The sequence below is a fragment of the Anopheles darlingi genome, chromosome 3 (assembly GCF_943734745.1).
Source record: "Anopheles darlingi chromosome 3, idAnoDarlMG_H_01, whole genome shotgun sequence".
Classification (NCBI taxonomy): domain Eukaryota; kingdom Metazoa; phylum Arthropoda; class Insecta; order Diptera; family Culicidae; genus Anopheles; species Anopheles darlingi.
The window spans coordinates 21,478,951-21,551,039 of record NC_064875.1 but is presented as its reverse complement, the minus strand read 5'-3'; the positions used below and the strand labels follow the sequence as shown (position 1 = coordinate 21,551,039).

Genomic DNA, 72,089 nt, shown 5'->3' with positions numbered 1-72,089 from the left:
GCTGTAATCCATCTTAATTCTACGGTACCTCCCACTACGGTCATTAGTGGCCACGGGAAGAAAGATCCCCGGAGACCCGATGTCGACACTACACCTACCGTTCACGTCTTTTGCGGCCAACACCCAGAAGAAGCGAGCGTTTGTTCCGGTTGTTTCTTGATCGCCAGTGCCACCACCACCACCATCACCACCACCATCACCACCCGGACCAAACCTGCTGGAAAGTCATTTTAAAACGTTTCCTCAGCTTAGACACGCTGGCGGTCATTTGTTGTGCGGCCATAAAACATGCTGCAATCACTATCTGCTCCACCGGCGATGTTTAGGAAAAGAGAAAAAAGAGTGAAAGAGAGAGAGAGAGAGAGAGAGAGAGAGAAAGAGAAAGAGAGAGAGAGAAAGAGAGAGAGAGAGAGAGAGAGAGAGAGAGAGAGAGAGATGACCTTTTATTTTCTTTTTCTTTATAATGGATTCATCCCGGATTCCCAGCCAGGTCCTGATTGGCGTTCCCATTCATTGTCCGTTGGAATTAGCATTATTTGCCCTATTGAGCATTAAACCAGCATGTCAGGTGTTAGCGGTTCAGAGCATTGCCTGATGAAAACGAACATTCCGAACAATAGGCTGGATGGCTTTTCGATTTGTGTTTAATAGCCAAGTCACTGTAGCCCGCAGACCGTGATCTTTCTGGAACGATATTTATGATCCTCGAGATCACTCACAGTGGATACGCTGGACGCCATTTTTATCTCCGTCTCTCAACCATAATCATCATCAACCAACCAGCCAGCAAGGGCGAGCGCAAGTCACTGAACTTTAAAAAAAAAGAAACTATAAAAATATATCGTTCATCATCACGTGACGCATATGTTGTTGGTTTTGTTAGGGTGTCTATGGGTGTCTGGCATTCTCGTCCTGTTCACTGCTCGCCAATAATGGTGGTGGTGGTGTCTGCCTCTTCACACCGAAAGCCATTTTCACCAAAACACACGTTTTGAAAATTCAGCTTTTTAGCACTTTCGACCGTCGTTCATCGTTCATCAGTTTGAAACCATCCCAGCCCCCTCCCGGCCCCCAGTGAAATGCATGCCAAATGTCCTCTTGCTTCTGGGATGGTTTTTGGTGTTCCAGTGCAACGCTCAACACTACATCGCGCCCGCTGGCTGGCAACCGGGACCGGACGGAGCAACACACTCAAACAATGATTTATTACACGGGTTTTTTCTCACTTCCTTTGCTTCTTGTTCGTTCTCGGTTTCGTTTTCTTTCTATGTTTGAAGATTGTTCAGATTCTATTCCCCCAAACCCTCTAGCCATTCCGGCGCGATCGTAGTAGATGCTTGTTTACCGACTGCATATCCGGCTGTGTGTATGTGTGCGTCTGTTTGTGCATATGCTGTTGTTTGGCTATTGTTTTTATTCCGTCTGGTCATGTCGTTCAACCAGTGTACGGATTACCCGGTTCCAAGAGCGATTGAGAATGATTCTTGAGTTCGGGCGTGCTTCTGAGGTTTTTTTTCTTCATTTTCATTGGCTGACTGTGTCGATGAATCTAAGGCCGGCGAGATTGGGACGCTTCCGAGCGGGCACTTCTTTGCGACGAAATCTAAGGAGGTATCATTTCGTTTTTCAACTCCACGTGACTCACTCACACGACGGTCCGGGGGCGTTCCGTGACGCGCTCACATGAAGATGGAAAACTGCGGGTGTTTCTAGAATGTTTTCATTTTTCCGATGGATAAGTCGAGACACGATAGGTGGTCCTGTTCGGGACGGGGAGAAGGTTGAAGTCAGAAAGCTGACCGATCATTCGTGGCAAATGCTTTGTGCACGCTTGACGCTCTAGTCCATCCGCTTCATCGCGATTATTCTACCAGGGATACTGTGGAAGAAAATATTTATGCTGGGAGTTGTTCTGAAAACAAAGGACTGTGGATAGAACTAAAATATTGGGATATATTGGTTCATCGTGTAAACGCAAACGTGAAGAACTCTCGCTATTAAGATTCGAATAAAGAAAACATTGCATTAGTTAATAATGTCTACGTTTTAATAATGTTCGGCACGTGGTCTACCGGCATTTTGTGACATTTTTGATTTGTATTCTGTCCCATTCTTTTTTTGTTTTTGTTTTGCCTTTCTGCCACCGTAATCACTTGTCGTTTGTTTTTTTCCTGTTCTTCCATTATCTTTCTAGTTCTTGTTTCATAAAGAGACAATTGTCGCAAAAATACTCACTTTTTGTACGAATTAAAATAATCCCCATTTTAAGAATCGTGACGTTTACCAGAATTGATTTCCTCATCAATTTTTATTACGTTAAGGATAGAGTTTCGATAAATTGAATGAGTGATGTCTCGAAATATCATGAAAAGAATGTTCGATGAAGTATCATTTGGAAATTTTGGCTAGTTTCTTGCACTGGTGGGGAACAAACCAGTATAAATGTTCACTGCAAACATTCCATCTTGCTTTGACCAGGAATATTGATGCCTTTTATTCTCTATAATGCACTGAATATACTACGCTTCTTCGCCATAGTTTGCGGAGTTCTAGCCCTTTTACGATGACACTTTTATTGACTAACATTACCTCTAGGTACGCATTGTAACCAACTTGTCTCTAAATTAAGGGTAAAATTATACGTAGTTTGATTGGATTTTTATCATTTTCGAAAGAAATTGATCAAAATATCACGCTCTGTTAGTTTTACTGTTAAAGAAACTACTAGTCAGGTTTTTATTTAACCTATCAGGAAATTGTTGTATTCCGTTACATATTTTGTTAATTTCGTGTTTGGAACGTTACGAAAACTAGTTTTATGTGGTCTCTTGCTAACGAATTAAACTGGTACATTCTTGCCCTTGAAACGCTTTTACAGATATTCTGCAATATCAAGCTTTTAATAAGTTTAACAAACCTTGTGACATAAACACAATATGTAGTACAACTTACAAGTAGCAAACAGGTTGATAATGATCGCTCTCGGCTCGGCTTCTGGTACATGTGTCAGATAGCAGTCGAATGTCGCCTTTGATCTGTGGCATTCACTGATAAAGAAACAATACAATGCCCGAATGCAGATGCTAAGTGTTTAATGGCGTATTTGGTTCCATTAACCGAGCAATGAAAAAAGATACATGATGATTTAATGATCAGACCGTGCACGAAATACACACACACACACACACACACACACACACACACACACACAGCCACACAAGCAGGCATTGATAAGCATCATCAAAACCCTCGATGCCTGGAGGGGCCTAGGAGAAGGCTGGCAGCATATCGATTACACCATTACACTGTACCATGTTCGATTCCCGTGTACGCTCATTGCCATTGCGTGGGGACTGAAACGGTAGCGGTAGCACTACAATAACAGACTCAATGAGCCAGAGAAACAATTTCATTTCCCCGCCCCGGGCCCTCCCCGGGCTCTGCCGTTTCAACCAGCTTTTCTCTTTTCGCGGTCACATGCTCGTCGAACCGCGTCCTGTTGCGATTCATTTGAAACTGCAACCCGGTAATTGTTGCAAAAGCAGTGTGCAAAGTGCAGTAACACAACCAATGAAACCCAGGGAAAGGGTAGGTGGTAGTGTGTGGTAGCGGTGGTCGAGATTTTTCCAGCGATGTGTTTCATGTTTTCCCGATCTACCGCGATCCCTTACACACTTGCATAACGCTCAACTCTGCGAATCGATGGCGGATAAGAAACCATGCTGTATGCTACCGAATGAAGAGAATTCCCGACAGGAAAAAAAAGGAACTTTGCACACATACACACACGCACACACCAACACGATCGCACGATTGTGCTTCCAAGGTTTGCATCCATTATGGGACGCGTCGCGAATCGTGAATCCGGTGGCGATCCGTGGCGTTTATTATTCTTTTCGGTTCGCGGTTCGGTTCGGTTCGGTTCGGTCCGGCTGGAATTGTGTCCGGTGCTCACACTCCGTTTCAGATTGTTTTCATCCTTTTCCTCCTTTCGGTAGCCCCCTTCTTCCCTTTTCCACTGGCTCATGTTTGCTATTGCCGCTGCAGTTATTGCAAACTTTGTTGGCGCGATTTTCATAAAGCATGGCGGTGCGGCGGTCAACACAATCAACTCCATCGCGGGTCTATCGCGATATGGTGCGCGCGGAGGGGCTGAAAAATCAGTCGAAATAAACCTAGAATATCGCAGAAATCTATTGAGGTAACGGTAATATTCAATGTGCGCTGCACATTCAGTATCCATTTCGGGGTTTCGTTTGGTTTCGCACCATGGTTACTCGGGAGCGTTTTTCGCGGCGCACGGAATGCTGGTCGATGATGGTAGGTGGGATCGGAACGGGGGCGCAATTTTGATAATTAAAAAAAAATCTGATCTGTTTCCAAATTATTTTTACTCGGTTTCATTTTCATTTTTCCCCTTTTCATATGGGGACTTTTGTGGGGGTTACGCATCGGTTGCGTCTTTTTTGTCGCATTTTCGGAAACGAATATAAAATTCTGCTTTACTCTTTTGCTGGTTCCACCCTGAATGACATTTTAACGTGTCGGTCCTGGTGTATATGTATGTGTGGATGTACTGCTGCATATGATAAATTGCATCCCAATAATAGCGGCGGCGGAAGCAATAGCAGTTGCAATTGGCTATTGTGCGTTCTCGGCAAAGAGCGCGCTGCGTTGTTTGCGCAGCTCAAGTAATGTTTGCTTTTTCGCGAATGCCTCGCTTGCGTCGAGTGTTGGGTTTTGTAAATACGTCGCTTTCAAAAAGCAGAATAGAATTTGTGGCCTTTGTTTTGGGGGCTTGCAGTTGATTTGGATTTGGTTTTTGATTTCATGATTTCCCTGCATAAAAACGTGTTAGCAAAGGACAAATAACGATCATTAATGGAGGCAAAAGTCCACGTAGAGTGGGGTTATAAATTAAGCCAATCCATTCTTTTATTAGCTGGCTCGTTGATTTCAATTGATAGTTCAAACCATTAAATGCAGTGCAGAAAAATCTGCGACGTCCACCATAACTTTGTCAGGTTTTCTCCAATTATTTCACAGGACTTTCATAAAATCATTTGAGTTTCATAACAGTTGGTTAAACTTCTTCGTCACGGGGGTGTAGCTCAAATGGTAGAGCGCTCGCTTAGCATGCGAGAGGTACTAGGATCGACGCCTAGCACCTCCAAAGAGACACGAATTTTTGAAGAGATCTTTTTTAATAACAATAATCTTATCTCTAATCCAACATTAATCCCTTTTTGATGCATCATCGGTGCAGAATGTAGCTGTGCATCTAAGGCTGAATTTAGCTCTTGGTTTTTGAATACGCTATAACAACGAAGGGTAACCGATGAATCGTAGATCTTGTTTTGTTTTATTTTCGATCTGTTGTCTGTCGTTCGATGGAGTTATTGAATTAAATTTGCAATTATTGTTGAAATTTTCGATTGAAATCCAAAAATTAGTCCTGCAATAACAAATAAGGACAAGGAAGTACCCATTTCTATGTCCAGTTTGAGGAAATTTTATCTAGTAAATGTTCGCGATGATGAGTTCGGTTAAACATATAAAAATACCAATAGCACTCACAGGAAAGATTACAACTGCCTATCAGTGTATTAATCACCATTTACTCGTGTTGCACAACACACTTCAGACCGCTCACTCCATCAATTCCTCATCCTTTGCATGTCAGCAATGGCTGCCTGGTCTCACATCCTGCATACAACTACTAAACCTCGTACAAGATTGTTGTCTACAAGCTCTGTACGCTGCTTGTAATGTAATTAAAATAGCTTCCACACGAACGAGAGCTCATCTAGCAAAAAAAAAGGCAAGAGAACTTGTTCATCCACTTCATTTCAAAGCGATTCTGTCCATGGCAGTGTTATTTTATTTTCTGTCCAAAATAAAAAAAACCCAGAAATCTGGAACCATCACCCCAGTACCGACTCAACGCATTATGCTTTTCGCTTCGGCGCAGGCGGTTCGTTCGTTTGAAAAGTTTTTTAATCAACCCGCCCCAAACCGAGCGGTAAGAGCGGTGCAAGCGAATTAACTATCTTAACACAGAACAGCGTACAGTGTGTAGCAGCGGGAGTGCGGAATGTGATGCTGCGCTGAGGCCAATCACTGCCCTCGTGATGATGTTTGACATGTTCATGTACCCCGGGACCGGTCCCGGAGGGTGGTGGTGTACACTTCGGAGCACCATCTGAGAGCTTCACCATCATTACACGTGAAGATACCGGTCAGGTAGGATGCGATTCCCTTTCTCCTCTTTCAACCCCGCTCAGACTCACCAGGTGGGTGGATTCAAAACTAAAAGATGGGAAAATGGAGAGCAGGAAAGTTGTGTTCATGTCGGTCAGGGTCGGCCAATGTTCGTCTTCATTTTTCTCCGTTTTTCACCAGCCAGTGCTGGCGCGTTGGTGGATCCACTCCACTTATAGCCGGATAAGTTGAACTATATGTACCGGATTTGTAGCATTAAAACATGTTCCCGTTCGAGGCACGTGTCCATCGTGCCAGGCTGAAGCCGAAAACCAGCCAAAGGGACTGGTCACTGATTGGCCAAGGCTAATGGATTGACGTTTGCTATAGCGCGTGTGCTAGTATGTGTGGGCTATTGGGTGAAAAGAAAAGTTGGGTTTCCCTCTCTTCTACTACTACTCTCTTCTACTACATTTGCAAGCGTAGCAGGAGCAGGAGAACTTTCGCTAAATTAGAATTCTATAATCACAACCGCACACACACACACACGCTCTAGTGTAGTTCAGTTGGATCAAAACTTGTGGATGACTCCTGAATGCTACATTGGAGTGTCAGGAGCGGTTTCGTTTGCCAACAGGTGGTATTGAAGGGACAAGGCATTGGATGCGCAGGAGAGCTTCCATTTAATACCCAAATCCTACGCCACCGAGCCGGCATACACACACAGACACACACGCAAACACAAACAACTATCACTGGAGAGAGAGAGAGAGAAAAAAAAATGGCCGAATGCGAGCTAATGCATTAGCAAGTTCGAGCACGTTTTGTGACCTCCCCGGCTACCTAATGAGCTAATCCCGTGTCGGTTAATTCAGGTGCTGGTGAGAAGAATGAGCAGAGAAAAGGGGGGGGGGGGGGGTGTGTGTGTGACGAGGGATCGATGTGATGAGACTGTGCGCTCCTACTGCCGGGTGTTGTTGTAAATGTAAAATGAGAAAGAGTAAAAGCGAACCGAAATTCTGTATCTCCGGTCGATGGTCATGTTCAATCGATCGAATCCGTCTCTGATGCTCCACCACATGTGTGCGTGTGTGTGTGTGTATGTTACAGTGCTGTGAGCCTTAGTCGACCTGCTAAGCCTCCTAATTAATGCGATTGCCGGTGTGAATCGAATGTGTAGTGCATTCGACGACACCGGACACAGGTCGAGGCGTATTCAATCGACTTAAGCCCCTTTCTGACCAAACTGGAGCATGTAGAAGAGAGAGAGAGATAGAGAGAGCGAGGGGTTATTGTTTTTCCCGGCTCTATTGTGTGGCACAACACACATACACAGACACACCTACACACTGATGGTCAGAGGTGAGCTGTCTTCAACCGGCGTACCGGATCGAAGGTAATTAGAGAAGGTCGAGCCGGGAGTAGGCCGAAGGTTTAGCCGCTGCTTGATGTGATCCCTATAGGGCATGTTTCGGTGGAGGGAAGTGGGGGGGAGGGGTGTCCATCTTCGGCGCAAGCAATGCATAAACTATGAACTATGCTGATACGCTGCTGTTGCTGGTGGTGGTGCTCACTTCACCAAAGAGAGGCTCGTATCGCCTTCGCACAACAGATTGGAAGCCAGTCAGTCAGTCAGCCAGACGGGGGAGATGGGTGTCTCAGGGGGGAATGAGGTTGAGGAGGTTGCATAGTGAAGCGATACACGTGAGACACGATAATCGTAAATTGACTTTGGTAAACTTAATTAATTAAACTTTAATGCCAACCGGATACCACCGTCAAAAGGAAGACCGAGTGCACACACACATACACGTACGTACGTACGTACGTACGTACGTGTGTATGGTGTGCGGTAGAGAGTGACTGTCAGTGTCACACACCGGGCCCCAAGCAACGGCTTCCAACGACGACGACGACGATGGCAACTGTCGAAAACTTTCGCTGGCATCTTATTTACGAATCACGCATACGAAGCATAACATCATCGCCTCGCTCGCGTAGCATACGACACCCGCACTAACACTTCACCCTGCGCCACTTCACCCCTCTGTTCTGCTCCTTATATATGGTTGCGCTTTGCGGTTGCTGTTTAGCACGAATTTGTCAAACGACTTCTGCAAGTGGTGCAAGTGTCGCCCCCGAAAATCCCGGCGTGCTAATGCGATTTGCTGGTTACGAACCCAAGCGACGCCCTTCCTGGCGTCCCTATTTTGATGCATTTTAGGGGATGATTCTATAGGGTGACGGAGAGCATTCTAAGCAGGGGTTGCGGTTTACGAATTGAAATGATTTCTCATCGCTCATTCTGCGAGTTGCGGATTCGCGTGAGCATCAAATGAATCAAATTTCGTTCGCAACATGGAGTGCACACGCTGCTGGATGAGGTGATGATGATATTAATGTTGAAATTAGGTTCATTTCAAGCATTGCACACCACGTGATGGTGGCGAGAAAAGTTGAAATTCATTTGCGAAACCCGTAAAAAACGGTAATCATTAAAGCATTTCTGTGGTCGGCGGATAGTGAAGCTTAAAGCAGGCTACAACATACGGTCGTCGCTTTGTGGCATAAACATAAACCAGTAGCCCGTAGATGGGGGTGTGTTACCTCTCTCGCCCTTTCTCTCTTCCTTTCCTCGACCTAAATAAAAACGAAAGAAACGAAATGATAAAAAAAAATCCGCGCAAAAACCAGCGCAAGAATCTGTGAATAACGTTACGGCGAGCGAGTGGAAGCGTTCGCGGACGATCTTCTGCACCATAAACGCGCCACGATGCTCGCGGTGGATGGTTTCGACAAATACCTTTGAATCCGTGCCGCATGCTTTCGTATTCGTGGCACACACACACACACACAGACACGTATTCATGTGCGTCTCCGCGTTGCCCAGTCACTCCTGCTTTGGTTCTGCGTTTTATGGATGGTTCTCGTCCGGGTGCTGCAGACTGCAGTGGTAGTCACTCGCGATGCTGCTGCTATCAAAAGCGGCAGACCGGATTGGTTGGTTGGTTGGAGAGCAGCAACAGCAGCAACAGCAACCAACATCACATTCCGCGTGTGTTTAACTTCAAAACCGAATCGAGTCAGTGGCCTGGGCCACTGTGTAGGTAACAACACGTTGTATGTCGCTACCGACATGCTCCTGCGCCAGCATGGTGATTCACGATGGACGCCATCGTTCAGGAGGAACCATTTTTCTTCGTTCCATCGTCCGGTGGCAGCATTCGGCCTCCCGTCCCGTGACGAGGTTTGATGTAGGCGATAAGGCGATGCACATTGGATCACATAACGCGATGGTTGAGGGAAGAGACTGTGGCCACCGAGCACAGGCAAACGGAACCATATGAGCAGTGCTGGGTAGAGGGTCGAGAAAACGATGAAAAATATTGTTTTTCGAAAACTACAAGGGAGAGAGAGAGAGAGAGAGAGAGAGAGAGAGAGAGAGAGAGAGAGAGAGAGAGAGAGAGAGAGCAATCAAAGTACATTGCAGCCGTTACTATACGCTGTACACTGAGTATTGAGGTGATTGTAATTAAGCAAAGCATTTCATTGAGTAGAATGTTGACGTGGTGGCTCCAATACAGCGGATCCGTTGCATACTCATGGCAGCTCAAACCTATATTATTTATCAGATCTTTCCCAAGATCGCTCTTAGTTGTAAATAGAATTATTATTATTTGATGTAATTAAAAAAAGTAAAAAAGTGTGATTAATGTTTTGCTTGACATTTGGTATCAGCTACTAATGCTTATTAACAATTTTCATACAGCTTCTATTGCTATTTCGTTTCTAATCTTTTGAGATGCAATGTTATGAATCTTGACTCTTTCTGTTACACGCTGCATTGTTTAATGCACCGGATCAATTGTTTAGTTATAGATCTTTATATCTGTTGCGTCTATTGTTAGCTGAACGTTGTCATTTGCACTATGCTTCGATAGAAAATGCTTCGATAGACATCTAGCTGCTTCAGATACTTAATAATAGCGAATCGTCACTCTTCTTCCAATATCTTATTTAGCATTAGCTTGTTGAATTTTTTTATCATACAGCTGAGACGGGCCCGGAATTTATTTTTTATCTAGGAAAACAAAAATGTTTCTTAAAGGGAATCGCGGCAGGAGATTTTAAACGAATATTTTTAAACTTACTTTAACCATCGCGCTGGAAATGAATATTAAGCGAACTAATTCGAAGCCCTAAGATAAATTATTGAACGCAAAAAACAAACGATACTACCCGAGATAATTTCAACGTTTATAAGTTCCGTGTACGGATCCGCTACGTGTGCTGAATGAGTGTTGTTTACAATAACATTCAGAAAAATCTGATCCAGGAATCTGCTTAAAATATCCTCTTTAATACCAAATACCGGTTATGACGCTACATGAAACACATCTCGTTCTTACTTCATCAGTTCAAAGCCATCAAATGGAGCAGTGCAGATGGAGTATCATAAATTTTTCATTCCGCTTCATCCAAACCCGAAGTCGGTGCCGGAGGGCAACAACATGTTGGGCGCCGCCGCCGCCGCCGCTGCCGCCTGGCACACGCTTGCGACTGACATCGACATCGAGCCAAATTTAATGGAAACGTGAAAAATGAAATATCAATTTCTGAGCCTGAGGGACGATCGACAGAAACCAGAAGGCACGATCCAGGGAAGGGAGGAGGAGGTCTTGTATGCAGTACAATCAAGAAGGACAACATCTTTCTGCATATCGTATCGCAGGACGACGTGCGAGCATCGTTTGCCTCCGTCAAGTCAAGCCATTTCCTTTGTCCTTTTGTGATGTCGCACACCGATCCCGCGTGCATAAAACACAGACTCAGAATCCTCTTCGATGTCATGATAAAACGGAAAACGGAAGCAAGAGAGCGAGAAAGAGAGACAGGGAAGGGTGCAGAGTGCGAGTGAAAGGGTGTAATGTGAACAAATCAGACAGCGGAGGACAACAATAAAAAAGAAGTGAAGAAATAATGCGAGTCGAAACAACCCAGCGAAAGTGTCGAGATGTATTTTTCAGTTTGAAATTTACACGACAGCTACAACCAACCACACACACACAGACATGTACACGCACGCACACACCGACACCACATTCAGTTACAGGATGTCACAATCGTTTTGCCTTGAGCTGAACCGACCCATCGTTTGACAAGGACAATGTTACAATGTCAAGTCATGGTATGGCGGTCCGGGTCCTAGTCGCGCTAGTCCTTGATCGTTAGCCTTGGCCGATCGTTGGCGCCGTGGCTTCGTGATGACGATTACTGGACGCGTTAAGAGTGACATAAATTTTTACAACAACCCTAACCACCGCCACGACTTTCATCGTCATATGTTTTGCAGCAATTGTGAGGCGACTGGAGACGAGCAAACGAGTGGACTCAACTCTGCCCTGGTGTCTGCCGAAGCTGTGATGGTGTCTGTTTCACTCGTTCGCTGAATATGCAATTACGAATTTCGAAGTCGACAAGACAAGAGAGATGCAAAGCAGGTGGTTCGCGGACAGACGAAAAGTGTATGTAATTTTAATTCAACATTTTTATGTGCACCAAAGGGAAGGTGCGGTGAGGGGGAGGCTTCGTGCACCCTTATCTAATGGATCGTTGCACTCTGTTACACATTACGCGAGGTAAGCAGCAGCAGCAGCAGCAGCAGCAGCAGCAGCAGCAGCAGCAGCAGCAGCAGCAGCAGCAACAGCAGCAAAGGTAGCGGCGGTCCATCTTCCGGAACGGTAAAATGAAGTCGCTGAATGAGGAAACAATTTACTAGAATTCTCCCGACCCCGGGCCGGCGATGGATATTTTCTTTTCATTTTTCTCCCCCATCCCCATATTCTATTCCTTTTCAACTAAAGGCTAAAGCCAGAACGCGACGCCACAGTGAACGCCGCGGTCTGGTGCGAAGGAGCTTTTCTTTTCATTTGTCTCGAACGGACCTTCTGCTCGGCGCTGCTCCGGCGATGATGCTGGAAGGTGGAAGTGAAGCGCAATGGCGAGAAAATACAAGCGCAAAGAATGCCATAGTTAAGTGAGAATAAAAATAGTGGCGTAAATCATGGAAAAGGGGACCGGAGTGAGTGAGTGAGCCGGACCGGGAGTTTATGGATCGTCCAACGGCACTGGTCGACCCCTCCCCCCCACCCCAACCCATCCCGCAGGTCATGGGCTTTATGCTTCCAAGAACGAACGAATGAACGAATGGGTGGACGGACGGACGGACGAAGGGCGTTCGCTCGTGAGCTGAGGCGAAACTATTAAAATGATACATTATATTTAATATCAGGGGAAAATTTACGACAGAAAAATGAGGCTTTCATATATATTTTCTCACTTAATAGTGAGCGTGGCAGCGAGGTCCGTTCGCGCAGCGGGGGGGTGCTCCCTAGTGGGCATAACCGGCGGGCAAGGGTAGCGACCGTTGTGACACCGACCAACCGACCAACCCACCGACCTACCAACAGACCCAACTGGCGACAAGTTATCTTGCGATGCGAGGATACGAGGGATTTCGTTTTCTTTTTCTTTCGCTTTTCTCCTTCGGCGTTTTCTGTACCTTCTCGGCCAACGCCATCGCCCTCTCGTGACTGCCCGGCCTCACTGGGATGCAAATGAAAAATAGTTTGAAAGCGGGGGCCTCGGGGGGGAATATGTCCTGCCGAGTCCTGTATGCTAGCACCTTGTCATATGTTTGCCCCCCCCGAAAAGGGGCGGGCCGGTGAGGTGGTTTAATATGCTCCCGGGTGGTGGTTTTTTTTTTTTTGGCTGAGGGAGGAGTGAATGATGATAGTGCGATCTTTTTATCCGGCTTCATTTCGTGTTTTTCGACGGGTGACGGGATCACACGGGGACCATTTTTCGATGGCTGGCTGTACCCGGGAAGTGAATGGTGACCGGGACAAGCTGTTTTGCTCGTCGGTCGTCGGGAATATGGTGACTGCTGTTACCGTTTTCGTGATTCTCTTTAAAGCATCAGCGTGACCGCTGTTTATACACGGGTTTAAATTTATTACCTCAAATCACAAACCAACACAAGGCCTTCTTTGCCACCGATAGGCAGCGGCAGCAGAGATTTGAGATATCAATTGAATTGAATAATTCAATCTATCAATTACGGGCCCCTTTTTTTTCTGTTCGACGCTTTCAGGTGAAAAGTCTGATAAGAAGGGCAACATCCCGTCAACACCGGTATGCCCCACATTGAACACCGTCACCGCTGTGAACCGTTGATGGTATTTATCGATTAAACGTTATTTATCGAACTCGGTTGATCTTTGTTGTGTGCGTGCGTGACGGTGATGGTACTAGAAGGGGGCTAATTGTGCAATGGTTTGGTGGCATAAAATTGACCAAAAAGCATCATGCCACCCCTCTCGGTGGGGTAGAAAAACCGATTGAACGGTGGTGTACACAATTCACACCGAAAAAGCACACCCTAATGAGCTTAATTTAAATTCACAGCTAAATAAAATAAATTATAGCACCACACACTAGCGCGGTAACTGATTGGGGATGGAGGCGCCTGGTGACTCGTAAAACCACATGGAGGAGGCGCCTGGTAGCTCGTCGTGGAACCAAAATGGAGGCGCCTGGTAGCTCGTGAATTTGGCACCCCTTGTGTGGCTTGTAGAAGGTCAACGCGCACATGCCAGGGGTGTGGCATAAAAATCGTATGTTCCGTGACGTGGTACGTAATGGTTTTGTGCCCGCATGGTAGCAGCCCGGCCGCGCTAGCCTCCCAGGGGGCCAGATAACAATTTAAAATCTGTTAAATTTGCAGATAATTGTATGTGGCCGCGGAGGGGGGCATTGGCAGCGACATTTGGTGATTCGTGATCCTGCGACCAAGGGGCCAGGGACTCTGACCATTACCAGCTATCGGCTACATCATTATGCTCTTCAACGGGGACCAATGGTGTGCAGTGAGCCTTATGTGTGTGTGTGACACCGTAATTACCGATGCTGGCGAGATCAAACTCCCAGGAGTGCACTAGGCTGTCGGAGTGGTTTAGACTGACCCTGCTGAGTACACCAAACCAGTGGTTGAGTGCATCGCAGGTGTGGTCGTGAGGTGTGACTTGGTGTGCCCTGATTTTTGTACACGCAAGTACCCACACACACACGCGTTTATTACTACCGATACCATTGCCATTTGCAGCAATTGTCGATAAAATCGTGGTTGTGCTCCCACATCCCTTGCTACTACCCCTACACACCCTTGGGGGAGGCCAGACGGTTTTGGGGGTTGTTTCAATGAACTTAAAATCACGTTGCAATGCAATTATTCTATTAATTAGCTGGCGCAATCGCTTTGCGGAACACCAACACCGTTCGTGCAGAGTGCACCCCTTTCCCAACCGTTTACAGGCGCCATTGTGTTACGATATCTTTATTCCGGTTGCACTGCCCACCGATGGGGGGGGGGGGGATGGGGACTGGTATGCTGACATTTTAATGGTGGCAAATGGGCGCGGAACGAGTTTGTTTCGGTTTTTTTTGCCATCGTCGTTGTCGTCGTCGTCAACGGCACGTACATATTTAACCACGACACACACGCACACACACGCGCGTGCATCGATCGATGCTGTGAGATTACATCTCTCGTTCGATGTCACTGCTATTACCGTGCGGTTGCTCATTAGGTATGCGGTACGGTGCACACTTCACTTCGATAATCTGATGCCGTCGGTCGTTTAGGATGGTTCATTAATTGAATATGCTCAATCTTCTGCCACGCACCCCCCTCCCCTCCCCCCCTCCCCGCGGCTATTGATGATGATCAATCGATGGATTGGATGTAATTGGGATTTTATTGATTGGCAGAAGCAGAAGCAGAATAGAAAAAAGGGGGAGAAAAACGAAAATCATCCCTTTTTTAGGGCGAGTTTTGGTCATTGCAGCTCACATACTCTCACACAGTCGATTGTGCTACTCCAGAGCCAGAGTGCTACCACCTGGTGTGTACCTGCGGTCCTGCTTATGACAGGGAACGCCAGCAGAAAGGCATTCAGAGGACCCTCGTTACCGTGAACCGCAACACCTCGGTGCGTCGATATCATCTCGATCGGTCTAACGGTCTGGCGCCGGGATGCGCCTGGGATGCGAAACACGATTTATGAACCTCGCCACTTTGGGTGGTCGATCTGTGTAGAGGTTGCTTATGCGTCAGTGCATTATGTTGCCTCGGGAACGAACGATCGAATCGAGCGTGTTTGTGACTTGTAGCAAAAATTTGCAACATCATTAGAGCCAATCGACGCCGGGATGGTGGGCCACCCCGTGGGTTGATACACCCTTCATCCCTTTAGCCCCTTCATTTGCACTAGTACGGTATCCTGCTGATGGCTGGCTGGCTCGCTGGCTGGCTGGTGCTGGTGGCATTAAATATTTTATCGCCGTTAGTCTGCTCGATAATTGGATTGGATCAATATATGCAAAAGCAGACGGGCGGAGGTCGAGAGGAAGCCGTCTGCGGTCAGTCAGTGCGTTCCGGGGGGGTCGGCGTGAATGCAGCAGTAGCAAAGGATGCTCTCGCTGCAACGCTACATAATGCACATTTGCTGGTGCATTTCGCCGTTCAGGGCAAACACCGCGTTGCGGCCACTTTCGGCTCGGCCCTGTGAGAGAGAGAGAGAAGCCTCGCGTTCCCGTTGGTCATTCGGGGGTTTTGTGTTTGTTTATTTATTTAAAGGAGAAGGAGGATGCCCTTCGCAGCCATACGCAGGTAGACGTATCGTGACACGCATTAATGGTGCTGCATCTCTCTCGGGCGATCGAACCTGGACTGGACGGACAGCCGGTAGCAGACCGGTTTAATGAAACGCCAACACCAAACACACTGGCACGGATCGGAAGCGGCCTGGATTCGTGTGGCCATTACTCATCTTAATAGCTTCATTTCAGGTGGTCGTTGCTGCTTTGGATGCTTTTTTGAAATGCATTTCAAGCGCACCACCGCGCTACCGAACACAATGATTAATCATTGAATTACAATATCATTGCAAACAAACAAATACAAATCGATGGAATCGATCTCTTTTGCCCATTTTTGCATAGCTGACCAATGTCGCGCATGGGCTGCTATGCCATGAAGAGCGCCAGCAAAACGGATCGAACCTGGCGAGGAGAGCGAGTAGACCGAGAGACAGAGAGCGAGGTCCAGCATTCCATTGCCGTTGCATTAATAACGTATTAACAGTAATGGGTACAATAAATCAATTCCATAATTATTTTAACGACACTGACGTTAATGACTCCATCACCGGAAGCCAAAGGTTGTCGCCAGCCAACCAACCAGCCAACCAGCCATTCCATCCGCGGTGTAGAGCGAGTGAAACATGTTTCATGTTTCACCCAATTGGAAGGATTGGAGGAGGAGCATCCACACAAAAAGCAACGGATAGCATAAAACATACACTCACCGAGAGAAGTTCTCTGTGGTAAAAGGGGGGACGGTTGAGGGTTGAGTGGCCGTGAATTGGGCCACCCCCTCCCGCCCCCACCCTCAAAAGTCGGTTGATGCGCCGGTGACGAATTGTTTTCAATTTTTATGAACTTTCCCGAGCCCCGTAACGTGGCGGTAATGTAAACATTATTTGCGCCATTTTTGGTTTTGTTTTTGCTTCGTTTTTTTGTGTCGTTGCGTTCATGTGCGTTCATTAACCTCGCTCGTTTGGTCTTCTTTACCTTCATTTTTTTGTGAGAGGCTTGGAAGTACGTGTGCCGAGTGTTTGATGGAATTCAGCCGGAATGAAATCGATTCTCATTAATTACCAGCACCGCGGGGGAGAGGAAAAACAAAGTAAATATGGTGTTCTCGTGTGCATTTTTGATACGCAAATATTCGCGCGTGGCACGATCTCGGATCCAATTTGGAGGAAATCTTTTTCCGAGCGAAAATTCCTCATCAAATTGATATCTCGGCTGCGTCGCTCACATTTTAATAATGAAATGAGGCGTGCTGTGAAGGGGCCCATTGTGGTGCCTTGTGATTGTGGTTTCCAATTATAAAATCCAAACGATGGTCCCCGAGTCTGGCGTCGAGTCAGCCGAAAAGACGATAAACATAAATATTTCCCCAAATCACTTCGGGGGCTTCGAGGCAGAGAAGGCAAGGCAGGTGTTGTCTTGGACGATGGCGACGATCCGGCGATCCTTCACGACTCATTTAACGGTGGCAGCTTAATCCGCTCCGACTTTCCACTGGAAAGATAGATAAGTGGATATCTGCTTCTGCGGACCATCGCTCGTCGAATGAATTTCACGGCAAATCACACCGAACGTACATTGACATCAATCGGAATCGTCGAAAACCGAAATGGAAACGAAGTTACGGGATCATGCTAAGGCCAGCGGTTTCGGTCCCGCGGTCCATTGATGCGTTGACCATTAGCTCGATAATGGCGAGGACGAAAGTCGGCATAATTCACGGTAACCGGGAACCACGGGCCTTCCGCCGAAGTCAAATGATACGCCGATCAGCAACATTTCACTTCTAGGGTGGTAGACGGGCCTGGTGGCATCTCTCCGTCTAATCTTTCCGCATGTTGATGTTGAGCGGTTGGACAAATAAAAACAAAAAGGAAACAGAAACGGACGATGGGATGATGCAAACTCAAAGAAAAAAAAAACGGAGCACAAGAAACGAAAATATCCGGGAATGCCTCTCGAAGCTTCACTTCTTGCTTCCCGTTAACGCTGTGTGCGTGTGTCTGTGTGTATAGGGGTGGTTTCGTCGTGTGCTGAGAGCTTTTTAATCGAGCTTTCCGCTGCGCTACCGACTCGGGATATCACAAAAATGCTAATGAACCGGGGTCAAACCGTGGTACGAATTAGGTAGCGAAACCGCAGAAAAGCGGAACCCTAGAAACGCCAGACAGTACGGTTCTGTTCCCAGGCTAGTAGCGCGGCTGGCATCCTCAGGCTGGCCATTCCATCAGCATTCGCAGCATTCGCACCGGATTTAATTCCGGACCATAAATCAAGCGCCGTGTGCAGTGCGCCTCGCTTTGAGCTCGGTTCAGCCAATCAGCTCAAACTCCGACCCGGCCTTGGGATGTGCCGGATCGTGTACAGATTGAGCCAGCCCGGGACCTTACGGGAGGCATTCTGTGAAGGAATGCTGTTCTCTCCTTTTTCTTTATTTCTCCTGTGTGTCTCTCTCTCTCACTCTGTGTCTGTGGTGCTTGCGTATTCCGGTGTAGCAGTAGCTGTCGTGGTGCGATGCTACCGCGTCAAGGGTCATAAAATTTTTATTATACCCCGCGGGTGCGTGGCGCAACGTTGTCGTCGTGTGCGGTCCGAATTCGGGTGCGCGAAATTGTGCTAGCGAGGACCTCAGCTCCTGGGGTCTAGATCCGGACGATGGATCCGGGAATATGAATTAAGCTTGGTGCTTGGGCTCCGGCTCGTAATGCGCCAACACCGGCACATCGTTGCTCCTGTGGCTGCCGCTTCGTCTCTCGTTCGCTCGTTCGTGATTAGTGACTTGCGTCGGTGCTTGCTGTTGATGCCAATGCTGCTGCTGCTGCTGCTGCTGCAGTAGATACCGTTGCCGGTGATTACATTAGTGCTTAAATTAGCGTAAAAACGAAACGTTCAACGCGATAGCGCTTGTGTGTCCGTGTGTTGTGGTGAACGGAGAAGAGATAACACAACAGTGGGAAAGCGTACTCGGTTGATGCGGGCAGCTAGTTGAGGGTTGAGTTGGCGGAGGGATGAAGTTTTCATTTAATGCTTCATTTACGCTCACTGAAGCCACCGCGTTAATCACGCAGGTGCTGTTGTGTGGTCAAGATGAGCGGCATAATTAAAAGAAAACGGCGCAAAGCAATCATCAGCATTCGCACTCACACACACACGCACATACGAGACGTTGGCCACCTCTATTCAGGGGGATGATTTGTTGTAATGAGCTGGCATGCCGTAGGTTGAGCAAACGGCAATCATGCAGGGTAACCAGATGGTAGCATAATGTTGCGTTTGAAAAGCAAAAAATTATGCTCTCATGCAATCGGATAGCAAGCGAGGTCTTGGCATGAATTATGCATGGAATCCATCTTGCGGAACATTCCCGGAATGATTAAACAAAGAGGTGACCACCAAAGGTGAACGGTGAATATCCTTCAATTATTGTTGCTGATTGGTCAATGCCGTCGCTCCTCCGGCAGACAGACAATCTCCAAGACGGAAGCTGGCGCTAACGAGCGGTGACAAATCAGTGAAGGAACGTTTAATTAGACCGACCAATTCCGATTCCGATTCTCGCTCAATCGGCTCCATTGGCACGGCAAGATTTATATCTCCTCGAATGTCGAGCCGGACAGATGCGAATGTCGTGATCTTAAGCCTTCTTCGTTGTCACCGATCCCATCGGTTGGCTTTTGTCCCCTTGTCAATGTCACTGATTGACGGATAATTAGTGTGGCCCGAGGGTGCTAGTCGCCTCCTCTGATCTTTCTTCTTTTTGTTTGTTTTATGGTATTCGTGCTGGATGTGTCACATTGTTTCGTGGATCGTTTGCTAAGTCACGACCAGATGCTATCATATGTCAGGGGTGAACTGTTGCAATGAAGCTGCTTTACGCTGATACGGGCCTGCAAAGGAGTGTCAATCAAGCTGGGGTCGAGTGTTTTCGGGATGGTTGAATTGTCTTAAGGCTGTTTAGTGGACAGAAAGAAGGAGGAGGCGTGACATTGATTGCCTCGGAGGTTTTAGGCTCTCTTCCTGATAGCTTACAGTGTTATTTACAGAAGCAGGATAATATTATTCGAGAATTTATTGCGAAGTGTTTAGTTTATAATTTATTTATTTCTACGAATTTCTAGAAACACTACGTTTCTTTCAAGAAACAATTGTATGTGAGGTCAAGCGTACAATAGATAACATTGTCAAACATTAACGATTGAAAACAAGTTACTTGGTCAGATAAGGCAGACATAACATAGATCATATCATTGTCAATGCGTGACAGTTTACGAACAGAACGGTTGAGACTTTCAGCAATAGAATTTGGAATCGAATTTAAGAAGTAAGTTCATTTTGAGATAACACAAATGAACCTATGTTTCGAATTCTAACGTATCTAAGAAGCTGGATATAAAATAGGTTATTTGGATTTTGAAGAGCAAAATGTTTAAATTATTGCGTAAAAGTACCTGTTCAGTATCATATTGGTTTATAGACAAGAAAATTAAAAATTATCATTTCGCTTAAAGAAAATTAACGTTTTATACAATATCATACTAATATTGATCATTTCCGAAGAATTTTCTTCTATAGTATTTTACTTATTGCATAGAATTTTAAGTACCAGATATGCAATCTGGAGTCACCGAGTAACTTGGTGCTACGAAAAAATATCATTCATTCATTCATGAATATCCGCAAGACTTTAACTTCCAGCTTGCTAATATTATAAATGGATTGGATTTGTATTTTTTAATCAAATGTATGTGTAGTATAAAAAGCGATTCTTTAGAGAAACGCAAACATGAAACCTACTTTTTACTAATGGTTATGAAATATTATTGATCTCGCTCTCTAAAGAAACGATGCCAGAATGAAACATTTTTAATAAGTATCCGATAACTATTTATTCTGAGTACATTATTCCGTCCAGTCCTCTGAGCAGTCTTCACATAACTTTATCTTTAACGCCTATTCCATCATCCAGCACCCAAAAACCCCTTTGGCCAGCTTGCTCCGAAGGGTTACTTCGTTGTTACTCCGTGCGATGGAACTTCAAATGAACCATTCAAAAATAACAACAACAACATTACCATCACCACCACCACCACAACGTCCTTCATCGTCTCAGCATCATCAGCAGCAGCAACCATCGGTGGCAACCATACAGCCTAACCATTCTGGCCCCGGTACGTGTGTACATAATTGATACATCCGGCCGATGCCCTTTGATGCTGCCGCTGCTGCTATGCTAACCAAACCGTACCATCCGGTTGGTTCGTTGGACCGCCTGGAAACGGGAAGTCAACATCCGGCACTTGATTTTGCTGCTCCCTTCCTCTTCTCCTCGCTTTCGACCCCTTGGTCCTTTTCGGTCCTTACGCATTGTCCCAGGAGCGGGATGTGTTTCCCGCAAACGCAAACTACCGGTTTCGGTTCACCGCTTGCTTCCGATCGTTACACACAAAATGGAGGCTCGATTGCACTTCCCCTTGCACTTGGGCCACAAAAGCGCGAATGGAGGGGGGGGGGGTTCCCTCTGTTTCGAGTGGGTGCACTTAGCAGCAGCAGCATCATCATCCACATCATCGGCATCATGTATGATGCCATAGTTATGAGAAACGTTTTTATGCGTTACGATTGAGGGGAGTGGTTGCACAGAGTACCGATCGGATGTGATGCGACTTGTTTCGCTTCCTCATTTTATCGATTTCCTTCTGCTCTACATCCCGAACATTCGAGTTAGGAACCGTGGCAGGCAGGCTGCAGTAGCATCAACGGCAACCGATTACCATTTCTAATCATTTCATCCCGTGAGTTTCAAAAAGTATGTTTCGAGTGCTGCATCCTCGAGTGTGCCGGAATGCCGAACCGAATCGCGCATCTCTAAACTGGGCGGCCCGCAGATTGTGGATTCAAGTTTTCGGCACAAACGCAACAACAAGTGCACGTTCCGGGTGGGGAAAAAAGTTCTTCAAAACAAGCGAACGAATGCGATTCGCTTCACGCAAATGCAGATTCCCTCCGGCACACAGAGACACAGCCAGTGAGTGGTTGTGTGGAGCGATGTTGAGGATAAGCGCAAATGGGGGGCTCTGACAAAAAAAAAGTGGCAAAAAAGAAAAGAGAAGAGTCGAAAAAAAAAACCGAAAGCGCTCGGCATTGCGCTCGCATCTGGCACGCAGAGATTGCAAAATGGATAAAAGATGAATTGCGCCGCGGCCGAAAGTTGTGCCCGAAAAATATATTCAAATTCAATTCAAAACCACACACACACACAAAACCCATTCGGGGACTTGAGAGCGGGCCCCCAATCCCCGCAGCAGTGAGTGCAGCAGCAGCAGCAGCATTCGGGTTGCACTCGAATCTTCTGCTTGCTCCACGAAATGCATTTCTGGCCAGTGTTGCGTCTGCTTTGGTGGGTTGTAGCGCCGTCACCGAGCACGCGCATTAATTTTGCGCGAAAAATGCAAAACGATTCTCCGGCAACAAACCCCCGGGTACACTCGCACTGCTTCGTTTTTCACTTCCCCGTTTTGCGTTAGCTCCTCGTACCTATTTCGTATCTCCCGGGAGTCAGTTTCTTGGTGGACAGTACCGTGTGGCCGTGGCGGACGTTGCGTTGTTAAAAGAATGGCAGGAGAATGCCAGGAAATGAATGCCAGTAAACAAAAACCCGGTACCGTGCAAGTGCTGGCGAAATGGAGGGAATGTTAAGTGATTCGCGCCGGACAGGGACAGTTGCACGCCGAGGCGCATACCTCCCCCAAAATGGTTGCCGGACGAATCGCTTTCGCGCCGTGATGTGGAACATTAAAAACACTTAATTGATGTACCTCTTTCGAAGGGCCATGAAGCTCTCTCTCTCTCTCTCTCTCTCGCTCTCTCTCTCTCTCTCTCTCTCTTTCGCTCTCCTTTTTTTTCTCTCTCTTTCTTGCTCTATGTCCCTTGGTAGTGACTACATACCAAATAGGAGCTTGTGAACGAATAAAAGAGTAGAACAAAAATGATGAAATCCAGAAAAAAAATGGTTCGCCTTCGAGTCATATCCGTCCGTGGCATACGCGCGCGCACATTGCAGCACGTGGGTACGCAGTAGTTCCGGGAGTTTCCAAATCTAGCGGGAAAAACCCATCAAAAAAGGCTGGCACCCACCCCGTAGTGTGGCAATGCGTATGGTTCCCGAGCTGGCAGTCTGCATAATTATAGTTTAGCGAGAAAAACAAAAAAAAAAGAAAATGAAAGAACAGGCAGCGAGCGACCATTTTTAGTACGCCTCGCAACAACAGCCGCTGCCACGGGGCTGTTGCTGATGAGCTACCGAAACACTGGGGACGGTGAAAATGGCTTCCATGCGGTAAAGTGCCTCACAGCAAAACGCAACCAGACGCAGCAACCAGCGTTTCCGCTCAAACCTCTCGCTTTTAAATTTCAATTAGACGCTTAACGAGGCAGCCCGAGACGGAGGCCGCTACCGTGCGAGCTGATGTAATGGCGGAATGAATGGTGCAGTGCATAGTTGGCCGCGAGCATGCGAGGTTGCCATTCAGCGCGCGAGCGCGTGACTGAAGCGCGTGGATTGATTTTCCCCTTTTTTTTCTTTTGCCCTTTTTTTTCCTCGCCTTTTGTTCGCCAAAACCCTTTCGACGCTTCTCGACCGCTCTATGAGACGAGTGGCTGGATGGGAGGATGGGTCTTTTTTTTGCAGACAGACAGCAGACAGACGGCACACATCTCGTTCGCTTCCCTCGCCCCTTCATCATTCGACCAAACCGGTGGACAATTACAAGAATCATCCGTTTAGTGGTTATGAACATTACACTAAGTAATCCGATTACGTGCTGTCAGTACACACTCTATACGTGTGTGTGTGTGTGTGTGTGTGTGTGAGAGAGAGAGTCTTTTTCATTTTTTATACGGATCTAATAGGAATGTTATGCAACCAACCGTTGGTGTCGGTTGCCATGATTTGGTTGTCGATGGATGGATATGGGATGCATTTATGGGTAGCATATGTGTAGCAAAGGAGGGTGAAGGTGCAGCTGGCAGAATTTCCTCGGAACTACTATGAATGGACTGCACGAGTGGCTGCAGAGCTCAATATCAATGTCATTCAGCCGACATTTCTCGGTTTCGGTTGTGATTGAATGGATCTTTTCTGTCATCATAATTGGCAGAATTACTGCATAGCAGTTGTTATATGCAATTTGCCACTTAAAATTAATTGATTTTATTATGCTTTTAATGTTGTAATCGTGTTGAATTACACACATGAATGTGTTAAAATTGTGCAAAGGCCTTGTTAAAAAATAAACTGAATATTTTTCAGTCCGATGAGATCGCCGTGTCGATGATATCAGCACGCCTAACGAGCACAGTTATTTAATATGCAAGGTATGAATATTATTAGAAGCGTGCCTTGTCATCTATTTTTTAAAATCCTTTTCAATCATCGAACCACAGCTTCAAACCACAATTTAATACTAAATTTACAAATGGGAAACCGAATAAAATAAATCTAATGTGATGTTGCAAGTAACAGAATCTCCATTTTAACGAACAAAACCCTGTTTGACAGTGCATTTCATCAGCTGGCGAATAATTGACGCTTTTTCGGGTTTTAACGGTTCTAGAAAAATGGTTCATTTTTATCAGCAAATTGGTCACAAATGAAACGCTACAGCTTGGAGCAGTGATTTCGCATTTTCGTAACGGTGTGACACTTACGAATCTGTGAATTAAATATCGTTGGCACATGTCCATCAATGGTGATGGACAACACTGTCAGGTGGATATCATAGCAGATGCTTGACCATTTTCAACTTTGGTGGTTACGTGGAGTAATGCCGTCAATTGTTTCCAACTTTACTTTGCCAAAATGATGATAAAACCCCAAGGTTGAAATGCAATACTAACCGTATAGTTTCATAATGTCCGGAACGCATACGGCATTCAGGAGTGGCAACCACTGTCCATCCACGCCACAGGAGCGAGCAACTTTCACTGAGCCACACACGCGGTACCAGTGAACACTGATCAATCTTCATAAACTCATCCGCGGCAGATGTTAATCGAGGTAAATGGACACTAAAAGCCATTAAAGCCAAGTCTCCTCCACAATCGGTACGGTTCAGCAGCACGACACGCTCGGACCATTTTCAGCACCGTGCTCCAGAACCACGAGAACGACAGAACTGCTGGCCGGTGACCGGTTCCGGTGGTCCTTTGGTAACAAGCTGGAGGAAATTTAGTATTTGTCATGATCCCGGTCAGCATACCCGGGGTACCGGCTGCGGGGATTGAATCTCGTGCCCCAGCTCAACAGATGGCCTTCCCCCCCCCCCCCCCAAGCAGAATGGCAGGGGTCGGCCGGTGTTCGGTGATAAGACGACTTCCGTTTCCACTTTTGCTTTCGATTTCGCTTGTGCACACGGTATGCACCCCGTGGCCCTCCCCCGGTCCGTCTGACCTTATCCTTGGTCTGTCTGCCGGCCGACGAGAGCACATAATCGGAAGTGACTCCTTTGATCGATAGGATTATGGGCGTGATGTATGGGAATGGTGATTGAATCAACTGAGACGAAGAAGATAAAAGCTCATCCAGCACGCCAGCCCTCGGAGAGGCCGGCGCCATTTCGTTAGCATACGCACGCACCTCGTCTCGCTTCGCTTCGGTTCTGGAGGTAGAAGCCGAATCTCTGAATGTCCGTAAGTTGTAGATATTCCTTCGTATAAGAACGTCATTCGCATCTTTCGTCGCTCCGATTTCCGTGGAGGTGTCATCCGTTCTCAACCTGCGAGAAGATTGACAGACATCAGCGCCGAGAAAGAGGCGAAAAAGGGTTCACTGTGGTGGGTAGCGAGGAATGGGATTTATAGAATTTGGTTCATCCTTTAGCCAAGTTCTCACTTTCTCTCTCTTTTGTTCTGAGAAAGAGAAAGAGAGAAAACGACAGCAACATGTGACAACCGACGGGGCTTCGAAATCAAAAGTCATTCCACACAGACACACACACACACACACACATATCCGTACCTCAATCACTTCAAACAGATCCAAACCGGGTTTGCTGGGGTCTGTGAAATGAAGAGCAGTTTCCGTCTCCATCCACGTGGCCTACACCGAAAGGAAAAGCCTTTCAACCAAATCCGCTCGATAGCAGGCACATCCGGCGAATTCGGGAAATCGATCTCGAACAAAGCGGCCTCGGGCGTTAGGGATAAGGACATCAGGACGTACGAATCGGCCAACTGTCACTCAGAATCCCTTTCGGCCAAGGAAGAAGCCAACCAGTTTCGAGGAGTGGTAGACGAGGAGAAAGAGATTGTTCACACCCGAGGTGTTGTAGTGGGTTTTTGGGGGGGGGGGGGGGGGGCATAGGAGCATCGAAACACTTCCTTTCACAGGAGATGTTGCCTAATGTTGCTCCCTGGTGTGTTGCTGTTGTCACTTGGCGTTAGTCTTTCATCGATTTTTCTCTTCAACCGAACCAATTGACAAGAAACAGTTAATGTGAAGCAGTAGGCAATGGTTGCTAAGGTGCGTTGGTAGCTATTTTGGGTTGAGGCATTCACTGCACAGCAAGCTCATTTCTCTTGTTGGCGCACAGTGAGCTCTCCTGGAACTTTTGGGAGAAGGCTAAATCCAAACACGCTTTATTCTTAGAACTAAGGTGCTCGCCTTAAATGCTAAGCTCGAGTACACCACAGGCGTCAACATCTTCCAAAATTGAGCCGTGGCTAGAAACAGATTTGAATTTCTAAACCCTCAGTCGCGCCCCGTGATCGTGGAAGTCGCGATGGCGAATCGTCTAGAGTGGCCAGTTAATTATTGATGTCATCAATTAGCTAGTTGAATAGTGTGCACACTTAACATAAACCCTTTATCATGATCCTTCGCAAAGCTGAGTTCAGTAGTCGTTCGCCGTTGAACAGCGACAGACGTCAGATCTCTCGCCAACTGACCGAAAATTAACATCTGGTCAGTGGCGAGTGGTGAAGCGATGGTTGGGCACTATTCTGCCTTTGGCTTGTATCTTCAAATAGTGCTAGACACTGTGGAAATGCACTGAAGAGTACTGTGGAACGGGCTTTACGCTCGTTTTGAGGTTGGTTTACACTTCCACTCTTCGGCATTTCACTCTTGCATGAGCTCGAAGCGTGTCTGATGTTTTTCGGGGACGAGGGTCTGGGATGGATTTTAAAGGGAAAACAGAGTGAAGCCGCAGGTTTTTGGTCATGCTAGGCAACGCAATAGTATCGCTAGTCTAGGGTAGGATAGTTGGCACCGTGCCGTACTCGACTGCTTATGCTTCGATGCTGGAATATGGAAATGAATGGATGTGATGAAAAATTCATATTTCCTACCTTCTCTGGCACATCGAGAGTGCTTCCATTCCATTTTCCATTCCACCGCAAACACAACCCAACCCCAACTCCCGTGACGATTGGCACCACCGCCCGTCAGACCATCGCTACGTCCTTGTCAGCCATTGATGCCGGAGCTCTGGATTCCCAGCAGGTTAACATTTCTCGCTTGTTATCAGCACTCACACACGAACACACACACACGATCAGCACATACACATATATACACAGCGGAACAGTGCCACTACCCTTAACACTCGTGACAGGTAGCATAGAAAATGTTTTTAAAAGTCGAGGTCGAATGAGCTGTGCAAATGCTCACACAATTACCTGACGGAGGTTTGCCCGATCTCGATATGTTTGGGGTTGAGTGTGAGGGCTTTTGTGTCGGTACGAATGTCAGACTCTGGATTAAGGTCTTTCGCGTTTCTGTCCTTTTGCTGTTAAGGGCTAAGTGGTGTTTTGGTGGAGTTTGTTGTTTTTTTCCAGTACGAAAACGACTTTTTTAAGTCAATTATATGGTAATCCTTTTAAAGAATCGCTATCGCATGCTACCTTGGATATGTATTTGGGTCACCAGTATGGCGAAGTGTGAGCTTCAATTTGCAATTCAAATCAATTACAATCATCAGCAGACAGTTTGCTTAAAGGATCGATTAGAAACAGTAAATTTGCTCAACTGAGTTATGCTGCGTATCTTTTGTATTTTTTTAACCGATTCATAAGGGAAGTCGACTAAATAGCTTAAAAACAGTTTTTCTACAGAGCTTGTTTAGCATTACTTTATTTGGACGTTCTTCTACGGATTGTAAGTGAAAAATCACGGATGTTGTTAAGCACATAACTTTCCTGTTTTTAACTATATTTATCACATTTTTAACACTAACGGCCTTTTAAATATTAAAATATTGCACATAATGAAACAGCACTTCCGTTGACATCACTCGGAAGCGGTTATGTAATATACTATATGATCTTTAAATAATACATAAAATAAAAAATTTGGAATATGTCATTCTTTAGTTTATTACGAACACACTAATGCTTTTCGCGAAATATCACAATTGCAAAACTCTCTCCTTGGACAATTTTTAAGCAAAGAGAAATACATGCCAACTGTATTACGAACATTAAGCTTTGTTCTTGATAGCAAGCAGCAGTTTGATATTATTGTTCACGTGAGCCATAGAACAAAATAGTTTCAATTATTCTTCATCTAAACTGGGCACATTATGCGCGGCATGTTTTAAAACATTAAACGTATAGCTTTACTCATAAAAATACCATTAAAATTTAATAAATTCGGTCAAGATGCACCATTCAACAAAAAAAAAAATCGTTCTAAGGACTCGCAGCAGCTCTTACCGATCCGAAAAGTGCTTGATCGACCCCGTGACCCATCGCAGAACATAGCAATGTCATCGCCATCTATCTAATGCCCGGCCGGAAATATGCTTCGCAGCTCAAATGGATTGGAACATCCGCCACCGTGGAACGGCTGCATCCGAAGCGATGCTGGCGTTGGCGCAAAAATCGTATAATTCTTTCTCCTTCCAACCAACCATCCATCCATCCATCCATCCACTTCATTTGTCACACAATCATTCAAACAATCATCTCGTAAAGACGGCGGATACAGAACGAAAGAAAAAAACCGAAAAGAAATGGAAGAATAAAACCCTCTTCCAAGAACCGGACAGACGTAAAAAGACGCATCTGCAATTGTTTCCCACTTAATGCTTGGCAGTGCTGCGTCGGTAGCGCGCTACCGAGTTTCTTTCCTTCATGGTGCTATTCCCGTGGCCACAAGCACCTCTATCTAGTCTTGGTTTCGCTTCCTCTCTTCCACCCTAACAGCCACGATTCTGCATAACGACCGATGCATCCGAGGCCAATGAGGGAAAGCTTGCTCCCTCAAACAAAGTTGCAAAAGAAAGGAGCCCAGAAGAAGGATGCTGGAAAAGTCAAGCAACATAAAAGGGAATGGTGTTGGGTTGGGAACGACGGTCGCGAATCCACCATCTTCAGACGGCAAAGGGCAAAATGCAAAAGCGGGGAAAAAAAAGAGAAGATACTATTGGGAACCAGCCACCAACCGTCGCTTGATTGTTAACCCCCTTCTCTCTGTCCCTCTTCTTCCTCCGTTGCCTTCACGCCATTTCCGGTTGCCTATTAAGCAATCGACCTTTTGCTTCCGGCGCGGGAGAACACGATGGGAGAAGCAGGCGAAGGAGTGGGTGTCTCGAGTATCATCAGCCGACGGACACGCGAGCGGTGGTCGACCATTTTCATTTTTGTTTAATGTTGCTTTCATCCCCTTCTAATGTTTCAGCTGCGGTACCGTTGCGGGTCCGCTCCTTTTGCGAACCAGCATTATCTTAATTTTGATGCCCGATGGTGTCGGTGTTGTTGCTGATTTATGGCACCATAATCGTGTTGTAATTAGCTCGTCCATATTTACCGGCCAGCCGTTCGCTGCTCGAAAGCAGAAGTTGAGAAGCGTTTTCTCCGTTTCCATCGTGGCCTTCTCGTCCATCGAGCGATTCATTTGATTGCCTTTACGATTGCTATTTTGCTTCTGTTGGGTGGGAAAATATTCCTTCCCATTTTTTAGGCGGAAAATCAATCTTTCTTGAGCCTGACTCGTCTGCTCGTCGTCCCTTTGGAAAGGAAAACGATACTTTTACGAACGCATATGATGCGTACGTAATGCTTCCTATTATACAACTACAGCACTCCAGCCATCATGTGCCATGCTTAACAGTTCGCAGATAAGAATGGGTGCCTAGAAATGGGTAGGTAGGAAGAGTGGCATTTGTATTCCTGGCGAGCAACACTTCCTGCATTGGAGGCGCGAACCACGATTGCAAGCGTGTTAATTCGTTCGGTCATAATAGGAATTTCCGGTGCGATCTTCATCACGGGCCCAGTCCTTATCCCTTCCACCATTCGCACATAATCGCTCTCAGCAATCGTCAACCGGAAGTGTGCCCGAAGGCAAGGCCTTGACGACGCATCCGCAAAAAAGAAGGGCGCGATAGGGCACGTGGCCAGTGCTGTAGCGAAAGAGAGCGAGTAGAAGCAGAAAACAGAAAGAAAAAACCAATGTCTGTCGATGAAAATGGACGAGCGAACGCAAAGAAATTAAGCATTTCTGTCACAGCACTCTCCAGGAAAGCAAGGAGAGCATCAGTGTCAGGGCGCGTCGGGGCGTGCTTTCGCCAACACAGAGTCAGTATCCTGCTGGGTCTGATGAGGTACTTGTTGTAATATCGGAACCCCTCCCCAAAATCCAGCCCGGGGGAGCCTTCTTCACGTCTGCCAAGCAGTCGAGACCAATCCGGGACCAACTGATTACGTGCGGCCGTGCTTTGCAATTATTCAAGTTGCTGCTGCTGTTGCTATTCGTCTCGACGCTCGGAAATAAATTATTCAAATCCGAGCTGTAGACACATTTAAATGAGGCAATTTTCTACTCCTAGACCTCATGCCTGGACCCCATGCGTTTCGCCCTCCCTTCGGACTGCTCATTGGTCTCCCTCAGCTGCCCCGGGAGCGTGTTATCCTCGCTTGTTGTTCCCCGTTCGCACCGTTCATCATCCCTACCGCTAGCCGAAGGTTCCCCGCCTTTCCTCGTTCTCTCTTACATTTCATTGCCGGCCGCTCGGAGGTCCGGTGATAATCCGTTTTCTTCGCGAAACACAACGTCTATTCATTACGAGGCCGGCCCGGGGGTTAATATTCCGATTTCACCTTCGGTGATCAACGCGAGGGCACGCGACTAGGAGCGGCAGCGGTAACGGTAGCAGCGCAGAAATGAAAGCAATTTTCGAACGGGGCACGTACTTTTGCGAAAATATTGCATTTCGGACGGCCGTAGCTAAAGGCAGCCAGGCGCATTGTAATAGAGGGGAAAAGCGCGAGAAATTATTCACATTTCGTGCTCCATCGTCCTCGGCGGCCGGGGGTAGCATCGTTTAGCAGCTTCAACTGTATGGTGTATGGTTTATGACCTTTTTTCTGAATGCTTTATCATCCTGGAAACCCTTACTGGACAATTGTTGTGCGGTCAGGTGAGGTGGAAATTAGGAAGATTCGTTTCTTTTTTCTAAAGATTAAGATTTAAGCATACGAGCATATTAACATCAACTCATGAGGCCATTGTTTTGCGACGCTTCCATTGTTACAGTCAGCAAGCAGCATCCATCGCTCACGCCTAACGTGACGTATTCACGCTCTTTTGTGGAAAGCCTTATCGTCAGTTTTACATTCCCCTTCATCCCTTCCATCGGTGCGGTTATGGTGGTGGTACGGATGTGGTGGGGTATGTGAGGATTATGTTACAGCATTGTTACCATCGACGAGGTGGTGCGATTGACTTGCTTAATGAAGGTCACAGGTCGAAACAATGCCGTATGCTCCGCACTGAATAAACACGATACGAGCGATGTTCCGGCTTCTTATTGCTAAGCTTATCTCCACGGTGCGGCAACCGCCGAGCAATCGTTTCAAAATTAACATTTCGAGAAAGCGAGGATTCTCAAGGAATGGCGTAAGTACCGTTGCAAGAAGGAGGGAATCACATGCGTAGGGTGGAGCGTTTGTTTGGTTAGTAAGTGAGGCGTTGAAGAAGAATTTACAGCAAGGAGAAAGACAATGGGGGATGAAATGGTAAGACTGCTTATCAGTCGATTTGCCAAGGAATCTACTGTCTTGTCTTTTGTAAGACAAGATGTTCGCCACAACAACCCATCAGGCGGTCTTTTCAACCGTACGGGGACGTTTCAGATGTAGTGGTAGTTTTATAACCGTTAAGTTGTAATATGTGACCAGACATAGTTAATAATGCTATGGTAACATATTTTTAGCATTGTTTTTCTGAGATGCTGGACGCTTCAAGACTATTTTGTAACAAATTTGAACCAATATTAAACCCATACTAATGCATTCGAAGTCTGTGTCCATCGTAGTATCAAATCTGCTAGACCGATTTTTTAAACTTTAAACTTAAATTGTACACATTGATTTAAAATAAAAATGTAAAACAAGTGTATTAAGCAAAATCATTAAATCCACCACTTTATCAACTTCAGAATGTACCGGGAAAAAATAACCATTCCTTTGTTCGCTTATAACTCAAGAACAGCTGAACCGATTGACACGAAATTTTGTATACACAGGTTTTTGAGGCCGGCGAGTGCTATAGTCATAGTTGGTACCCCCTCAGTCCTCGGGAATGGGGGTCGCCCATACAAATCGTTGCTACCTTTCATGGATTCGATTTCAGATCGAGCATAAACAGCACTAATCTCACTAACCAGCGGGCATACTTCAAACAAAAGTCACAGAACACCTTACACGAAATATCAAGAACCTCTGCGCTGCTTCAGTCTCAATATTACAAACGGTATTGCTAATAAAAGAGGTTTCTGTTGTGTGATCCACAGTAATGCGAAAGGCAGTAAGCATTCCTCCAACCTGTTTATCCACCGATTATCTTATCAAATGTCTAGTCTTAATGGATAAAGTTACAGAGACGTTCTTTTACAGATAAATAAAGTGACTGAGCTCGTTAACATTCTCAACTCGGTTTATGGAATAGACTACCAATGCTTACTGCGTACGTTTTAATTGACCGGTGAATTCAATGTATCTTCAATGATTTGAATTTGTTCGCTCCTGGGGCATTTGTTATTGCTCTTATCTTTCAATTCGGCGTCCTACCAGAAAAAAACGGTCAAAACCAAATAAAGAAAATTAGGATGATCCACTAGCAGCAAACTAGTACTAACCATGCTAGGTAACATCGCAAAGCTCAATGTGTAATAAACAGAAAATTCCTAACTATGAAGATACGAAATTCCTCGAATTCCCCCAATACCAATGCATGCTTGTATGCTTCGTTGTATTTTCCCGGAAAAGTTTCCTTACAACCAACCACACAAAATCCCGCCAACGTGAAGGGAACATCATAAATTGATGGTCATCAGCAGGATGCAGAGTGGTTGGTTCATTCTGTATATATTTTTTTCCAACTTTCGAACCATGTAGTTCTCCCTTCGATGTTCAGATGGTTAGCAGAAGGCTAGACACTGCTTCATCCCTCCGCCCGCTAATCCCTAGGTTGGTGATTGAGAGACCAAAAGCCAAAGTCGGAAAAGCAAAACAAAAAAAAATAGATAACTCCTGATAGACAGGAGGATGGTCATGGGAATGAAACCCACGAGACGATACTAGGATGCGATGTTGCTGGTGGTCCTCTCCCCCAAAAAAAAAAACGAATGTGAAAAAAATATCGTTCAGTTCGTTCCAATTAACGAGGGATAAAGTTGAATTAAAACATGATTGGATGCCGGAATGAGCTAGCCGTTTAAGGGCGTACGAGAGCGTACTGCTGCTCCGGGGATAAACGCAGAAACCCCGGAGTCGGACATCCTCTCTGTGAAGTCTTATCCTTTTGCGTCCCTGCGAGCTTCCTATTGAATATGAATGGTGGCGGTGACGGTGGTGACGCACAGGACAGGGGGGAGGCAGAAGGCGTGCGGTACAGGTTCGCAAATTACCGCAAACCACTTGTACCGCTGGCGCTGGCCGCTCGCTGACGGCACAAGGCCCTTTTGTGCACAGGCTGCACCGGAACTCTTGATGAAATTCTCCATTCAACAGGAGAGTTTGGGGAGTTTGCGGAGGACGTCACGGTATGGCATGGCATGGCACGGCAGTACACGTACACACGTGTACACCGAGTGGTGCACCCCTTTTGCCCACGGTGATGATGGTGAAAGGGATTTTTCTCAAAAATGATGAAGACGGATAGAGCCCAGGTGATAGTGAATGGTGAATGACGGTCCGGTGCGGTCCGGTCCGGCCGGTGATGATGAACGGTCCGGTCCCTGTCCTTATGATTTGATGGTTCGCCCTTTTACGTAATCAATCCCCTATGCTCTTTTCCTGCTTATTTCATCGTTTCCGAACCCCCGCGTTTTTCGGACAGCGCCATCGTGATGGCGGACAGACCGTAACAATTAAGTTTTAATTAAAACACGGTCTCAGATGTATGCAAATTGGTTCGGCCCCGACGAGCGTCTGGACTCCCGGGAGTGTGTGTGTTTGTGTGTGTGATGTGGATGGTGGTTTCGAAAGAACTAGGTCGTTTGCTGGATGTGATGCATGATGTTCTCGTTAGAAATATATGCTTTGTCCTGTGTTGCGATGCGAACACAACACAACCTAACCACTAGCTCATAACAACATCTTGATGAACGTAATTATGGCATCACGACCACGACCACGAACACGATGCTAAACGAGGGAAAGAGTGTAGAGAGAAAAGTGGAACAAATGCGAGGTAATGTGGGTGCAGAATTATCAGAGAATAGTTAACAAGCGCAATGGACGCTGCTGCTGAGTTCAAGCTGGTTTTTATATTATAACCAAACTAGCTCCCCTCGGTGATGAATACTTGCGTACAAAAGGGTAATCCCCAGAGGAGAAACGCGTCAACAAGACTCAATTGAAGCTCTGACTTCTTATCGCGACGTGCGTACACTCGTGTACGCAATTTATACGCTGTGAAGAATAAGAAGTTTAACAACTGCTGCAAATTGCAACGGAGGAATCACGAGACAATTTGTGAGCTTTGGAGCGGCAGTCCGCTATATATTGTGGAGCTACAAATTTAGTCTCTTTTCGCGTCTTAAATTCTTACTTGACTCCTGGTGCTAGGCCCATCGCGCGACTTTTTTATACTCTCCTTGCGTAACGTAACACTTCTCGCGTAACGTAACTCCTACACTTGTCATTTCTGACAACAACATTGTTAAACATATCCAAAAGAAGAGCATTCTATTCTAGCCTTTCCTCCATTTCTAATGTCATCGAATAATCGCGCTGAAGGTGCATTAAATTGTGTAACTCACCCGGGGCAACAATTGTGAACACGGGTGCGCCCGCTTATGATATATCGCTTATCGGTTTCGAACCACAGCTGCGCTCGCTCACAAAATCCCCTCACACACGCACACAACATGATGATCCACGCGATGACTAAGGCCATCGTCACCAGCGTTCAGACACAAAAACCATCTTCGACCACGCAACAGAACCAGTTGGTCGCAATGTTCTCTTCACGACGCAGTTACTTGTGGTGCTGGAGCTGTGTGTTGCTCATCGGTTCCGTGCTAGGCGTTCCCGTTCCCGAAGAATCGACCATCGACACACCGTGCACCACACCGGACGGTCTGGTTGGTGCGTGCGTTCCGGTACGGCACTGTAAACACGTCCGGTATCTGATAAGGCGCAAGACGCAGCACAACTACCGAGACACCGTGTGGCTCGAGAACCTCGAGTGCCGTGGAGCGCCAGGTGTGCCTAGTCAGCACCAATCATTGATCTGCTGTCCGCGGTTAACGAATGATCCCATGTGTGGTGGTGGTACGGAGTTCGGTAGCCGTATCTACGGTGGTACCGAGAGTGAGATTGGTGAGTATCCGTGGTTGGCGCTGTTGCGGTTCCAGGAGCGGAATGGCAGGCTAACCGTCAATTGTGCCGGCTCGTTGATCGGGCCACGGTTCGTGCTGTCGGCGGTTCACTGTTTTCGGTCGCGTGCCGGCAAACCGAAGCAACTGTGAGTAGGCCATGAAACGAACATTTCCCCCAAAACTGACGTCACGGTCTCACTGTGTTCCCGTACCAGCAAGTACGTGCGACTGGGCGAATGGAACTTCCAGAATCATCGCGGAAGGTCAAATTGTCGAAAGTTGGACGACGGTGGCGAAGGTCGTGAGGTATGCCGGAAGGACTATGGCGTCACGCGCGTTGCCCTCTATCCCGAGTACGCGGTTAATGCGGCCGCTCACCTGCACGACATTGCCCTTATCGAGCTGGCGGAGACGGTGGAGTATAGCGAGTACATTGCACCGATCTGCTTACCACTGCTGGAGTCGCCGGAGTCGGTGCGTTCCCTTCCTGTCGAGTATACGGCTGCTGGATGGGGTGCAACACTTGGTAAGCTTCCGTTACGGTTACCTGAAAGACATACGAGATCACCTACTCTCTCCACTCTCCTCTCCGTACACAGAATCGGACGGTATGACGCCCGTGCTGCAGGCAGTTCACTTGCTGCCCTTTGACAAGGAACGGTGCAGGAAAGTGTACCCGGTACCGAATTCTCACGGTATCGGTGATGGGCACATCTGTGCGGGAGGGGCCCGTGGTCAGGATACGTGTGACGGAGATTCGGGTGGTCCGTTGATGCAACGCATCGAGGGAGTGGTCTACCTGGTCGGTATCACTAGCTTCGGATGGCCAGAATGTGGACGCGAAGGTAAACCGGGCGTCTACACGAACGTCACGCACTATCTCCATTGGGTAGCGTATGAGGTGTTGCTCGGGTCTCGGTTGAGGGTGGTGAGCGAGATGGATGAAAATGAGGCACTGTGGGTGGTGTGAACGGTGGGTGGAGGGGGTGTGGTTTTGCGTAGCTTGCCAGCTCCGATCAATGCTATGGTTTGTAGCGGTTGTTAACAAGAACCATGTTATTGTAACTAAGGCCCATTGGTTTGAGCATTGCATCTAGAAGCCATTGCTTCGAGCGGAGAGTATTTAAGGAGAATGAAATCTCAAAAAAGGAAAAGAACTTTTCATACTAGCCTAGAACCATTAAATTAAGTTGTTTTCTTCATGAGGACAAATAAAAAGTTTTTTTTTTAATTTGGGCACTCTGTTGCAAGCGGAATAATCATGTTTCCATGATTTCTAGGTATTTGTGAATACCTTTCGGATTTCATAAATCTATGAGCTTCTGAAAATTGATTTTAAAAAGGGTCGCTTCGGAGAGGCTTTCATTTGCAGTCATTAGAAGCCATTACACTTTGCGGATATTCTATCTCCTTTATTTATAAACACTATTTTATCTCCTTTGTTATTTACAATAATTCCTCACATTTCTATCCGTTCTTTGAATGTACTTTTATTCATAAGTCCTTTCAGGCATTTCAGATTCTATTAGTCAGTTTTCCTGGCACGTAGAACGATCTCCATACATTATATCAGGCTTTGCTAGTGTGAGATTTGAATTGAAGTCTCAGCATCACCTTTATTCACTGCAACCAATTACTAGAGTTCTTTCCACATGCAGGTAAGCCGGATAATCCTGACCATTTTTGCTTTATTCATGTGCTGCTACAGGCATCTCCTAATCGGGCATCTTGTAATCGTAAAGGGTTCCTTGGACTTTCAATTCTATAACACTTTCAATCGTTTTCTTGCTTCATCGTCAGAAGACAGAAACAAGTGAAGTGATAACATGCATCCATATTTAAAACGAGACAAAAATCAAGAGGAAATCTCGGTGGGATGGATGTAATAAATAATACTGTGTTGAATTCTTTTTTTAACATATATAATGACGGGCGAGCCGTATGTACTGTGTTGAATTCTTCAAATAGTATAAAGATAGAAGTTATGATCGTTATGATTTGCAGTCGTTGACTTGTAAGACGACATTCAATTTTCTTAAGCCCTGATAAATATAGTGACTGATGAACAAAGTGAATGCCATTTCAATCTTGTTAACCTCATCTCAAGTCGCATAATAAAAACAGGAAAAAGTAACCCAGGAATTATATCTGGAGTACACGTAACTTGTGCTCCTCATAAATGATCCTAGGTCAGAGTCTGATGCACGTCGCTTCCGCTGTCTTGAGAGAAAAATCCCAATTTGCTCTCGCCCCTCCCAACCAGCCAAGCTTGCGTCGATCGTTTATCATCCTGCCGGTTCGTTGTGCGGTAGCCCCCGTTGTGCAGTCACCTTAACCAAAACATTTATAATTGAAATGTCTTCCGGCAGCAGCACCAAAGCGCTTTGGGTACCTATTTAGCATAGAAATGTACGTACCAACCCCGCACCAAGTGCTAGTGGTCAACGTTTCCCCAGCCACCGCCACCGCCTTAATCTTGATAGATAAAAGGGGTCAGCAAACGATCCTCCGCTCCGGGTTCTCACAAGCAACTACAGCGTTACAACCTACCGAAGAGATGAAGCGCCACGCTTTTTGGTGGGTTTTCGTTGGGCTTTAGGTTAACCGACTGGCCAAGTGCTTGACTGGCGCACCCTTGAACCTCGACTCTGCTCGAGTCTGCTGCAAGACCACCGATGGTGCACCGAAACTCCCCGTTGCTTCGGTGGAAAAATGGATGAAGAGGTACTCTTGTTGGGGTTCGGACCCAGGCAGCATCGCTGTGGTCGCACGTTGCAGTCTGGTTCTGGGTTCTGCAGCAATTAAGAAAGATATGGACCAGTGTGTCCGGACCGGACTGGACCGGAGACTTATTACCTTTCTCTAAGCGGATAAAGTCCGTAAAATAATTCAAAAGTCACAGATTGTTATCGATACCCCCCGGTACCTAGGACCCTGGGCATCATACACATACAGGGTGCGCATGCCACAAGAGACTTCTTCTGTTTGGGGCCCAGATAATCCTTTTGCGGATCCTCGCTGCGGGAGGAGAGTTTCATTTCCAGAGCCAAAAACCACGAGTGCAAGTGCAAAACACATCCCAACCCATTAGGGGCTACTAAAGAGAGAGAGAGAGAGAGGCCGGAGGTTAAAGGTATTTATGAAGTGGGAACCCATTTTTCCAGACCAAACCGGACCAAACGGATAACTCCTTGCAGTCCATGTGTGTGCTAGCACAGTGCTAGCGTTACAGTTACGCTCCTAGGTTCGGTCCGGAGTTGCGTCCAATCCTTTGGTTGGTCGATCGTGAAGTGAGACTAATTTCACTTCCAGCAGTTGCTTCCATGGGAGCTATACCCCCACTACTCCTTCTCGAGGATATCGCCACCACGCCTAAAATGCATCCGCTACAGCACCGAGAGAAGGATTCCCGGGGTCAATCGGGCTAAACGGCTGGTCTCACGTTGTGTTCGCCAGCCTCCCACCAGGGCTCCATGTAGCTTTCGAGATTCATTTCAGCAACGTCAAAAGCGGACGTTAATTTATCGCTGACGTTTTATCAAATTATAAACTCGTCTCGTCGTCCGTCCCGGAGGCGGGTTCAGGGCGAATGCTGGTGATTGTTTGTGTGGCACTGGCCACGATGACTGGAGTGAGCGTGGAATGAGCTGCCCGGGTCTAGCTAGTCCGGATCGTGTGTTGCATGTGTTGCCATAATGTTTCCGGATCGTTCTTATCGGTTTCGCCGACTTTACGCCGTGCAGGGAGCAGCACCGAAGAAGGCGGACGAGTTTTCGGGGCGGCGGGGACTTGCAATTGGTGCAGTGAGTGTTCGTGACGGGACCGCATCTTCCGACGGCAGCCGGCGTAACGAGGCAAAAAACAAACTACTCATTATTTACTGCCGTATGCCGTAGTTCTGGTCTGGTTCCGGTGGTCTGGGAACTCAGACTCAAACAGTTTCATCTGCAAAAATGGTCAGAATCAGTTCGAACCGAAGTTTGATTTTCGTTTATTTTGGGGTCGTTTTTTTTTTTTACTAAAAGAAACACAATTCGATTTCGACAGAACTTAATCAATTCTTTTAGATCCTTTTTTGGGGTGAACAATTTAACAAACTAACCATTTATTTTTTTTGTAGTGAAACGACTAATAGACTCCCATTCGTCATTCGAACGCCCGACACGCTTCTCGCCGGTACCACTTTGGCATTAAATTAACGAGTTGCCAGCTCGAATGGCTTGAGTACACTGTGCCGCTTCGGGAGTGCACCGACATGGCGCTCGTAATCCCACACTCGCTATCCCCACCCCTCCTTTAAAACATTATCGTTCACCCGGCTGGACACGAAAACTTTCTCTGTCTCGTGTCTGGAGCACACTCTCCGGTGCTGGCTGGTGCGCTCCGGTTTGACAGACGGACCGGAATCGGTCTGTTGCATGCGGTTCCAATTTTGCCATTTTGCTCACTCGTGCACAGTGAGTGCTGGGAGGAAAATTGGTTACTTCACTTCACTCCCGTGCAGTTACAATGGCAGGAGGAGGAGGAGGACGAGGAGGTTGACTTGTTCGGTTCGGAGTTGATGTTTTGTTGCTTGTCCCTTTTTTTTTTATTTTCAGTTTGACGATTTGTTGTGGCCACCGAGTTTGACAGTTACCAAACTGGCTCGCCAACGCCCGACAACGCAACGCTTGTAACGCAGCAAATCGAAAGCCCGGAACGATTGATAAGCTCGTTGGCAGGTGGTGGGTCTCGAAGTTTCGCTTCTACTTCATTACCGGCCGCGGCGTCCTTTGGCGTCTTTATCAAATTATCAGGTGTAGCGGCGGTGTTTCGGTCGCGCTAATAACATGGTTGGTTGAAGTATCCTCTAATTCAATCCCTTTTGTTCCCAAGCTTGCAAGCTACCAACAGAATGCCACCTCGCTCGGTGGCACCTCGTTAAGTAGAAATGAGTGTATTTCGTTGTAGTAGTAGCTGTGCTGGAGTCGCGACAGCAGTCAACATCAAAGCACAACCACAATCCGCGACGTCGTTTCTATCGCTCCGCTGGATCGCTCGCTAGCGGCGAACGGATAATCTCCTGCAACCCATCTCGTGGTTTGCCAAAGCTCACCCGGGAGTCTGAAGCTATTGGACCGTTCCTAATGGTCGCCATTCTTGGTGGGCAGACAAGCGTATCGTAGCGTGCGCCACCTGGTAGTAATGGAGCGGTCGGTTCCGTAGAGGTGCTTCTCCTTACGATGCTCTGCAAAGTACCACCAAAGTACCAGGAGCACAGCAGGACGGGAATGCATTCGTTCGGTGGTACTAAGGTATTTTCAAGGAAATAGTCACTCGACTCCGATGTCGTTGTTTCTATTTCAAACGAATTTATGGACTCCGTAGGACCGCCCGAACGAACATTCTGTTTGGCAACAGGTCGTAGCATTCTCTTCATTACGTACTGCTGCTGCTGCTGCTGCTGCTGTTGCGGTCGCTGCAATGTGCATCACATTGTGGTTGTTGGAATTGGAATTGGAAGGAAAGTTTCCTGCAGCACACATTCCCCTTAATATGCGAGTAGTAGATTGTTTTTGTACTGATTCTTCCGACTTCTGGAAGAAGTCTTATAGCAGTAACACCAGAATGGAAGCCTAGACCAAGAGTCCTGGTCGTAATGAATATTGATTCACACCGTCTTGCGTCGTTCTCTCGGGCACGTCCTGGCCTCATGGCCGCTATTACCGGAAAGGGAATGCCAAACAGCTTAGCGGCTGGCGCCCGATGGCGTGACCGGCGTACGCAACAAGTCGATGGACCGCGGCGACCAGACGAAGCGAGGCAAAACTTCAAACTCATCAATCTTGACGATTGATTACTAGGTATAAACGCTGACTTACATCTCCGTTGCACGGAAGGGTAATTTCCCATGCTACATATCCTAGTCCTTCGAGCCCTTCGAGAGCATTGGCATCGTGTAAGTATTCCATGTAAGTATTTCAACCGAAGATCTACCAATGCGATACGCCATCTTGACGCAGAATGAACAAACGTAAAGGGGATCCCATTAAAGGCTTTCGCTTAAGCGCTATGTAGGCACTCCCCCCCCCCACTCCCGCTTTCGTCAATCCCCCCACCAAATGGATGGTCCTTTCGTCGCCCAAAAGTAAACAATCCACCGCACGTTTGTGGTTCATTGCGGTGCCGCGCGGTGCCTTTCGCGATGTTTCGCGATGTTTCGCGAATTGTTTGCTATGCTCCATGTAATTCACCTCCGCTCTTTCTCTCTCCTACTGTTTTTCCACCAATTGTTCCCTCTCTCTCTACAGTACTCGCTTAATGCTTTGTTGATGAAAGGTTAGTTGCTGCTGCTGCTGCTCTCTGTGGCAGTTCATGTTTATGTTTCCAACACACTCTTTTTTTTCTCCTCCCCGTTCCGCTTTTTCCAATCGATCGATCGTCATTGCCATCGACAGGATGCTGATTCCGCGTCGTTGCTCTCTCTGCGCTGCACCGTGGAGAGTGGAGAAGTAAATTTTCGTAACACATTAGCCGCCGAGTAGATGGATGGCGCCGTTAGGACGGTCGGGGGCCAATGGCTTCACCAGAGCGGGGATGTGACGGATTTTTCACACATACACACCCGTGTGTATGTGTGTGTGTGTGTGCGCTCCAACCACGACCCCGTCAACGCCCTGGCACCGACGACCACTCCTGCACCGATCCGTAAAATTACGAGTTGGAAAACATTTCAATTTGCTTCGAACGTTATTTTATTGGAAAACTTTTCTCCAATCGGAATTAGTAGCTGTATGTGTGTGCATGTATGTGCGTGTGTGTGCAGTGTGTGGTGGCGAAAAGTTGGCCTTCCGTGTTCACCACTCTTATACAACCCTTTTACGCCCTGTTTAAATCCCGGGCCAGGTAGCCACCATTCGGTTTCACCAAATGGAACTCCGCCTAGCGAAGGGGTCGTCGAGTGTGTCGGGAGTCAGAGTGGCGCCGCAAAAAATCGAACACAACGCGAACGGGAACAGCAGCATCACCACCAACAGCAGCCATAGCAGTGCCGATTGGCGATTGATTGATAGGATTAACGCGGCCTTTTTGGGAGTTTAAAGGTAATTCAATTTCGTAAATCAACACACACACACGGGCGGGTGTGTGTGGTTTTCCCCCGTTTTTCAACCTCTTTTCACTCGAGTGAAACCATCTGGAACCCTTTTAATGTGCTGTGCGATCGGAGGGAGCCGCTCGCAGGACGTCATACTCCTGAATGTATGTAATGTTTGCGTCGGGAGGGAACTCGCACTCCGGTGGTTGTGGTACTGGAGTGCGCGGTCGCCAATGTCGAACATAAACCCCAAGCAGCACCAGAACGTCAGGAGGCCTTACTGGTTGTGGCTTAAAGTTTAAAATCGCTTCAAAGGTTGCTTCGTTTCCGCGTAATTTTTACTCCGCATCCGGAAGGGGCCACAGATGAAGTGCGAATTGTTTAACGCCGGTGCCGGTGCTCCATGTCCGTGGTTTTCGGGGGTTGGCAAATCATAAATTTTGGTTTCTGCACGTTCGGCTTCAGTTCAGCCATTTATTCTGGTCAATTTTTTTTTCAAAAAGCATTTCCGTTGTTGTTGTTCGCGAATGTAATTGATTTATGTTCGTTGGTACAACGTATAAGCGGTCAGCATTAGTTTGGTGTGGCGTTGTGGCGGTGATTTTGTAATAAATTTTTTCTTTTCCAATTGGGTCACACGGATGGCCTGTTTGGAGCGTGCAGCCATCGTTGTCAGGCATCATCGGTGGACATTTGATGCATTACCGACGTCATGGACATTTGATGCATCATCCCCGTGATAACTGATTTATGTGTTCGGAATCGGGAGATGAAGGACGAAACGTAACAAATTATCATTGCTCCTCTTCAGATCCAGAGCTGCAATGAGCTGCACGTCACTGACCACAACCCTGAAGAGGCCGAACGGAAAGCAACCGACGCAGCACCATCACTTATTCCTTCGACAAATGGCACTGCATTATCCTCGCTTCTCTCTCTCTCGCTCTCTCTCCATCTCATTTTGTGGCCGATCGTTCATTTTGGTCCTCTTCCTGGCATCTCTTACAGTGCCATACAGCCGCAGTACTTTCGGGGTACTTTCGGGCTTTTTAGTTTATTCCTAGCTTGCAGCGAGAGCAAAACATTAAACAAAAAAAAAAAAAAAAAAGAACGAGAAAACTCCGGGATTATTGCTCACGGTAGCGAACGCGATCCCGGGGCGTAGTGCTGGTGTTGGTGGTAGTGGTACGGCCGCTACGCTCGACCACGCCACCGCAATGGCACAGCCGGGTGCATTATGCATAATGTATGCTTAAGCACCGTTCGGTCTGCGCTTACTGCAGGTGCCGCTGATGCTACCGGTGCTGCCGTAGTGCTGCGTTGTGTTGTTTTGCACCTGGACCAGATGCACCAGAAGCGACGACGCAACGACACCAACCACGAGGACGACGACGACGATCCGTTCTGCCTCCTGCTGCTGCTGCTGCTGCTGTTGGTGTGGAGCTCGATTGCTCTGGTAGGACAGCAGAAGAAGGGAAAAAACTAAAAGACAACAAAAAAGGGGGGCGCCCGCGCACAAAACGGATGTCCAGGTGGCTGGTAGCACTTCGCTAAGCAGTGCTTTAATAAAGTCTGCTTAGCCGGTAATTAAGGCCAAACTGCATCCATTTTTAATCAACTACTTCGCCTGCAGCAGCACCAGCATCGCCAGCAGCTGTAGTAGCGCTTTGTTGCGTTGTTCGCTCGCGGCTTAGCCTTAGTTGTAATGCAACCAACAATGGACGGAATAGTCGTTCGTTCGTTGTCTTGCTTCTGGGCAGATCACCGGTGAGTGATTCGCGTACAAATTACACCGTGGAAAACTCATTTTCATTTCCATCATAGATCCGTGTGCTGTACTCCCTAATCTCAAAGAGAGGAATGAGGAGGGTGACACTCAGCCGTATCGCTGCAATCATACCACCGATCTCGGAATTAAGACACTCAATTTGAATAATTGATGAACATTAAGAGGAGGGGGGGGGGTGCTCCGGAAGAAAGCGATAATGAAATGAAAATTTGATCGATTGCATCAAATGGCCCGCCATGTTTTGTTCAGCTTGCTTGCGTCTAAGCGGGGGTAAGAAGGGGCCCGGGCTCATGCAACGGCATAATTTATGGCTCTAATTTGTCCCTAGATTAGCAGCGAGGGTGAAAGGGAGAGAGGGAGAGAGAAAGCGAGAGAGATTAGCATCGCATGAACGCGAGCTGTGCAATCTGATGGTCGTCCTTATGCAAATAGAAGGTACATCGATAAACATGCATGCTGCTGCATGATACTGGGTGGCGACCGGCGGCTCATTGTTGTCGCGATTGCAGTAATGAATTGGATTGGATTATTATTTCGATTGCCAAACACCTGTTGGCAGTGGGTGGGTGGGTGGAGAGGGGAGGTGGAGCAGTTATGAATTGAGTGGTGGATTGAATTGTCAAGTCGACTTGCGAGGGGCGTTTAAAGGCGTAAGGTTATTGAGAGCACTTTGTGAGGCAATGTAAGAAATTGGAGACAATTAGCAAACAGTAATGCTAACTGGCTGTAAGAACAGTGTAATATAGTGTTTACAAATGGCGATCCTAAGACGAGACTTATTTAAAACAACGGGTCATTTGATTAAATGTTATCAGATGTAAATGTTTTACAAACAAAAATCGTGACTAAAACCAAACAAGCGCATTAGCAGAGCCCTTATTCCCAGAATCCTCTTTTATAGAGAACTTTCTTTCCCACTAGTCTGTTTTTGTAACTCAAACTCCTCTATCTAATGAACTTCTGGAGAAAACGATTTACTATTTTTACCTTTGAAGCACAGACTAAGTGTTACCTTTCGAGTAGGAGAGTGAGTCGAGGTCGTAGGACTTAAACTAGATTTCGCGCAAAATGTTATGCAGCTAAAAAGGAAATTCATAAATGGAAGTACAGGGTCGATAGTTGGTTATGAGCAGCAAACAGTGAACAATGTGTTCATCCTAGAGTTTCGGAGAAGGTAGAGCCAGCAGTTTATAACAAGTTCTCAAAGATGGCTTCAACGATCTGCTGTTTATTAGAAGGAGCTGTTTTTAGAATGCAATTTCACATTAAGTTGTATCGATTAAACGATTACTGTGGCTGTAGTTATCGACTGTTTGTTTTTTAAATTGAAGTGTCACCTATTGTTATCTTTTTTGCAATTCTTTCGAATAACCTTGCAATTGGCAAAAAAAATTATCGACAGTGTTATTGTTTTTGAAAAAACTAAATTCTCTTTACATACTTTTCCAGATGTTTCCTTACAAATTGATCGTCAAATCCCTTTGTGTACACTAGCAAGTACTCTCGAAAAAGATGTTTGAAAATTTAAAAAATCAGTTTCATAACTGCAGCTAAAAAAAACTGACGAATTTTTACACAAAACAAAAATGCCAAAACTTCTCTCAAAAGTTCGTCACCCAAGATCGCTTCGTCACGCATTTCAGCACGCATGTTAAACACCATCCGCACCCTTGTCCCGGGAGTCTGAGGCGACGGACGCACGCCAAGACACACTCCTCTCCCTCGCAAACAATGAGCGCCCTTCGGCGACGGTGTTTGCCGAAACCATCGCCCATCATCACAGCCACAAATCATAATTCTTCTAATTGTTTGACAAAACCGCACACGCACGCACGCACGCACAGAGGCTGTGTCGCGATGTTTGACGTAAAGTTTGAGCTCTCGTTGAAAAGCCCCGTGGCTACGGAAAGGATGAGGGAACGCAGAAGGCTGCTATTCTCTTTCTTCCCCTTCTTCTCATCATCATCATCAGCGCAGGCAGTTGGTCTCGACGCAATTAAGCAAAGCAAGCAAGTTGACTTACTTCTTCTCGGCAACAGTCCAAGCAGTCGAGACGGCTTTTGGGAAGAAAACCGGAACCGGAACCGCGGAATGTTGACGTTGGGTACCACGTCTCCCACACATACATTTATACTCACATACACACAAATTACAATCACCAGCGTACGATGCTTTGATAATGGGATTTGAAGAAACGCGTTCAAAAGGATCAAAAGACCTGGAGCCTCCATTTCCCATTCACTCCGCAGTCACCGAAAAGCCCCCCCGTCCGGTCCATTGTGCCGAAAACTGTGCCCCGTGGGCCCTCGGGCGCAAAAATAAATAAAATATAACACACTCGCCTAACCGACCGCAAGGAATCTCACCAAAGCATGCGAAAGAAATCAACTTTTCCGTGCCGTGCAATATCAAAGCAATTACGTTCCAAGGAAATAACTTTCCGTTGACGCCACCGGGCTGGAAACACTCGAAACACGGTACGCGGCTCGATGAATGCTGCTGCTGCTGCTGCTGCTGCTCGGTGTGTTTGTGTGTGCTGTTTGGTGTTCTCCGGTGGAAATCCACCGAGCGTTACAGTCATTTGAGGCGTCAGCTTTCAGCGTCATCGATGCGTGCCGGTAGCACGACATGAGAGCCCTTTGTGCTTCTACCAGTCAGGTGCACACTGACGCATAGTCCTTAGGCATGAAAGGCACCCCCCCGGGGTAGGTCGGCGATATTTCAATTTGCAATAAACTTGGCGAAAGTTACACCTGCGCCATGGCACTTGCTTACGCTGATAACTCCTAGAGTGTGTGTGTGTGTGCATGTTGAGTGTGACGTCGCAGAGTAGAGTCGATAATGGTCACATAGTTTACCAAACGCTTGTGGTTCTCCCGGTTCAGTGATGCACCTTCCGAACCTCACTGGTGCACTGGTTAAGGTGGGATTTTTGGTTTAAAGTTGGAGGCGTTTCGGAGTGGCATTTTTTTTTTGGGGGCGGAAACAACATCAAGATTCCTTCGGGGCAGATGTGACTGTTGGTGATGATGTGGTGTAGTGATGCAGCAGATCGCTGTGTGGTAGAAGTGTATCACAAACTTTGAAACTACATTTTCGGGCGCGTTTATATGAGCTGATGCCTTAGTGGTCCTTGCGATGCACCGGCGTCTTCCGGTGGTGCTGGAATGAAGATGGTTTTCATGAAGATGAAATAGCGGTTTCCTCCTGTGGCATAGTTGCAGCAGGGTTTATTTGCGTGAAGTGAACGTGAGAAAGACGTGGTGTGCTGCGAAGGAAGAGATCCGAAACATAATCATATCTACTCGATGTTTGTTTATCAAACAATATAAAAAAAAGTGTGAACATCTAAAACAAAATTGAATTTTTGTATCAAGATTGCGCTGACTATAAAATGATTTTATATTCACGCAATCTTCGATCATACTAGAACCTACTTTTTAATAGAATTGAGCTTCTCGATTAACGCAAACCCGATGAGACTAGTGACTATGAATGTAGTTGATCCCTGAATTCATTTTTAACGGTTTGGGTGATTTTTAACTCCTCATTGCAATAGAGTCACTGCTTGCATTTTGTTCAAAATAGTTTCCTGCCACCAAAGATCAATTGAACTGCCAAATATTTCAAGCAAAACGTTGTTAGTTTTACTGACTTATCATGAAGTTAAGCAATTTTACGTTCGCTTATCGCAAGTAAACCAACAGACAATTTACTATCGATCGAAAGAGATGATAATTAAAATCAGCAATATCAGAGCTATCAGCACAAACGTTGCGATCCAATATGTGTAGAGGAATGCTTAAAATGAGCAACACTTCTACCACTCACGAACACTTCTAAGAACTGGCACAGTAAACAAACGGACAATGTGTAAAGTTCTAATGATTCTCACAGCACACAAATGAAGAAATTTCCATAGCCATCAGATACAAATTTCTTTTTAAGCATGGTGCACTATAGGTAATACATTTCGTTGTAAAGAATTTTTTATAAGATTTGAATTACATTGCTATTCAAATCGTCTCAAATATTCTCTATTCCTCTCTCTCTCTCTCTCTCTCTCTCTCTCTCTCTCTCTCTCTCTCTCTCTCTCTCTCTCTCTCTCTCTCTCTTTCTCTTGTTCTCTAACCGAATCTAATTATCCCTTTCATTGTTAGCTTTCATTGCTAATCTCAATTTCTTCAGCCAACACGCCAACCACAACGCCTTCCCGGTTTTTGAAGCTCAAGCTGCGCCTCTTACCAACTCAGAAAACCAATTAAAACCTGTTTCACTTCCACTTTCCATAAATATTAATCAGCCTCGGGACCATCGACGCCACGCGAGGCAAGGATCCCCAACCCACCGCCGACAGCCACTATACTATGACGCGTGCATCGAAAGGCCACTCTCTCTCTCTCTCTCTCTCATTCCCACTTCGGCCGAAGATGCAATAATTGTGTAGCTCCTTTGCATCGTGCACTTTGGAACACGTTGGATTAGCCCAAAAGCCATCGTTTCGCTCGGAGCCTTTTTGCGTCATCCCCAGACCGAAACTTCTGGCTCTAGCAAATGATGCGGCGGAAAAGCCTCCACGTACTAGGGTGGAAGGTTCGCGAGCGAATCCTGCAAAAGGTGCAACTAACCACCGTAGTAATCAACGAGACTTGCGCCACAAGTGTGCGAGCGCCGCAGGCGTTACCGCGCTCCGCAGAGCATTAGTTAGTGGTTTGCTGTCGGCAGATAAATTGTGTCCATTAGAGTAGTACTACTACGCTTAGAATGGACGTGGTGGGGAGGGCGTAAGCTTTTCTCGGGACCAAAAGTTACCTACTTGAGACGCTTGTCTTATCACCGCTTCAAGCACTTCAACAACAACAACATGCGCACCGAGGGAGTGGGATTGGAGGTTGATCATAGAAGAAGAACAAAAAAAAAAGTCAAGCATCCCAGAGCTTCCCCCTGGCATCGTCACAAGAAGAAGATAACCTTACCATCGTTGACTGGCTTCCCGGTTCGGACGCATCCTCGTTTCACCTCGAACCGACGGTTCTGCGCCACTGGGACGTACACCGTCCCGGGCTACGGCGTCGACCGTCGACGTACCAACGCCAATAGACAGACAGGCAGTTAGGGGACATAATGTGCTCCTTGGGAGAGACACTTGAGCCGTTATCATTTCGGGGACCGCTGGGAAGCATTGCGAGTAGCAGCAGCGCCGGCACCAGCAGCGTTGTCCTTTTCCTACTTCAGCAATATCCCCGCATTTCCCGGCTCGCCCGAGGAAAGTTTTCTGTAACAGGTGAAACTGGATTGGGATCTGCAGCAGTAGTAGTAGCAGTAGCAGCAGCAGCAGCACCAACGACGAGCGACAAACAAAATCAACCTAATTTGCTGTCAGGATATTATCTTATTTTATTTCCCACATGAGCAGTGCATCATAAGCCATTATGGGAGCCCGGCACACGGGGGAGCCCAAGACATTCCCTGAAACGGAACTGCCGAGCGAAATGGTCGTCCATTCGACGAGTACAAGGCTAGCGTTGGACTGTCGTTAGGTTTGTCATTGCAGCTGCTGCTGCTACTGCTTGTTGATCGGTCAGTCCGGCGGATATTAGGTGTTTTATGGTTGGTCAGCAGGACCGAGTCCAGTATGTCCTGCACGCCCGCTCCCGCTGTAACCTTATTACGATGGACGTGCAGTTTATTGATTTGATCAAGTTCAGTCTAGCGGGCGACTTGCTGCAGACTTTCTTTCGTTTCCGGGAATTTGACGTTTCATTTGACAGCTGTCATTTGAACAGCGTTTCCTTTATGGAAGCAGCTTGCTTGGAGTTGATTGTGTGGTCTATTAATGCTGATTACTCCCTAATGGAACTTGAGAGGTTAGATGCATTTGAAGAACTCAGTATTAGAGGACACTACAATCAACTCCGTTAAAGCTGTTCAAAAGTCCATTTTTCAAATTAGAACGAGCGAGTTTCAGGCAAATAATAGTATTCTTACTAGCTAAGAACTTACACCATCACCAGTGCATACGCACCAACACCACAACACAACTTCTTGTCTCAACTTTGCAATTATAATCTCAACTTCTCGCCAGCATTTCACCGAACACGTTGTTTCCTCGCTACTAACCAATCCTTCCACAATCGTACTCTTCCAGTAAAGGTGTACAACATCGACCCCAAGAAGCAAAGGGAAAATTAAATTTCCTGACCAAAAAGAGAAGGCACTCTTCATGAAAACTCCTCTTTTCCCCATTCCCGTGGTGCGCGTGTTTTTGTGCGGCCGGTCTGTGCACGTCCGTGCACCGAAACCGAAACCGAAATGCGAAAAGCGGCCGGAAGTTGTCCTCCTGTACTTGGCCTTCTGCCTTTGCTCTGCAGGTGTTAATCATCTCATTTCAATTAAATTTGGCGTTGAAGCGCAATAAAGCACACCGGCGGCCAGGCCCAGGCAAAGCGAGTTGTACATAGCAGCAAGGTGAGATGCGAGGTCTGGAACCCTTTCTTGCGACGCAACAGAAAACGGAAGCGAAACGGAAGCAGTAGTAGAAGGCGAAGAAAAAGTAGGGACCAAACCGAGAGCCCCACGGAAAGCCAATAATAATAGGTCAACATAGGACCGGATGGCCCGGTTCTTGTGTTCTTATCCCCTCGCAAAGTTCCTCGGCTTGGAAGGGTACGGAATGGATGATAAGAACGGCGCCGGGTACCTTTTCCCCGACGTCAGCCAGCCATGGCGAAGGCAACCGACGGGACACAAAAAGTTTCGTCGAAGCAAAGTTCCGTCACCAGCACGGATCTGCTGGCCCTAGCTCCGTCCCTTCGTCTGTACGTCTCAGATCCGATGGCAGGTTGTGCGAAGCGATAGGTTGTATCGAGGCAAAGTTGGTTAACCGTTGGCGTTAAATCATCACGGGACTAATATTTCTCCCTTCTTCAAACTGTCACTTAAAATTTCGGTGAAACTTTCAATCCCACACCTAGCAACAGTAGCAGCAGCAGCAGCAGACGCCGCCGATTGTCGAGCGCTCAGCGTCGAGCCAGATGACGTTGCGGTCGCCAACCGGAGGCAGTCCCCGTCGGAGCTGACATGTTCAATGATTCATTCCCGGGACACTAGCGGCTGGCAGGAGTAAGTTTCTGGCAACGATCACGACCGTTGTGACCGTGAGGTTTTCCGTTCGGTTCGACAGGATCGAGGTGCCGTCGAAGTCTTCGCCGAAAACGGAGAAGACGGAGGAGTAAGAGGGTGTCCAATTTGCCAAAGTGTCAGGAGCGAGTAACGGGAAGTTGGGCAACGGGTTTGAGGGGCGTGTTATGTCCAACCAGTGTTCAGGTACCAATTAAAGTCATCTCCTCATTACGGGGCATTAGTTAAGGATCCTGTGAGTGATCGATTGTGTCCGCGAACGAGCGGACAAAGTTCCTGGAACAAGCTAAATGAAGATGCACGGACCAATCAAGATTGGATGGGTTGGATGAGCGAACTTGACCGGAACCGGGACTCGGGTGGACCAACGTGAAACACCTGCCGAAGGAGCTGCAAATTGTGAGTGACTTTGGTGTTCAAAGTTTCCGCGGAATTCCCCCCCAACTAACACACACACGCACACACAAACACATATTGGATCGATTCTTCCAATAATAATGTATCAGCGAGAAGTTTGAGGAAATCTTCGAGACGAGGCGGAACCGCAGCTCACGGGATTTTAATTGAAAATCTGAATTGAATTCCGCGTTCCGGATTGTGAGAATCTGATCCTCTCCAGGGGAATCCCGCTGCCAAGCGGATCTAACCAGACACATACACACACACACAAGATATTGCAAAAGAATGCACTCAGGTGCGCCAGACCGGCTGGCACCGGTTCCCAGCGGTATCGGTTGTGGCCACCGCAACGATGCGCCGATTCAAACCCCGAGAAGCTCTTTTTCTCATTTTCTCGAAAATCGAAAAGCCGCAAATCTATTTTCCATGTACCGGCACTGCAGTGCTTGGGCAAATATTTAGTCTTTCCTCTTCTTCGTCATCGTCGGCATCGTTTTTGTCGTCGTCGTCGTCGTCGTCATCGATGAGCAGTATATCGTTTCGGTGAATCTCTTGCAAGATTCGCATCCTCGGAAAGGAAAGGCGAGCAGATTCCTTGCCGCGCGATCGAGGTCAATCGAGAAAGAGAAGATGCTCCTGGAAGGTGGTCCGTGGAGGTTTGATGCTTGCATCTCAAATCATATTAGCCTTAGTTCGCGTGTATGCGATATGAGCGCTTCATGTCGTCGCTGGTGTCAGCGCATATTGCCGGTGGATTGAATGAATGCATTTTTCCTGCACGGTGGTAGAACTGGAATGTAGGAGAGAAGCGCGGTAACACCAGCAGCAGCAATTCCAAGCGAAACGATATCCAAACAAACGGCCACGGGATCCGGGATCCGGGATTGGCTCATAAAAGTTACATCGCAACCATAAACGCTCTCGCTCTCGCTTTCATGCGATCCGTGACATTCAGCGGTACATCGGCGATGCTCGTCGGTAGCAGGTTGAAGTTATGCACAAATGGTGTTGAAAATATGCCAATTTACGGTGCGAGCCCGTGATTATGTGGAGCTATGCGGTACGTCCGTTTGGTAGCGTGTTTGTGTCAGGCGAGCTTCCCCCTTTTTTTTTTGTTTGTTCCTTTTTATGCCACAACCACAGTGGCTGGTTTGTAATGTGTAGTTTTGCAAATGGAAACTATTGCATTGCATGTAAAAAAAATTGAATTCCTCTATTTACTGCATCCTGCATTGCATTGCAGCTGTTAATTGAATTCTTTGGAATCAGGATTTGTTTTTTTTTCATCAGCAGCTTACAGGCCGAGTGAATCTATCATGGCTTTTTGATTGAATTAGTTTTGATTGCCTAGATCTGCTTTATCTGCACTGCATATGTTTTAGCAGAAATTCCGACAGGATGACGGCGGTAGTCGGATTACAATCAGTTAGCAGCAGGTCGAATGATTTGTTCAATTCAAATAGTTTCAAAACTAATGGGCACAGTCATACGCTCTGATTTTGTGCGTTTGAATTGCATCCAATCCTTTATAGAGGTGATGATGATAAGAAGCATAATAAAAATTGGATGAATACGGAAATGAAACGCAAGAGATGTGGGAACTCACATGAAAATCAAAATGAAATCGGATCACATCCGGTTCGAAAATCTGTAAACTTAGCAAAAGCAACTATTTATGTAGCACACAGGCGTTTCTGGGAATGAAAATAAATGTTCCGATGAGGTTCATAAACCTCCCATTATATTCCACTATCGACAGTTAACAGTCACTGGAAAAAGGAAATGCTGACTGAAGTACCGTTTCCATATTTTTTGCTGATAATGAATGCCCTTTTTTGCTGGAAAATTTGCAATGGGTGAATGCAGTGGTATATTGGCATGAATAAGTATCGGGAAGCTTTACAGAATTGTATTTGCCTGTTTCTATAGGGGTTTATGCTGTTTTGATGCAAGTTAAAAAAGATATATTGTACGAAGTTGTTTACAAAACTCTTTTCCATCATCTATGCTAAACCAAAAAGCCAATAAATAGTATCCTTTTTTATCCTTATAATGGAGATACATAATCTGATTAAAATATGATTTTTAAATATGATTATAGAGTGCTTCGTAGATGCCAATGATGGACCTTAACTTACTCCATTTACTTACTTACTCTATTTAAAGGCACATTTTATGCTGGAATAATGGGAGGGGAAACTATCCATTGAAGTTATGTAGAGGAAGTCGATTTTTATGATGAGGTACAAATCCATTAATGTTAGCATAACTTAATCGACTTGACAAACTAATTTCATGTTCGAATAATTTGATGTATACATCACACATACGGTGAGCAGTGATAAGAAAGGAGTAGTTATCAGACATTTTATCCAAGCGGTTTCTTATTGAAGTAGTTTTTATTGTATGAGTATTTGTCTCATTGCTTGATTTCTATGATTGAGGATGACTTCGGCTAAAGCGCTGTTCTATAGTCATAACTTTTACATAGTGTGACACCCTTTCGTGAGTTGTCAATATTAAATACTACGTCTAGCAGGCAGTTCACACCAAAACACAGACGTTGAGCATCACACACAATCATGCAGCAGTGTTGCTCCTTTATTCAAAAACCACAACACAAAGAATCCACAGCAGAAAAAAAAACACGAAACCATGCATCTTAAATTGCAAATCTCACATTCGTTAAGTACCTTAGTAATGATCTTTCTATTGCTAACGATGCATCTCTTCCAGCTTGTTTTCAGGCGCAGTGCAATAAACCTCATTTTCACTCAATCACCTCGACCATGCAATCTATTGTCCATTGTCCCGAACCTATTGGTGCCTTCGGGGCGGCTTCTCGAATCGAATCGAACACCTCCTCCCAAGACACCAAGACAATCTTCGATCGTTCCAATCCATTTTCCCCTTCTTTGGCGGGATACCATCTTCTGTCAGGTTTTTTTTATCGAATTTTACGCGCCCCCTGGGGTAGGGGAAGTGTTCCACTCGTGTCTGTCAAGCTATGCACCGGGGAGCCATACCAGGGTTGCCACCGTGCCGTTCCGGTTGTTGCACTGGAGATTATGGTATTTTGAATTTGGAGCGTCGCGACCGCGACCACGACCACATCGGTGAACGGGCGGCGAACGTCGAAACACCATTTGTCATGCACCGGCGCGCTGTCAAACCAGAGTGCGGCCGGAGTGGGGGTCAAAGTGAACTCTTTATTCACTTAGACACCTTTCGAGGCCGACCAGAAAGGCACGCTCTCGTGTGCACACACACACACTCACGCACATGTATGTGGCAACATGATGATGGTATGTGGGATTTTGGCGTTCGAAGTTCTCGCCTTTTGTTGGCCGTCAGTGTGCCTCCGAGGGCCAACCGTAAACTCTGTGCCTCGAGAGGGTGAAGAAATTGAAATTTTGATCACAAAATATTCAATTTGCCTCCTCTACCATCTCCCCATCAGCTTCGATTGGCCATCATCGGCAACGAGGCGAATGGATTCACGGGCCTCTACGGCTACAGTCTGGCGCTGGTTGAGGGTGGAGAGACAAGATCAATGTGGTGTTTGGCATCCGCCACCGCCACCTCGAGTCAAGCGGAAGTCAAAACCAAAAACCGTACCCCGAACCGTGCCCGGACCTGCCGGGACACCGCGCCGCGTCGCAAACACTTCCGAAATCCCGTCGTGCGAACATCACCAGCATAATGATTGGTCCCTCGAGGGAAAGCAGGAAGGCACGCGAAGCCGGAACGAGTGTGTGTGTGTGTGTGTGTGTGTGTGTGTGTGTACATGATTTGGATGGTTGATTTGCTGTGTGAGCACCCCCGTACCCCGTTGGTTCCAACCCAACGTTGGCATTATTTCAAAATCCTTTCCGCAATCCTTTTTCCTGCAGCGGCGGCGACCATCGAGTTGTGCCAAGGGACGTGCCAAGTTGCGAAGGAGAATCGTAGGTTTTGTCGGCAGAAAACTCCCTTCTTCCAAGGCCTTTTCCTCCGATTTTTTTGTTTGGGTCCCGAGGAGCTACCATTATTTCCCTTGTGCGAACAAGTGATTTCTTTTGGCCAGCCAGATCTGACGGTGGCTCAGTGCGCTTGTAAATCAACGATTTTGCTTCGTTGTTCCCCCGATCCACTGACATGTGCGCCATCTTGTGTGCGTTACGCCAAGAGATGCCTTGGTATGAGTTTTGCCGAGGAATTCGGGGAGCAGCTTATTAGCAAGTTTCCCTCCCCCCCCCCCCCCCCCCGGGGGGGGGGTTCCTCAATCGTTGAGGCATTTCCTCTTGCAATCGTGCCTCTGATCCCGGACCTTATCTGAACCTTCTGGTCTTGCAGATTTTGAGAGAATTTTGCGTCGAAAACTGCAAATTGTTTCAACATTTCGGTTTTTTTTTTCTTCGCTTCTCAAGAAGTTTGTTTCTGGCCAGGTCTCGGTACGCACTGCACTGGTCCAGCACAAGATGCTCAGTTCCTCAGCCCGTCCCCAAGGGAGCGTCTGGTACGTGATGGAATCACGGGGTTCCTCCCTGATTCCAGGTTGTATATCCCCCGAGGGGAGGGTGTGTATCGGTAGTTCATTTGAAATGTTAGCAAGGGGTTGCAAGCGTCCCTCGCTATCGCACCGTAAATTATGATAATGTGTAGCGATTGGTCTGTGTACAATGGTCTGTCGTAGTGTGGAGTAAAAGTTTGGTTCGACAATCAGACGTAATCATCGGGAAACCAACCGCTGCGCTGATCAAACGAACGATGATTTGGATGCACAAGGAGAAAATTTGGAAACTTTTTCAGTCGACGATGTGTTTTTTCTATATTTATTGGAGAAATGGTTGAATCAGCTTGTATCTCAATTACGTGCTTATGCCCGGTGTTTGAAAGTGGTTCTACATGTTTGGATAGCGATTGCTTCAGCTGCTTCGCAAAACAAATAGCATAAGCGGCAGAGGAACTGCCTTATATCAACACATCTTTTAAAACTTTTTTTGGGTATTCGTGAATAAATAAGTTCTTTAAAAATTAACATCTCGATACCATAAAATGGATACTTAAAAAAAGAAGGGTTACGATTCAAATATTTTTAAACCAATATTTTCTTGATTGTTTGATGCCAAGGCCATTTTTGAAGCTGTACTATTCCGGGGTATGGCAACTTGCTGTCGTTAACATTATTACTGTCATTATCAGGTCACATAAACTGAGTGCACTTCGGTCGGCAATTACGCTCAATTCCTTATTTTGGGAGAACTATAAGAGTGTCCGCGTTTTAATTAGTTACCTTGCTAAAAAATCTATTTAAATCATTTTTCTTTAATAATGAAACAAATATTTTATTTTACATGATCGTTAGATTGATGCATGGCTATATTGTTTTAATTGAATTGAATAATTGAAGACAGTATTGTGCATTTGGTGAAGTCAAAAAAATATAATCTATTACCTATTAAAAAAGATCGACGATCAATGGTTTGCCCCAAACTGGGCACGAAACACGGCCAGAGTTTGACTCTTGCTACGATCATGTGGTTATGCTTCACTCGATCGCATCATACCATTGCAGTGCATTGGCTCCTGGTTCACTAAATAAAACGAAAACTTTATCCACATTACATTTTTCCGATTTTGTGATTTCGACACAAAATTCGATACTAATTTAATTCGACACTAGCTTTCTTCTGCAACACTTCACAGCTTAGCTACACTAAGCTATAAAGGACCTTCTTTAATCGATTCTAAAATAACGGAGGAGAATGATTTGATCGTAGCGGCGATTTGATACCATCTGAGTCAAATTAAAAGATGAAACGAGCAATTAAACATTATTTTGAGTACGCCAACGATCACATAACATGATAGTAACCCCAATGCTTAAACACGCACCTAGTATGTGAATCTTTCCCTGCTGCTACATGGTAATCCTAGGTAATTACCAAGCGAATCGAGGTGATAATCACCTGCGCCTAGGCATCACAATGACAACCCAAATGGCTTAAGTTGATCGTTTTCATTCGCGAAATTTGAAATGTAACGACCATTCTAGGCACTCCGTACAAACATAAAAAAAACATTACCGAGCATAACAAGTATCCCACAGAGTAACTTCCAGCGCCACTCTTCCCCTCTTTCTTTCTGTGAATACCGCGAGAGCACTTAAATGATCGAATGATCGGCAACATGCAACATTCACCGACAGCCAGCCACAACATCAGCGGAGCCCTTGCCGAATTAATAAGAGCAATTTAAATGTATCATCCGGCGTATGCTTACCGCCACCCGTCGACTCGTCTCACTTCCTCCATCATCCCTTCCTTAACCCGAAAAGGAACCGTGAGAGGACACGGACACAAAGACTGACAGCCGACACCATCAGACAACATTTAATGGAAATGATGAGCCGGGCAGCGTGGTGTTCGAGCGGTAACAGTAACCCATCGGAAAACAGAATATGCTTTAACATAAGAAAGCATCAAAACCGGAGACGGAACAACATCACCCATTACACCAACACTATACTCCGAGCAACGGTATCTCCCGGTATGTAAAACAGGGGGTTGATGGTACACCCTGGCCTCTGGGTGGGGGAGGAATCGCTTCGATACCCTCGATCTTTCTTCTTTTTCTTTTTCTTTTTTAAACCCTAAAAGGAGCCGCTCTCGAATGGTAGAAAGGCTTACGGGTATTTATATGCAAAACGATTACAAGCATTCCGCTCCACTCGACCTCTCGGTCTCTAGAGCTGACTGACGCCACTCCATCGCACCATGCACCTCCATCTAATCACTAGAGAGCGAGAAAGAGAGCAAGAGACGATGCCGCTGCTGCTCGATCGCATGCTGGAAGTTAGTCACTTTTCAGTTTTCCATTTTCTCACACCACTCCACCGAAAACGGTTATTCCGGAATCGGTAACAGGTACCTTGGTACGGCCACGGCACGGTACGGTGGTGGTGGTGGTGGTGGCACGAAGTGAGAAAATTGCAGGAAACACACACCGACACCTTGATGAACGGATTCTAGAAGCAGACGGCCAGCACGGAATCAGCGCTGATGGAAAGCATATCGTGGCTGTTGCTCCCAGCATCCCGGCTGCACCAGACCAGGCCCATTCCAGGCAATGCCCCTCCCCAGACCCAGCGCCGTTGCCTGGCCACGGGTTCGGTGCGCTTAAGGATTCTTCAGGTGTTTTCAATTTGTAATTTTAATGTCGGAATTCTCGTTTTCACTCGCTTCACGTGCTCCGGCGTCCTTCTTTCGTCCTGCTACTGAGGCTTATTTCCGCTCCGTCAGGAGAGAGAGAGAAAGACGCACGATCAAGGAGCGGGAGCCGGCTTTTCGCAGGGATCTGCACACTCATGTTGGAGGAATATTTGGCATTCAAAAGGGAAGATGAAGAAGGAGAGACCTTTCCTTGTTGCTGCCTTCGCAGCACAAATCTTAGAGCCGTCGCTCGATACTAGAGCCTCACTCCACCAAGATGGTCGCCGGTGAACATATGATGGAGAGAGAGAGCACTGGTGGAAGGAGCCATAGACTGGACTTGTGAGGCCAGTGTTGTGCTTCGTTTGTGGAAATCCAAAAACGAGAAGCTAGAAGCGAAAACGGGTGGAAGGAACTAGCGCAAATAGGGAAAGGAGCCGAAAAGGCGAACCGAAATGAAAGAAATGGGCAAATCCTTTGCCCAGTGCCAGTGAATTGAATGGATTGACCGGTCCAAAGATTACCTTTGCTGCTGCTGCTGCTTTTCTACTTCTCTCGCTACTGCTCCTGATGGCTCGGTTCGTAAGGACGAGCCACACTCGAGTCGATGGCGGGATTTAAAAGCGATTCGTTTTAATGGTTGATTGAATTTACCGGCATCGCGTAAGGGGTTTGCTTTCTTCTCTCTTCCTCTTTTCTCTCTCTCTTCTTCCCTGCGAAAGGATGAGCCAAAGCAGTGGCAGAGGCGAGAAGAGAGTGAAAGATGTAAAGAAAATGGGGGAAAACCCGAAATCTATGTGAGCTGCATAAAATACATTCGCTGGTTGTCGATGATCGTTTGAAGCCGTTCCCGTTCCAGCCAAGTCAGCGACCACGCAGCCACGGAAGGATTTCTCTCTACTCAAATTACCTTTTTTCTCTCTCTTTCCTGCCACTTCTTTTTCCACGACAGATTTTCCAACCATTCGCGGGGGAGATTTCTAGGAGAAGCGGGAAATGGTATTCATCGTGTTTCGTAGAATCATCGGTGAATCGATAGCAAGATAAGACGCTCAGCTCTTGCTCTTGGGTTGCCGTTGGGGTGGCCACCTTTTGATGAAATACCGATTCATGGGTTTCGTCTGTTTGCGAAAATTAGTTTTGAATGCAGGTGGTGTGCGGTGCGCGATGCCACGTTATGTTCGTCTATGCAAAGTTTCTGCGTTCCAGTGTGGATACAAAAACGTGCCCGTTCTTCACATTCAGCGAAATAAGTCTTCAAAGGCGGTACTGTTTACGTTTCTTGTGTTGCTATTTTGAAACTTCAAATTCATATTTGCGAAAAATCCACCGATGGTTCAAGCTGCGTGCAATGCGTTAATGTATCCATTAATTGGATTAAAATCCTCGATTCTCCTCGCGTTTAAGCCTTAAATACATATTTTCATTTTACAATATCTACCATATGATGATCTCACGAAACGTTGCACATTAGAATATGTTGCGGCAATGACAGCAAATGCAAATAAAGGGCCAACTATCATTATCATTACTTACTAATGTAACTAATGTAGTTGATACGATGACGTACGATACGATCGATAAATAAAATAACATTGCTTTAATTTACTTAAATTATCACAGATATTTCACAACGCTGTTAAAATTCGTAGAAATATACTTAATTTGCATTCATATCAAATCATTAGTCTTATCTCTCGGAAATATGAAACACCAACCAACCTTTAGAAATGCAAAGCCTGATTCAATATAAGATTCGTCAAAGGGAGTTCTGCTTCACAAAAGCATCTGAAACTAATTTCTCTGCGAAAACATCGCATAATGGCAACTCAACTTTAATGCTTCCTGCATTCGACAGCGAAATGGCTCAATTTGTTGTAACACATCATTATAACCGGAAGTCTGTGCAGCATGCTCCTCCCACATACACACACACATACACACACAAGCACAGGCATGTGCAGACTCATGGCTGCTCGCACGAACGGTGCGCTTCCGTTTATCATTTTAACTCTGCAGACGAAGAGTCTCCGGCGTCAGCTCTTCCTTCAGCATGCAAGTGGACCGCGGCGTCGCCGCCGTTGTCGTCGTCGTCGTCGCCGGCGTCGCTGTGATCCTTTTAAATTTACATACGCAATACCCGCCGCCGTTGCGAAAGTGCTTATGTTTCAATTAGGAATGCTCAAGTTATGCACTTCCGTCTCGTAATTTGCCGGTTCTGGGCACAAATTAAGCAGTTAAGCCGATTAAACTTTTGCATCGCACGCCAGGGCCTAGGCCAGACCCCCGGGACGCACGCGTTCTCACATGGCCAATGTCTGCGCGTTGTCCTGGTTTCTATCCACCGACGGCCAACTGAACGCCAACTGCTGGCGAGCTGGCAAGCCCTTTGATTCGTGTCGGTTTTCGACGAAAACCGCTCAATGCTCGTTTGCCTTCTCGAGACGAGGTGTACAACTTTCGTCAGCGCAACATAATACCGTCACAAAACTAGCGGACGACAGTAGGCGACAGTTTTGTTTGAAATTCGTTGTAACGGTTCGTCTGCAACGGAAAACGTTCCATTCCGAGCCCATCATTCGCTTTGATGGAGCACGAGCACGAGCTGATGATGGTAATGAGGAGACTATCGCTCGCGGAAGAGAAGCTGCAGCTTAAGCCCCACCGTTCCATGCCATTGCCGCAACCGGCTGCTCATTATGCTGTGGGAAAATTCGTTAAACATCCGGAGTGATCAGCTACCAGTCAGTCGCTCGGATGGGTAGCGCAGGGGCCACACGAACTGCTTGGCCCAAAATGGGGTTGGATTATAAATCAATTAAAATCACTCATTGGAGCGATAAATAAGATCAATAATTGGGGTGACTACTGGTGTGACGTGACGCAAAGCGTGTGTGTGCGTTTGCTGTGCCCCCCGGGCGTGGATTACAATTGGTGCTGGGCGAGGTAGGGCTTGAATAAAGAATCTGGCTTGCGCTGGCCACAATTACCAGCTTGGCATAGTCGTGGATCGTCGGTAGTCTGGTATAATCCCTTATGGTGCAGCTATTACCGCAAGGCCGTTGCGAGTGCGAGTGAAGCGCGTTGGTTTAGGATCGCCATTAAATGATCATTATGAGAATTGGATTAGCAAGCCCCATTAGGTGGACCTTTTCGATTGGAAACAACAATAGGGCTAATTTCACAAGTCTTTGATGCAGCATTGGATTTTGGGCAGTCGTAATTTTATGCCGTTTGATTTCATGTTTTTCTTTATCTATCAAATATCATCATAAGCTGGTGCTATCAGTTGTGCGTCTTGTCGCTACCTTTGTGGTCGTTTAATTTTGTGATCTTTGAATTCCGCATCATCCAGCTTCACATTAGCATACTTCTTCGATTTCCGTCTCATAATTGCACAACATTTTTTCACCAAACAATATTTTGGTAGCCCTAAGTGGATATTTTGGAAGCAATGAGTAATGGACTTCATAAATAGCCGCATGAGGCGCATGGGGATATTTTAAGACTGAGGATAATAAGCGCATGAGGATATTTTAAGACTGTAAAATTTTATTAAACACGTTTAGTTTACATATGTAAGGTTCCATAAATGATAAAATACGTTTCTGCAGTAGCACTATCCTTTATATTTTCCATTTTTAGGTTTACTTTTGATGAGAAAGTTGTTTTTTCTGTTACTAGTAGCGTTTGGCCAACACAGTATATGATTGACAGAATATTAGTAGCACATTTCAGGCAGCATATCTTACAATATTTACGAGAAAAATCATTAAATTTTTTGTGCAAAATTTTTTTGCACGTTTTTTCTTCGTCAATGTTTGAATAGCCGTGGCCACACGGGGCGAAAACCCTAGCGCAAACGAAAAAATTAATGTCAAAACGGTTTCGCTTAACCCTTACACGCTGTCAAACTTTTATACGTCCGCGGACTTTTTCGCTGAACCCTTGACGCTATCGAACGCTTTATTTACGAAAATGTAGGTTCTTTTCGTATTGTTTTTGCATTTTTAATATAAATATAACAGCAACAGCAACAAAATCGTTAAAAACTGCAAAATTTATTCGGAAATCAACTTCAGCAGCCAAAACATAGATGAAAACAATACGTTTGACATTTCGGCATAAATTTTCGGGTTTTTACCCCTGCCACACGAAGCGAAAACATTTTGGCATTAATGTGCAAATTTGCGTGCAAATTTTCGCCCCGTGTGGCCACGGCTAATTAACTGTAACCGTTTTTGCGAATTTAGCATTTTTGTATAATACTTAAACTGATGTAGGAATTTAAACCTAAAATCAAATTATTTTATTAGCTGCCATCCAGGGCCACGGAACAATTTGAGACTTTAAAAGGATACACACACTCAAACAATTGGCTGACTAAACCGAACAGAGATCGAAGTCATTTGTTGGTAGAGAATGCATGTGACAAAATGTCTTATTCTTTTTTCTAATGCTTCTTACCAGCCATAGTAACTGCGATCTAGTAAAAATCTAGTTTCTACATCGAACTCTTCTTTCCACCTTCCGCAGATAGGTCCCCGTTGGTCACCGCCTTAAAACAGAATCACTCCCTGCGCTTCCGCAAAATAACTAAACCAAAACACTAACATTCCGTTCTACCGAGCGGCAGTTAGCTCGGGAAAAGTTCTTCTCAAGATTCCTTATCTTGCATCCTGCACCCGGGGCTGGCCTTGGCTATGCTGTAGTGCGGTGCATTACTCCCACCGCACACTGCATTCAGAACGCAATGTTCAGTCCACGGAACACTGGACGCGCTCACTCGGTGTAAATGGTGTAATGGCCAGTCCGGCCCGGCCCGGCCCGGCCAATCCGACCGACACCGTTTAGCGAAACGTCAGCTCCAGGAAGGAATGCATTCGATTGGCATGCTCCACTCGGCTGGCTTGGTCCTCTTTGTCCTCTCCAAGCGCCGGGTAAAAAGCGAGTTAGAAAACGTTACCGCTTATAGCCCGATAATCCGGGAGTTCCCTCTGTCAAAAGCGAGCGGCCCTGACGCTCACCGATTGTGGTACAATCCTCCGGACAACCTTATTTTGGAGCTCGTTTAAATCGCTTTCAAACAACTTCCCCAAAATTGGTCCCGCATTGCATGCCATGCCACGGGAACCCCTTTTCTCGTTCAATCTCGTCACCAGAAATCCGCACCCTCCCCGTTATGCAATGGCCATAGGAAAATCGTTTTCACTTCCATTTTACCCCGCGGACTGCGCACCGATGCACGATTATGGTGAACAATCTCCGTCGTCTCCGTGGTGTGAATAGAAATGGAAATCGTTCCGGGCAATGACAAGGACGACAGGCGAACTAGTAGTAGCAGTAGCAGCAGCAGCAGCAGCAGCAGTAGTGCCAATCATGGAGCCTTCAATGGATTGGCGGTGAGCTGCTGCTGCGCTGGACGGAAAGATGACGAACAATGAAATCTAATGTTCTTCGTTTCGTCGCTTCTTGCAAAGATCGTCCTAGCGACCGACCCGAGTGAGGAACAAGGAGGGTTCCCTTTCTCTCTCTTTCTCTCTCTCTCTCTCTCTCTCTCTCTCTCTCTCTCTCTTTTTTTTATGCTGCATATTTGTCTCCAATTGGCATCGGTGCATCGGCAGGAACAAATCTGCAAAATGTACCAAATGACAGACTATGAACGACTGGCATTCCGGGGGGGGTGGGGCCAAGAAACCGGAGGTTTTGAAATCGCAAATTGCTTCCCATTGCCGGGATCGAGCGTTTGATGCCATAGTACCACGTCACGTGGCCGCACGTTAGATGGGTTTTACATGAAGGAACAGGTTCTTTGTTGGAACTATTTGAACCATCACCCGAGCTTTAATTTAATCAAAATGAGCTGCCGTTAACGAGAAATCTATGTTAGTGCCTTTTGTTCATTTTATCGCGCAACCATTTTGATAGTGCCGGTAAATCGCCCGGAATGCGTTTTTGCCATTTCCTGTACCACGGCATCGTAGTCCGTGCATACCGGTCGCCATCAAAAAAAGGCAATCGAACTGGGAATCGAGTGGCTAATGGTGGCGGATCCGTAATGTTAAGCCATAAGTAAACTCTCTGCTGCTGCTGCTGCTGCTGCTCTTTCTGGCCGTTTTTGCGCTGCATAAGAAACAATATTCTGAACCTGGTGGTGGAAATGGGAGGTCCATTTGCCGAAGATGGAAATTTCCCTGGGTCAATTTCATTTCAATTCTGCAGCTGGAAGTTGCAAGTCGCTTCCATTTTATGCAAATACGGCCGAATCGTCGAGTGGAGTGAAAACATTCCAATCCTCCAATAACTGTCCGTTCCATGGTACTGCGAGTGTGCACTTTTGTGTGCATGTGTGTATTGAAGGGCTCAAGCAGCATAATTAAAACCTTTTAAGAATCCTCAAAGACGCCTCGACGGTTGAAGACGCATATTCGCTTCTCTGACAGATCGTTCCGAACGTCGGTAGATTGGGCCACTTAAGATAACCATGGAGATACCTTGAACAGCATCAGCACTTCTTGTGCACCTCCTGCATCCAGCGTGCAGCCACTTATGATATCTGTCCGTCAGCACGACCTATGCTCGAATTTCCCAGCTCAAAATGCCCGATGACAGCGATGCCACGGCCAACTTCGTTACCTTCACTAGCCTTCGGCTCACCAGCTTCTAATGAACACCAGCTCACCGGCTGTCAATTAGGGGCTGACTCAACTGACGGGTTGCACCAGCGGGTGTTGCACCACCGTGTGGCCGAAGAAGCACGAACACGATCAGCAGTTTTAGCAGAGCGAAACCCATGAAACTCGATAGCCTCGCGGCGCTGCGCTATAAAGGAGACGCGCAGCACAGCACAGCACAGCAGTTTATGTCACATTTATTCACCGAAAAAAGCTCACGTTTCTCTGTCCCTGCGAGCACGCGCGCGCGCTCGCACTAGAATGGCGTTTTTGGGCGCAAAGCGACTGACAGTTGGATGTGACATCCGGTATCCCGAAAAATATCCTTTCCACTAGCATTTTTCTTCCGCGAAGTGAAGTGCAGGTGCTCGCAGCACTTCACATTGAAACTGATATTTTTCCGCTCTCTCCGCCGCTTCTTGCATGTCACGCGCAAATCAGAATGCGTCCTTTCTGTCGTGCTGTGTGTGTGTGCGCTGTAAAAAGTGGAATTTCCTCACGAAACAGCTGAGGTGAGTTGATTTTTCGCAAATGAAACCTGAGGTTTGCTCGCTTGGTCGAGTGTTTTCCTCTCGGCCGCATTGTCAGGCCTTTAACGTAGACGTAGCTCCTGTCAACGGAAGAGCCGTGTGCCGTGAATAGTTGAGGTTTCAGGCCATTGTAACCCATTCCACACTTCTATAGTGATCCGGCCTTTATATTCCTCCTCTCAACCGTTCTAATCTTATGTTTCAATGCCCCTTTTTCGAACGTCCTATCAGCTCTCTCAGGCATTCAGAATCTGGACTGGATGTGTGTCATCAAAATCCGGACATCTTTGCACGTTCGATTGCTGGTAAGCACCGCATATCCAGACATCCTGCAGTGCCAGCAATCTGTATCATGTGTCGAGCTGATAAAGGCCACCATGCAGCTCTCCGTGCAGCTGACGTTACTCCTCCAGACAGCTTCCATCAGAGGGTTGTACCCTCTCATTAGGATGCGGTTAAATTCAGAGAAGGCGTCTCTGATACTGCTGCGCTAGTAGCGATGGTGCAATCCGTCCACCAGTCAGGCTCCTGGCCCCGGTCTGGTCCGAATGTAACGTTGCCCCCAAATCCGTCCGGATTAACTTTGCATTTTGTGGATCATTTCATTTCACCGACAGCGACACCGACGTCCGTGCGGCCGGTTCCCGCATCACGATGCCGACGTCGACGATGGTCCAGACAAGCACTGGCAGGCCGACGATGCTGACGATGGGTTTGTCGAGCCGATTTGTAGCAATTAATTGATTGCATCGGTAGCAAAAATGCCGCTTCCGGGGTCCGGGGTCCATGTCGATGCCGTCGCAGCTAGGGGATGAGGTGTGGTGTGCACATGTGTCAGGCTTCTCGAAAACGAGGGTTCTCGTCTGACAGCATGGAAGTTCGACACATTTCCGGGAAAGGGTTCGCTCGATATCCGGGAAGAAGCCACGGGAAACCCTATGGCAATGCTGCTGCTTCTGCTGCTGCTGCTCCTGCTGGATGTGCAGTAACTGGGGCACTGTGTGAGTATGTGTGTGAGTGTGTTCGCTTGCTGCATATTATAATCTTTGCTCCTTGGCTCCCTCTCAGAGCCGGTAGCTGACGAATCATTTCTACAATAATCCACCACCGCCTACCACGGTTTCCCAGAAGTTGGTCTAGAAGTTGCGACGACATACCACCGTAGGCAACTGAAGGATTCGATGACCACATCACTATTCCGGCGTCAACATCACCTCAGCAGCCTACGGGGTTCGTGTCATGTCAGAATCGCTTATTAATTAGTGGAAAGCTTCACAATGGCAGCTCCGAGTAGTAGCACAGCGGGAGCATGAGCAGAATTGGCAGCTTACTGCGTGGAGTTAGTTTAGATGATGCACCCTGGATTCCTGGAACATAGTCGGCGCACTCGGTAACTTATTACTTTTGACGATCGACATCGAGGCGCGATGACGAGGAACATCATTTGCCTGAGGGATTGCGATTCTCTCGAACAGCAGAATCCCTCAAGGCTAGCGTTGGCGATTGTGACCACATTATGGTGATTGCAGTTATACCGCAAACACGTTGCGGTTGGCATGGATAGTGCCTTATAGTGGGCACTACCCTCTGCCCACTCACACTGCCTTATCAGTAGAATCGTTAGATTCTAAGAATATTACAGGAATACGGATATTTAAGCAAGGCTCACAAAATCTGAAGGAAAGATTTAGATTCTTTTGTGAATAGTAGAGGTTTTGATTTGCTTTTATATTTTTTGAGAGTTTATTGGTTCATTGTTCGATCAATTTTTATGAAAAGAATTACCTTGTTTTGAAGATTAAAGCTAAAGTGAATTTAAAAAAATGTTATTTGTATTTAGGAGCCAGTAAATTGATTCAAACACAAATGAAGATTGCTTCAATAGATATGGGTCAACAATGTTTCAAATAAATTGAGCAGAAAGTTTTAAACATTTTATATTATCAATTGCATACTCATTCCTGCATAAAAAAAAGATGCTCATGCTCCTCAAAGTATCATTTGATTCATTTTATACTAATTTTTTCTTACTCCTAGCAGCAGAAATGATCAATTCATGATAATTTCATTCGCGTGAGCTTTCAGTTCATCGCTGCTCAAACAGTTTCCTATTCTCATAGCTATAGCATTCTTAATCATCAGAAGAAGTTACGTTTGGTTCCTAACCTTAGCGAGCAATGCGTACTCATAGAACAAATGTTTATCAATCCTTCCGATCATACAATCAGCATTTGCATAAGTGTGTTCCCTATCGAAGCTGCTCATTTCACTCTGCACAAGGTTTCCAAATATGCTACTAATCATAAATCACGCCCTTCAATTGATACTCGGTAATGCGAATGCGAACCATATCAGCGAATCGCTCTCGAACGCTCACAACGTGCAGATCAACCAAATAACCGAAGATAATATGGTTTTGCCAAAGATAAGCACAAAAGTGAATCCATGCCATGAATCAACCACCATATCAGTCCCTGATCGAGCGCTACCGAAGGATGACTCCATTAAGTGCAGATCGGCTGACGTGGCATCACCCACCGTACGTACGCGACCATCGCTAGAACGCTTAAATGGTAGAGCTGGCGGTGCATTACCCAAATGACACGATCGTATAGTGGCCGGATGAGTGCAATCAGAGCTAAATGCATCGCAAGAATAGTGAATTAACTTCTGCATCGCTCCCATCGCTGCACTCATCTTAGATTGCTGCAGCAGCAGCGCAGAACAACTCCCTCATCTGCTTCCATCCTTCCTCCTCCAGGCGCATCGCAACCAATGATCCGTGGCGTATCGTCGGCCATCATTTTCCCGAGCAAAAGTTTTCCACTTTCAGCAGAAATTACTTAAGCGAAAAACTTCATCTCCACTTCTCCCCATTGGTCCTTCGGTCGGAGTCGGCGGTCCCTCTGGCTGTAAGCCATTTGTATTCCTGGCCTGGCCGTCCCATTGCGACCATCCCATTTTCAAGACTCAGGGCTCGGTTTAGCCGAGATTGTCCAGTCGGCGGAAAATCCAAACCAAAGCGAGAGAGAGAGAGAGAAAAGGCAACACTCGCTCGGAAATCATTGCCGCGAGGCAGCGGTCGGCGTTAATGCGGCGAGAGTGGACAATAAAAATGACAAATTTAGATACTTGCGACGCGATGTCTTAATCTTTCTGTCGGCGATGGCGATGGCTCGGAGGGTCACGTTTTGGTTTTTGAGTGAAAAACGCCAGGTCCCCAGTCATTCCAGGCAGGCCCGCATCAAGCATCAGACGCCGCAGGGGACGCGCTGAGAACCGAGACCGTCGCTTGACTTCATCTTTTTGGTCGAACGGTCACACAGAATGATGACCTCCGCGCGCTGTAGCCGGCCAAAAGATGAATCGATAATCAAGGAATCAATGAAGATGAAAAACGTAATGGAAAAGGACTTTTACAACCCAAACGTTCGCTGCATCGTTCTTCGAGAAGGGATCGCCTTTTTTGGGCAATGGTGTCCCCGGGTCGTTTAAAATGTTTGATGGTTTAGTATATTTTGCTGGGAAAGTGGTGGTTCAATTGAGTTTTGCAAAAGATGGATTTTGTTTAAAACTGATATGAAAGCTTTCTTACTTTTTGATCAGGGTCCAAAATAATGTTCAAACTGGTTCTTATTCTGTATGCAGTTAAGTCGATACAAGAGAATATTGACCAATTGTATCTAATAACAGAATCTTCATCGGATATAATCTTCTTCTGTTTATATACAAAAATTGTGGCGTACTCGCCATATATGCAACATTAGTAGACTGATGGGCTGAAGAATGTGCTATCAATTTAAACCTCGTAATTTGATAGTTCTTGCTGCATCACTGTCTGCATATTATCTTTGACTGGTTTGTGCTATAAAAATCAGTTAAGCTAGCCGGTTGTATGTATTTTGTTGTGATTTCTTTAGTTACTGCACTAGTTCTGCATGACCGATGGCAGGAGTTAATTTGATGAGAGCTAACTTGATAACTTGACAACTTACGGAAAAGAACTTCTTTCGCGTTTGTATGTAGCAGTTACTGGAAAAGGGTTGTTTTATTTATCCAGATATATCTTTATCTTTCACACATCGTGTTAATTTAATATGTGTTGGATAGTGACAAAGTATACATTTAATCATCGCGACATAACAACATATTCTATGACTTCTCATTTTTTATCTATTCTTTTATAACATACTTAGTAAACTCCCTCTACTGCTTCCCTCTTCCAGCCAGCTACTAATCTGATTTTAACAGAACATATAACAAATTCCCCAAAAACATATGCTATACACCATTTTAGTAAAATCTCATTAAACATTACATGAATTAACGATGATATTTGAACAGCTTTTTTTCTCCTGACAAACCGATTAAATCATTCTTTAATTTTCCGGTCCGTTCCATCGGTTATTTGTGAATTCCAACAGCTTTCGCAGAACAAAAATAAGCCCGTTTCCTACAAGTCACATGATAGAAATGTAGATATTTGAAAAATGTGTATAAAGATGTACATATATTTTCGAAAAAAAACCGTTGCCCATCACGTTCCAGCAATTCATGACTAATCCCATCGGCAGGGTTTGGTACTAGATCCGTAGTCCTTTTATGATCTTCGACCAACCATGACCAATGAATTATCCTCTCTCCCCCTCAGGGGAGCTCGTAATAGCCTCTCTGAAGGTGCAATCCACATCCCTAGCACAAATGTTACTTCTTCGTTAACTAGCAAACTTTAACCATAACCGGGGCGCGATACATCAACGATCCGCATGCCGTGTGTCAATGGCGTGCCATTCAGCCGGCACCTTAAAGATGCAATCAAATTGGAAATCCCAAAAACTTCCTCCATCATGCATGCATTGCTTGCTGCGATCCGGTTCCTTACGCAGGATGTTTGCTTAAATTGCGTTGTCTCCCAGCCTCCCGAGGTTAGTATCTGAATCGCTTGAAGCAACATAACGATTCATCCAGATAACGTCAACTGACGCGGTCCGCGTGACATTTAATGGCTCCGGTCCGCGGTAAGCTAACCATTATACTGTCCCACAAATCCTCCCCGGTACCACCCAAAAGTCATCGTACGCGCCTTCGATTGGTGGTGGTGATGGTGGCCCAAAATTAGGAAGACGGAAGTACACCCGGGGTGTATCGGTGTCGCCGAGTCCGAGTTGCTTCCGCCACCGCCTGTGTCCTGTCCTGTCTGCCTCACGCTCGGAATATTAATGGCCGCAGTGACGCATAAAATGGTGGGTAGGTGGAGGGTGATACCGCTCGCGAGGGGTGAGTTCACGCGTGTGATATATTGAAGCCATCAAAAAATTCGTCCGAAGATCCGTCTTCTCCGTTCCGACCGAGCCAGTCCGGTCCAGTCAGGAACGTTCGGGAAGTAGTCAATTCGTCTTACCATCCTGTCATCTGCCACGCCAGGGGAGTGGAGGATTTCGCGCTACAATGAAGCGCTCCCTCTGGCGCAGAGCGAAATCAGTGACCGACGGTCGATGTGAGCACCAAACAAGCCGGAGCTCCAGGTTTTTGTCCACCTTCTCTCTGC

General features: G+C 46.4%; 1 protein-coding gene and 1 non-coding gene across 2 annotated transcripts; both read left to right on the top strand.

Annotated features, from left to right (window-relative positions):
- Positions 1 to 5,100: 5,100 nt before the first annotated feature.
- On the top strand, positions 5,101 to 5,173 carry Trnaa-agc (transfer RNA alanine (anticodon AGC)). The gene has a single exon. It is a non-coding gene; the product is annotated as a tRNA-Ala (tRNA).
- Positions 5,174 to 35,343: 30,170 nt separating this feature from the next.
- Positions 35,344 to 36,851, top strand: LOC125955933 (CLIP domain-containing serine protease B14-like). The gene is made up of 3 exons (XM_049687280.1): positions 35,344 to 35,887; positions 35,957 to 36,267; positions 36,341 to 36,851. Exons 1-3 carry the CDS (start codon positions 35,379 to 35,381, stop codon positions 36,709 to 36,711), a joined length of 1,191 nt encoding a protein of 396 aa, XP_049543237.1. The 5' UTR covers positions 35,344 to 35,378; the 3' UTR covers positions 36,712 to 36,851.
- The last annotated feature ends 35,238 nt before the right edge of the window (positions 36,852 to 72,089 follow it).

What these genes read in the sequence shown, in the direction of transcription:
- LOC125955933 (XM_049687280.1), top strand. Translation starts at nt 35,379, where the DNA reads ATGTTCTCTTCACGACGCAGTTACTTGTGGTGCTGGAGCTGTGTGTTG. An exon ending in GCCGGCAAACCGAAGCAACT is followed by an intron (nt 35,888 to 35,956) that starts GTGAGTAGGCCA and finishes TTCCCGTACCAG; the next exon opens with CAAGTACGTGCGACTGGGCG. An exon ending in TGGATGGGGTGCAACACTTG is followed by an intron (nt 36,268 to 36,340) that starts GTAAGCTTCCGT and finishes CTCCGTACACAG; the next exon opens with AATCGGACGGTATGACGCCC.